At 34.4% G+C, this 72,089-nt stretch overlaps 1 protein-coding gene across 1 annotated transcript; it reads right to left on the bottom strand.

Annotated features, from left to right (window-relative positions):
- Positions 1-29,645: 29,645 nt before the first annotated feature.
- Positions 29,646-35,511, bottom strand: LOC149556548 (peroxidase 50-like). The gene is made up of 4 exons (XM_089785885.1): positions 35,205-35,511; positions 34,645-34,836; positions 32,159-32,324; positions 29,646-30,303 (listed from the first exon to the last, which is right to left on the bottom strand). Exons 1-4 carry the CDS (start codon positions 35,424-35,426, stop codon positions 29,891-29,893), a joined length of 993 nt encoding a protein of 330 aa, XP_089642011.1. The 5' UTR covers positions 35,427-35,511; the 3' UTR covers positions 29,646-29,890.
- Between the last annotated feature and the right edge of the window lie 36,578 nt (positions 35,512-72,089).

The raw sequence follows: 72,089 nt of genomic DNA on the forward strand, positions 1-72,089 counted from the left end.
GCTAGGAAACTAGAGAATGGAAAAGAGAAGAGGAAAAAAGATTTAGAATAATATGGAAGAAATAAGAAGAGTGTTAGAATTGCTTTAGAATAACTGAGAAAGGGGGGGGGTGTGGGGTGAATCAGTTATTCAAGGTCTAAATGTCCTATTCAAACTTTTCACTAAGTAAAGTAAAATCATTCAACCATTCATCCATCCAAGCTTTAACTTATCTAATCAGCAAGTTACTATAAATCAACATGCAAGTAAAACACACAAGAAATCAACACATGACAGTGATTTACGTGGAAACCCAATTTGGGAAAACCCACTAGTAACATGCTACTCAATTTTCACCCTTTTGAAGGGATGCCCTGTGAAAGGCCTACCCTGTTAAAGGCTTACAACACACTGTTAAATGTGACCTTGTTAGAGGATTTAACCACCCTGTTAGAAGTGGGCCTAGTTAGACGACTTTAGAACATTAACTTGGAATGCCACCATGTTAAAGAATTTACAAATGGTTGTTAGGCCAACCTAAGTTCATAGGATTTTTAGAACTAATACAATTGCTAGAGAGTATTGGAAAATCTTGACCTGACTACAACATACAACTTATCTTGCAGATCTCAAATCACTTCTCAACTCATACCCTTGCCTGGCCTTCAATCTCTACAACTCTTAACAACTTGCCTTTTCTTTCAAGCTTTGTCCCCTTGAGTCTCCACACTTAATGTACTAGTGCAATCATCTCTTCATAACCACTCGTAGAAGTAGAGCCTCTGTGCTCTTCCTTCTCCTAGATGTCTCCTTCTTGACACCCTTTCAACCACTTCACAGATTTGGCACTTTAGCAACAACAATATCAACAACTCTTTGCTTCTTGTTTTATGACTTCTTAAATAGAAGTCTTGGAGTTCCTTTTCTCGCTCGATTCTTCCATTTTTCAATTTCAATTCACATGGATTAGGTAGGATTCATTGTATCTAACCCATATTTTGTTTCCTCTAGAAACTTCTTGAATAATCCTTTAGAATTTGCCCAAAAAAAATTTACATAAGATTTTATGCTAAAAATTAATCATCCTTATCTTCCAACTCATTCACAAAATTCAATACAACCTCTATCTCAGCTTAGATTTGGTGAATCTTCATCATTTGAAATAATGCAGCAACTTGGCACTATTGAAATACTGGTGCTCGACACATACTGTATTACTCAGCATCAACTATGTTTTTCCTGATGCTTGGCACCTAAAGATCACTCGACATCAACTATGTTTTTCTTGATGCTTGGCACCTAAAGATCACTCGGCACACACTAGAAATGGTTGTTACTCGGCTTCTACTAAGAATTTTCTCAGCTTTAACTAACTTGCTCCGCACCTACTGATGATCTTAGTTAAAGCTTTGCAGTCAACCTTGTTACAACTTCTTCTTCCAATGTATCTAAGTGTGTCATCAATACATTACTTAAACATTGTCTTAACTAATCCTTGCACTTCATTACAACATCATAACTCAACCTTTCCTTTAGGTGCTCTTGTTACCTCTTGTTGATCAAATCCTCTTCATCAATCAACTAAGTGATAGTGCTCAGATCTTATAAGAAAATAGCATCCCTACAATAATGGAAAATATTCTTTTACAAAAATCTCCCTCTTTGATCTTCAACAACAATGAGCTTTTCAATCAAATTTCCAACAAAGAGTACCTGGGAAAGGTAGAATCCCTAGAAAAAGAAAAGTCAACCACATTAGAAGATAAAGGTGCATTTTACCATATTGACACACCTAAAGTTGCTAAGGTGAAAGAACTTGGAGAAAGAGTCAAAGATATGTGAAAGTGAGTTCAAGAGATGAACTCAAAATAACAAAAAAAATATGCTTGACAAAGAGAAATAGAAAAGGATGAAGCAAAATTGCAACAAGTATAAGAAATCCATTACACTAGTAGATACTTGTGATATCTTGAAAGGACATGCAAAATGGACATCCTACAATGAGAATGATTATCCAATTAGCCAAATCAAAGATATCGTTGGATATCTCCATGAAAATGTGGGCAAGTTTCCAATACTAGTTGAATAAAAGGTTCTAGTGAGACCTCTTGAAGAGGAGAAGAAACTCATTATAGAGAAGAAAATGGAATTAAGGACACTCAAGGATGAGTTGTGTAAAGCATTAGAAGAAATGACCCTATTATTTAAAAAATTAGGAATGTTGACACACCTTAATAGGTAATTTAGATTAAAAAAAGAACAAAGGCTCAGTAGGAGCATGATGAAGCCACTTAGGCTTATGATCCATTCTCTAGATCAACTGTAGAATACATTACAAAAGTATAGGACACAATGTATCTAGTGCATCAACTATAAGTGGAAGAAGATAAGAAAGCTATTCGGCTAATGAAGCTTTAATGTTTCTCAACTCCAATGATAGGCATCATCGATGTGCATCTAAAGGAAGAAGATATGTAGGTTTCCATACTGCCATCAAAGATAGATGGCACATTCTATAGGAAATTGGTAGATCTTAGATGTGCAATGCTAGGAATCTAACACTTAAAAGATTCATGAAAGAATCTTTTGAACTTGCCATGAGAAAAATACAAGGATATGTGTCGAACTAGTAAAAATTTTCACAATCATATCCATTTGTCTCAAATTTTGAATTCTTCTCAACAAATTAAGTTTATAACTAGTAGGAAGGAATTTTTTTTTCAACTTACCAACCACTCTTTACCCAATTCTTGATCTTTTCTTTTCCTCTTCTATGTCTATTAGTTTGCAAATGTTCTCAATAAAGAGATGCATGTCCTTTCAAATTTGTAGCTTCTATCCTCACCTTCTTATCCTTAGGAATAGTTTCATAATCAAAAATTTTCTCAATCTCGGAGATCTAATCCAATAGAAAATTAATATCAAGTCTTACACTTTAAGTAGAAAGTTCAAAAATGGGTCTTGAAATCGCTCTATAAAATTCTCTTAGAAGTATTTCTTCATCTTGCTCCACTTTAGGTTCAGGAATAGGTGATGTTTCTTATTCTTAATCACTAACATTTTCAAGATGTACTCCTCTTCTTTTTTCTATTTCAATAGCTTCAAGTCTAGATGAAATCTCTCTCAACATATCCATATAGAATTCTCTATGTTTCCTCTTTCTCAAACCATTTTGATTATAGTTCCAACAAGAATCATAACATTTTGCAAGTTATAGGTTACAAACTAGTTATTCCACCCTACAACCAATCTTAAACAAGGTTCTACACGATCTCAAACTTTGCAAGAAAGAAACCTTCACTTTAATACAGCTTGATGCAAGGCATAAGGGGATAGATGTCATCTCTCAGCTACTCTCACTAAGAGTTACACATGGAAACCACCAAATAGGAGAATCCACAAGAAATTATAAAGAGATCAATGCAAACTTGATGATAGAATCTTATTTGAACATGCCAACTATAAGGCTTTCCTAGTTATAGCCATTTGCATTCCAATTACAATTAGCAAGCTTAGAATCTTAGGATTACAGAGCTTAAATCTTAATATTTTCCTTCTATCTAACTCCATTGTACTTTTCCTAAGTCTAGATCTCTACTTTTATAGTGAGAAAGACCACAAGTAATCTTGTTAGGTAAATTATTACAAAACTATAGGTCCTAACCCAAAGGAGAGTTCAAGGACCTTACAAAAAAGAAAATTAATTTATATGGGGATAAAGATAGGTTCACACATCATCCAAGAAGAGTTTCCCAAGTGCATGGAACTCCATGATGTCAAACAAAACTTCCTCAAAGCAGAATATGTGTGTTGCTCAAGCTACAAAGAAATTAGCACACCTCAAACAAAGAAAATTATAACTCCCACAAATGATGGAACTAAATTATGTGAACTTAGGAAAAGGATCCACAATCGATCCACATTAAAGAGCTCACTGTGAAAAATGATAAAATGCAAACAACAACAAACATTCTCCAAACATGAAATAGAAACAATGAAGGGAGAAAAAAATTGGTCGATGCAAGATTGCCAAAGTGCACAAGATTCTTCAACATCATATAAAATTCATATTGTTATGATTAGTTATAATACATTATAATTTCAAAATTTTACAATTTGGTATTTTAACATTTGAGAAGATGCTACTTTAAAAAAGAAAATGAAAAATAGTAAATCATATCAAAAGAAATCTTAAATTTATATTAATCAATAGAGGAGAGAGGCATCTTCATGAATATGTAATTTTTTTGAAAAAGGTGTAGATTTGATAGAGAAATTTTGATGGGAGAAAAAAAACTATTGATTTCTGATAAGTTCAACTTTGACTACTTCTAATAGAGAAAATATATATTCAAAAAATAATATCCCTTTTTTATGCACTCAATATACATGTTACTATAACATATTTTAAAATTTGATCTGAAAAAGATTATTTGCATATACTTATTTGACAAGAAGTACACCCCATATTTTTTTAGCAATTGAAAAATGCACTTCAAAAATTCACATAATGAATAATTTTTTTCTAACTTTTTTTTAAAAAAATCATAGGCATAAATTTTATCTAATTTTACACATTTCATTTCTTTATATCATCTTCAAATTCTAAACACAAATATCACTTTTGTGTTGTTAAAGTTGAATAGTTTGTGTGTTGTCTACATTTTCCTATATAAAAGTGTGACACATGTTTGTACTTTTACCCCCAGAATGAAGTTCATTGAGATAGAAAAGGTTATTGATCATCCATGTGTTGTAAATACTCTTATCTCATTGATTAATTTATTTTTTCTTTTATGATTGTTGAGAGAATTTGGGATTTATTTAATTCAAACAACTAGTTAATTAACAATGTATGGGATTTGATGGGTTGGACTTATTTAATATGATTGAGCTATACAATTAATTGATTAAATCAATCATATAATTATTTTATATTTATAATTTTATTATTTTGATTTGCTTGATTTTAATTAACTGGTGGCTTTGATCTTGATTTAATGATTCTAGATCTTGATTTGACTATCCAACTTTTGTTGACTAATTTCAAGTGTACATGTAGATATCTGATAATTGAGAAGAGGAGGACTGAAGAATGGAACTGGATTTTCTTGCTCAAATGAGTTGCAATAACAACACTAATTATCGATTTATTAATGTTTAGAAATGATGTGTTATTTGAATGGATAATATTACTACACATTTCCTATCAATGTCTAGTGTTTTTATATATTTGGTCACTAGAACTTAATGGTTTATTTAACGCTTTCATGCTTGACTATGTTTTTGTCCCCAAGAGATGTGGCATGTGTTGTCTTTATACTCTATTAGAAGTGAAGTGATAATTTTCCTTGATATCATATTGATCCATAGTAGGATCCACATGATATTTTTCCTTGTGTAGGATCATGTGTGGCCTTATTTGGTTATACATATTACATGTTTGACATGGTTGACATGAAGTTATTCTTTAATATGTGTATATATTTTATAGATTGAACAAGGATGATTGTTGGGATGAAATAACCTCATAGATTGATATTTTCACATTGTGTTTAGAAATATTTGTGAGCTATTAGACCTAGCTTACTATACATTTGATTTGGGACCTATGCTAGAGGCCAACTTATGGAAGCATTAACTTTTTTTATGTGTGTTATTATAGGTTAATCTTTTATTTATTTATAGTTTAATATAAAACAGAGACAATGAGATTTGTTATAAGTATGTGTGGCATATATTTATGTTATGTTGAAAGAACCAAAAGTATTTTTCAGGATATAATCTCATATCATGCAAATTTGGGAATATTATTTTCTTTGTAATGCATCTTGATGCAAATGTGTCATCAACAAAATATCATAAGAAGTGAAAGGAAATCTCCCAAGTTTGGGTAGTACATCTGAGGATCTATATTATTATTATTGTTGTTGTTGAGATTAAAGTCCCAATTACAATTTTTTCTTAGGTCTAAGTATAAGGAGTTAATGTAATTAGGAGGATGGTTCTCAAAACTATGAGGAACTTTAATGTCTCAAGTAGGTTGGTATTTAATATTTATTTCATTGTAAACACTTAATTATTTATGATAAATTAATATTAAATTAGTGGGTCAATTTTTAAAATTACAACAAGGGACTAATGTCTCAACTAGGTTGGTATTTGATATTTATTTTGAATTGTAAATGCTTCATTATTTATGAGTTTGGATTTCAACAATAGGTTTATGATTTATGATAATTCCTACACATTTCCTTGTTGGAAAAATAGTCAGCATTCCCTTTGGTATTTGTGACAAGAGCTTAACTATCTCTTGTGTATTGTAAGTTGAGTGGTTGTATTGGGCATTGATAGATTGGTCTTTTGGTGCATGGAAACCCCACTCTAACAAGTGGTATTATATCTTGGTCACAAGTTTGAATCCTCAGACCCTCGAGTAACACTAAGGAGGAGATTATCGAAAAAATAGTCAACACTCCCCTCAGGATTTGTAACAAGGGTTTAACCGCCTCCTATGTACTGTAAGTTGAGTGGTTGTATCAAGTATTGATATATCAACATTTTGGTGCAATGGAAACACCACTCTAAAATTCCTATCATTGTCCTATGTTTTTAGATCTTTGGTTTAAAACTTAATAGTTTATTTATTGATTCCATGTTTGATTGTGGTTGTGTCCCCAAGAGATGTGACATGTTTTGTCTTTATACTCTATCAGAAATCAAGTGACAATTTTCCTTGACATCATATTGATCCATAGTAAGATCCACATGAGAGTTTTCCTTGTGTGGGACATGTGTGACCTTCTTTGGTTATACCTATTACATGTTTGATATGGTTGACATGTAGTTGTTCTTTAACATGTGTATATATTCTATAGATTGAATAGGGATTATAGTTGGGACCATATAAGGATACATTGATATTTTCACATTGTGTTATATGTTCTAGAAAAGTTTGTGAGCTATTAGACCTAGCTTACTACACATTTGATCTAGGACCTATGCTAGAAGCTAGCTTATAGAAGTGGCAATTTTTGTTATAGGTTAATTTATGATTTATTTGTAATTGTTATATATAAAAGGGCAATAAAATTTGTTCCAAGTATGCGTGGCATATGTTTATGTTACATGTCAAAGAAGTAAAATTACTTTTGAGGATATAATCTCATATCACACAAATTAGTGAATGTCATTTGTTTTGTAAAGCATCTTGATGTAAATCTACCATCATCAAAATATCATAAGAGGTGAAAAGAAATGTCCCAAGTTTGGTTAGTACATCTAAGAATGTATACTATATTATTATTGTTGAGATTAAAGTCCTAATTACTAGTTTTTTCTCATTTCTAAGTAGGTGGAGTTAATGTAATTAGCGGGTTGGTTCTCAAAATGACAAAAATGGAGTAATGTCTTAAGTGGGTTGGCATTTGAAATTTATTTCACTCTAAACATTTCATTATTTGTGAGAAGTTAATGTCAAATTAGTGGGTCAATTTTTAAAATTACAACAAGGGATTAATGTCTCAGACAAGTTGGTATTTGATATTTATTTCATGTTGTGAATGATTCATTGTTTATAAGTTTGGATTTCTACAATAGATTTATGAGTTTGGATAACACATTTTCTATCAATGTCTAGTATTTTTAGATATTTGGTTTAGTGGAACTTAATAGTTTCTTTACTAATTTCATGTTTGGTTGTGTTTGTGTCCCCAAGAGATGTGATGTGTGTTATATTTATTCTCTATTAAAAATCAAGTGACAAGTTTCTTTGATATCATATTGATCCATAGTAGGATCCACATGAGATGTTTCCTTGTGTGGGACCATGCATGACCTTCTTTAGTTATACCCATTACATGTTTGATATGGTTGACATAAAGTTTTTCTTTAATGTGTTTATATCTTCTATGAATTGAACAAGGATTATTGTTGGGACCAAATAAGGGTACAGTGAAATTTTTACATTTTTTTCTATGTTCAAGAAAATTTTGTGAGCTATTAAACTATCTTACACATTTGATGTAGGACCTATGCTAGATGCCAACTTATAGAAGTAGAAATTTTTGTTATAGAGTAAAATTTTTGTGTTCTATTTGTAATTGTAATACATAAAGAGGATCTGATAAAATATGTTATGAGTATGTGTAGCATATAATTATGCTATGTTAAAATAGCTAAGAGTACTTTTGAGGATATAATCTCATATCATGCAAATTAGGGAATCTTGTTTGTTTTGTAATTCATTTTGATGTAAATATGTCATCATCAAAGTATCATAAAGAGGTGAAAAGAAATGTCCAAAGTTTTTTATTACATCTATTACTCTATACTATATTATTATTATTGTTGAGATTAAAGTCATAATTACTAGTTGTTGCTCATGTCTAAGTACAAGGAATTAATGTAATTAGCAGGTTGGTTCTCAAAATTACAACAAGGGACTAATGTTTCTAGTAGGTTGGTATTTGGAATTTATTTCATTGTTAACACTTCATTATTAGTGAGAAGTTAATGTTAAAGTAGTGAGTCTGTTTTTTAAATTACAACAATGGATTAATGTCTCAAGTAGGTTGGAATTTGATATTTATTTCATTCTAAATACTTCATTATTTATAAATTTGGATTTCTACAATAAATTTTAGATAATATTCCTACACATTTCTCATCATTGGCTAGTGTTTTTAGATCTTTGGTTTAGTAGAACTTAATAGTTTTCTTACATATTTCATGCTTGACTTTTTTTGTGTCCCTGAGAGATGTTGTGTGTGTTGTCTTTATAGTCTATTAGAAATCAAGTGACAATTTTCTTTGATATCATATTGATGCATAGTAGGATCCACATGAGATGTTTCCTTGTGTGGGACCATGCATGACCTTCTTTGGTTATACCCATTACATATTTGATATGGTTGACATGAAGTTGTTCTTTAATGTGTCCATATCTTCTATAAATTGAAAAAGGATTATTGTTGGGACCAAATAAGGATACATTGAGATTTTTACATTGTGTTCTGTGTTCTAGAAAATTTTGTGAGCTATTAAACCTAGCTTACACATTTGATTTAGGACCAATGCTAGAGGCCAACTTATAGAAGTGACAATTTAAATTGGGTATGTGCAAGATCATGGTCAACCAAACTATTCTCTTAAGTGACAATTAAAAAATTGGCAAATTAGGGTTATGTCAACTTGACGTGCAATTTTCAACTTTTTATAAGCTTTATATCAAAGAGTTGAGAGAAAAGGATCTCTAGGAAATTGAATTTAGTTTCTAAACTAATAGGCCTTATCTAAAAAATAAAATAAAAATTAATTGGTCAAAAAAATGAATTTAATTGCAATAGTACAAAAAATTTAGGACAAAAATAAGTAGACATATGTCGACCACCTTAATAAAAACCAATTGATAATATTTTTTAATAATATTCTAGATATAAGAAGTAGACTCATGTGTGGATGTGACACATATTTTTGGGTATTTTTATTCTAAATAAATAAATAATTATGAATTTTATACTATAGTATTTTTAGAATAAAAAGACTCATGTCTGACCATCTTAACTAATTCAAAACTCTAAAAAAAAAATTCACTTATAGTAGAAGAAGCATAGAATGTAATGCATCATTTGGATTTCAAAATTGTTGTACCATTTGAAAGTTATAGTTATTTTTCAATCAGTGTTTCAATTAGCACTTTATACATAACTCCATTAGAAAATAAATAATAATTATTTATTGAACTCATAACTAGACAAGCCTTATATTTATGGAAAGCTAAGAACATTCTTAAGAAAACCTTTTCATTTCATCAAATTTGGGTGAAAAAAAAGTCGTCAGCTACATATTTAAAGTAGATAACACACAAGAACATGCCAAAAACACATTTTCGAGACTTTTTAAAGTTGACAGTGTAGGGTTGGTATCCAAAGTTGTACTAGGCCTTATAAAGGTATTAATTTTTTGGTTTGGTATCAAAATGGGTGGGAAAAAAGTTGGAATAGCTTTTGAAATGCTTTGAGGCATTTCAAAACTACATATTTTCCAACTCGACACTTTTTGGCACACCATGATCCTACACATACTCTTTTGTTATAGGTTAATCTGTTATTTATTTGTAATTGTAATACATAAAGGCATGATAAAATATGTTATAATTATGTGTGGCATTTATTAATGCTATGTTGAAAAAAATAAGACTACTTTTGAGGATATAGTCGCATACCATGCAAATTGGGGAATGTTGTTGTTTTGTAAATGTGTCATCATCAAAATATCATGAAACATAAAAGGAAAACTCCCAAGTTTGGCTAGTACATCTAAGGAGCTATACTATATTATTATTGTTGAGATTAAAGTCTTAATTACTAGTTTTTTTCTCAGTTTTAAGTATGAGGAGATAATGTAATTAGTGGGTTAGGTTTAAAAATTATAACAAGGGACTAATCTCTCAAGTAGGTTGGTATTTGGAATTTAGTTCATCGTAAACACTTCATTATTTCTGAGAAATTAATGCAAACTTAGCGGGTCAATTTTCAAAATTACAAGGGACTAATGTGTCAAATATGTTGCTATTTGGTATTTATTTCATTGTAAACAATCCATTGTTTATTCATTTGGATGTCTGCAATAGATTTATTTTCACCATAGTTTTCCATCTTGGATTTTCACAAATATGTAGTGTTCTTCTATACTTGTGTATTTTTTCATTTTTGTTTATTGTTCAACAATTTGCAAGAGCTACTCTTCCAAAATTTGGGTTTTGGTATAACAACCTATAGTTTGGTACTTCTATCATGCTCTTACTCGATGGTGAATTTGAAAATGTTGGAATGCACTCATGCACAAGCCTCTGATCGAATGATTGTTGGTGTGGTCATTGATAGGGATGCCTCTAGTGGTCCTTTGGGCACGTCCAAAGGCTCCAAAGATATGGAGTTAGGTGGTGCCAATCGCTTGGTCTCTTCTGCAGAGGGGAATTCAAATTTTGTCTTCTCCATCTATGGTTGGGTCTAAGTTTCCTCATTCCAAGGGGGCTTTGTGTAGGTCTACAATTTCTCAGTTTGTTGTAGATAATGTTATTTTATGAGAGGCTTTGGCTTGGAAGAAGATTTTGGTGGGGGGTTTGGGGATTTTGAATGGTCTCTCTTATTCCCAATCTATTAAATGTAGGGGTTTGAGGGTTGGTTCCAAGCTTCTCCCTTTTCCCTTTTCTACCTATAAATCCATTACAACTAATTTGGAAAAAGATACAATTCTAGAGATAACACAAAGGTGCGACCCTCAAGGTGGATGTCATTATTTATCATTTTAGGTGCTTCTAGCCCTCTCTCAAGGAGCTTCATGCGTGGACTTCTAAGCACTACCTAAGTCATATATAACTAGCATTGTTCATATCTTTCCTATGGTAAAAGGTGTCTCTATTGAAAGATTCGACAATGTGGATGATAGGAGAACCATCCTATATGATCATTTTTTCACATGGGAGAATTGCTTCCCATTGATAATCAAACCTTGGCACAAGGACTTCAACCTTGCTACTAAATCTTTCTGTAAAAGGCCTATATGGGTATGACTTCCTAACCTCCCTCTTCATTTCTAGCATGATTTTGTTCTTAAGGAAGTTGATGAGGCTTTAGCCAATTTTTTAATGGTGGACTTGAAATCCTCTAAAAGTTTGCATTCTACCTATGCTCGGATTCTTGTGGATGTTAATGCATTCAAAGGCCTTCTAACAAAGATCAAACTATGTAGTTTCATTGGCTCTTTGATTAAGCCTTTGGATTATGAAGGTCTTTCATTTAGATGTAGGATCTGGTTCAACATTGGGCATGTTGCTAAAAAGTGTGAGGCTAACAAGGTCAAATTGAAAAACCCTCTTTACGATGGAAGGGTGCTTTGTTGCAACATTATACAATATCCACCCCTCATTAGTGGTGGAAGTTCCTTCCAAGTACATTGTTGATCATGAAGGTGATATTGTCCCTTCTTATGATCATTTGGTTGTTGGTCTAGGTCAGGTGGATGTTGACGTTGCGGACCCTCCTACATCTGGCTATAATCGTGATGGCTCTGGAATTACTTTTGCTACAGCTAATCAAAATAATGCTTTTGGCTATGCCCAACATGAATTTGAAGAACCTATTGTTGCTAGAAATGACTGGGGTATTGGCATTGTGGATTCTAAGGGAAAGACTAATGTGGTTGACCCTATCTAAGAATTGTGGATCTGGTGTTGTTGATTGTGATATAGATGACCTTGTCATGAAAGATGTTGGGGTTATTAGTTCAAACAACTCTTCTAATTCATTGACCTTGCACTCTATGGCTGCCAAGATTGAGGAGGGATGGAATATAGTTAAAGGTCAACATTCAAAGAGGTTTCAATCCATTTCTTTTCCTAAAGCCCACAAGTTGGGGGCTAAGGGGGAATCTTAATTCTATTGTCTATTTTATTTTTGTTTGGTGGTCAATTCATTAATGACTTATTCTTTTTTGACCACCAGTTTGTGAGGGTTGAGTTTTTGTGTTGTTGGATTCCCCTTCCTTTGTTTATGTCATGTTATGTCTATGCCTATTGTAGACACCTAAATCCTTTAGAAAATAAAGTATTTTTATTTCTGAAAAAATTCCTGATGACATCATCATTTATTAATAAATTATTTATTTATTTTTATGCCATTAAATCCCTTTATCTTAATTTAAAATATTTAATTAAGGAATCCCTCCCAAAAATGTTTAAATCTTATTTAAACATTATTTCCTTATTTATTAATTATTTAATTAATAAATTGACCAAAAAACCCAAAATAAATAAAAAATTTATTTTTTGCCCAAAACTTGTCCAATTTCCTTAAGACCACTAACCTCTTCCAAAATCTTCTAATCCTTCTTTAATTTTGATTAAAGGCTAATCCCATCATTTCCTACCCCTAATCCCAACTCAAAATATTTAATTAAGATTAAATATTAATCCTCATGTTTATTAAAAAAGTTTTAATAAATATCTCCTCAACCCAAACCCTTGAAATAAATAAAACTTTATTTATTTCCTAAAAATCTAATTTATCCTCATCCTAAGAAGTTCTAGACTCTTCTAGAAAGTCTTCATCCTCATCCTAGGAAGTTCTAGACTATTCTAGAAAGTCTTTATCCTCATCCAAAGTCTAGACTCTTCTAGAAGATGTTTTTAAACCTAATCCTAATCCCCTCCTAACCTTGTCACATTTTCTAAACATGGGTTAAGACTTACTAAACCAAGCCAAAGTTAACAAATATCTCCTCCTTCACCCACCCTCATTAAATTCCATCCACTTGCCTATCCCTAAGCTAATCCTAAACCATCCTCTAATCATTTGCACAATCCTAAGCAAGCTTAAAACCTTCCTAATCAAGCCCAACTCGAAATTCCTCTCATCTCCCTCAAAATATCTCAACCATAAAACTTTATGAAGCCCACTAGGCCATAAATGACTCTTCCAAGCCCTTTCATTGCTCTTACAAGCCATTATGAGGGTCTTTATGAAGATTTTATCCCTTGAGCCTCCTTTGTTGGCTCATCCTTCCCCTTTTCTCCATCCTCTCACCCTATGACATGCGTCACTCCCTGATTGGTTGTAAGGAAGCACAATCCATGTGCTCTCCTCTCATGCAATCTGAGCCCTCCATGAGCTTTTCCCCATCCTTGCATCTTAGCCCTCAATCCCTCAAGCCTCTTGCCTATAAATTAGATCCTTCCCCTTTGCAAAATAACACAATCCATGAAGTAAAGTCATAATGCCATTTTAAGAAAGCCATTTTACATCAAAACCATACACTCACACCCAAATTCCAACTCCATTTGAAGCCCTTTTTGAAGCATAAGCTTGAGCATACATCCTATCTATTTAGACAAAGCCACTCAACAAGAGAGCTTCTTATTTAGATAGCCCATTAATAGCTCATATTCTCAATTGAGAGCTCATCTTAGTCTATCTTAAAGTTTATGAATTTTGTTTAGTTTGTAGAAGCTTTATTTAAATTTGGTTTCTATTAGCATACTAACATTGCTCATATACATTTTGGCACACTCGGTGGGACCCCACATGGGTCATCTTCATTAACTTTTTTAGTCAAGTTTTGTATGTCATTTGCTAATTTTGGCTAATTTTGCTTGTTTTTGTGATTGGTAGGATTGTATAAATTGGTTTTGTAGGTCCACATGAGCATGAAGAAGACAAAGGAACTCATAGTCTATTTCATAGTGTTTTCATATTTTTCAAGCTTATAGGTGGACAAAGCACTTGGAATTCTTCTTCCTCTTCTTGTCTATATTCTTCTTATTCCATCTACTTCTTCTTCTTCTTCTTGTGGGAGATCTTGGCCATTTTTTTTAAGGAAGCAAAATCATACACACTTCTTTTTAGTGCTTAAAATGAACCCCCAAATCATACTTAAATCCATTAAAAACTAAAAATTTGCAAAAAAAAAAAAATCTTTTAACAAGTGAAACTAAACCAATCCAATCATTTGCATCCTTGCAACATCAAGGTTTTAGATGCATTCATGCAAAGTTAGGAACACTTCATTTTTGAGAATTTAAAAAGAACTTCAAGTTTCCATTTCAAAATGTTCAAAATCAACACTAAGTGCACACTAAAATCTAAATCAAACTCAAAGCATCAATCAAGGATAAAATGAACCTCATTTGCAAATATTTTAAAATTCTTTTAAAAATCTTATGAAAACTAAGATTCCTAAATGGTTGCCAAAATTGTCCTAAAAGCTTTGTTATTTGTTCCAAACAAATGTCTTGTTGCAAAATCTTGAATGTTTCTTAGATTTTTCATGCATCAAAACAATCTAGGAATATCATTTTTGGGTTTAAAACATGCAAACTAGAACACAAAATCTTGAATGAAAACCAAAGTCCAAAGAGTCATTTTCACTTTTGAGTCCAAAACAATCTTGAACGGTCTAAGGTTAAAACAAAGCACTTCAAAGTTCTTAAAACAACACACAAAATCTCAATCTTGAATGCTCAAAGAAAAAAACTTGAATGTTTAAACACTTGTCTTTGAACGCATGTTGCTAAAATGAACTTGAATGTTTAAACATTTTTCCTTTGAATGAATGTTGCTCAAACATAATCTTGAATGCCATGAATTAAAATCAATCTTTCTTGGAATGCATGCTTAAAACAAACAAACTCAATCTTGAATGCAAAAGATCAATTAACCATTGCAATATCTCACACTTCAATTTTTGGAGCATAAAAAGAATCTACATTCTAGGAACTTCCTAAATTATAAAAATCAAATAAAGATTCTTTAAGTGAGTTTGTAATTGGACTCACCCTCTTTAATCACCCATCAATTTAACCATTGGTTGCAATCTCAACGCCATCTATGGGGATGGGTCCACCTAAGAGGGTCTTAAGTGCTCCACAAAGATCAAACTTCACTTACTTGTGTTTTTATTAGTTTTTCTAACTTAGGAAATTCTTTGAATGCACATTAGGCTCGCTAACACTTCATTTGGACATTAAAATTGAACAACTCTTGACATGGAGGGCCTCTAGGACACGCTTGAAACCAAGTTTTACACATCTTTCTTTTTGGGCTTAAAATAAACTCACACTCAATCTTGAATGCCTTAAAGGAAATTAATCGATACTTGACGTGGAGGGCCTCCGGGCGCGCGAGTTTACTTTCTTGTTGACCCTAACTCTTTTTCTTGTTTTCATTCTTCGATCGATTTTACTTTTGTTAACGCTTCAAGTTGGAATTGAACATTTGCATCCTAAACATGTCTGTTTGCAAGGTCTAGATCAAAAAAATTAAGCGTCAGTTGGAAAAGAACTTTGTCTTTTAGCCCAAGGTCATCCAAATCTTCTCTCCTTGTCGTCTTTCGAGGCTATCTTGGGTGCATAAGACTAGGATCCAAAACCTTGTTTCTCTTTTTAGGAGGCCTGCTTGGGGATTTCATCACCCTTTAGACAACCTAAACTCTAGCATTTCGGTGGAGTATAAAGATCGGGAGGTGAATCCAAAGACACCTCTCTTGGAATCAAGATTTTGTCACTTGGGCTAAGCCTCAAGGAACTTTATACCCTTGAGAAGTGAAAGAGGAGAAGTAGGTTACCGCTCCTCTTGGCTGTGTGACATCTTTTTGTTTTCATCTATGAATTTGGGCCTCACATACCTTGAGTATATTGAGGACTCTCTAGCTAAACCAACTGTCAGCCTTGTAGAAAACCATCTAGGGTGTTAATGTGTTTGAAGTGACTGATCGAAACATTTGTAAAACATACACACTCCTTGGCGCAAGTATCACATTCTGAGAATCAAAAAAATTCTATTTGGTTGTTCCTATCTATTGCTTGATTTGTTATTTGTTGAATGAATGTTTGCCAAACTTGGTCAATCCTAGCTTAGGACATACTTAGCGTAGTCACTGCCTGTTCCAGAAGTTGAACAAGTCAAAGCAAAACAACCGAGATCTCTTAAAGCCAAGCAGATTCAAGAATTCATGTCAAAACAACCCAAACCCAAACAGAAGTTTCACAAAGCCAAACTCAAGCCATCTCAAGCATACCAAGAACTTTCAGCCAAGAGAAAGGAACTAACACCAAGCCCTCGAATTTCCAAACTCCACAAAGTAGAGGACAAAGCTGCCGACGAAGCCCTTCAAGACGCCTGGTTAGATCGCACCATCCAACTTAACCAACATCCAAGAGTTAACCCTGCTTATGCCTTACCAACTAGGCATGATTTCTATGATTAGACCCCCTTGTTTCTCCACATCTTCTTGCATAAGCTTCACTTTAGAATCATCCTTGTAGGTAAGCCAACCATCCTTAGTCATCCCGTTAAGCATTTTAGCTCATCCATCTCATTTAGAACCAAACCATCTAGCCAGCAATCCAAAAAATTCACATCCAAGCCTTCAAAATTGTTGTCACCTTGCCAAAAGTTTGCCATTCCTAACACCTTCCAAATCCACCAATCTCACCCAGGTTATCCCTTTGATAGAGCTTTGTCTAGGGTAATCTATCTTTGTCACTTGTTATCCCTCATCACCTTGAGCTAAAGGTTGGGATCCACAAGTGGTCAATCTCATGTTCTTCCTAAAGGATCATTAGTCTATCCTTAAGTTGACACAATCACCACCAAGCTTGCACATAGGAAAGAAGACCTTTCATAATTTGGCAACATATCTTTGAAGTTAGAATCCCCAACCCAGTCCTCCTTAAGTTTTGTCATATAGCTTTGCCTCAACCTAGGAAATCAATTGCATAGAAAAGCCTTCCTCTTTTGCATCCATCAGCATTGTTGCATCTCATCCCTAGGAAACATTCTGCATTTTCATTCCACCCACCACTCGCTTAAGCAAGAAGAAGAAGGAAACAATGGAGCCCTATCATTTGGATCAAACAGCTTCACTCCCCTTGAGCAGTCAACCATCCTTCAGCCCAGAGAACACTATACCATCACCTACTAACATCGAAGCTTTCATGAACCAACCAGGAAATGCGATATTGGTGAACGCCATTATAGACAAAAACAAAGAAACAATCATGGCTAACTTTCAAAGGGACAACATAGGAGTCTTTGACTTTGGAAGACCTCCTCCCTTATCAGAACCATCTCACCTATTGTTTGGGCAACTACCACTCCCAATAGGCTCTTATGATTCAAATTATCCTCAATATGAGCCAAAAGAAGAGCCTCAAACTAGTCCTTATGATCCAATTTACCCAAACATACCAGCCTCCACTCAAGTTGAAATCTCCCTTCCGCAAGCCAATCCAACCACCACCACTCCACCATTGGTCCATACCACTCCATCCCAAACCCCCTTTGCCCAAAACACCTCACCATTAACTCCCTTCACTATTGTTGTTGCTGCTACCCAACCCAGCCTTCCAAATCCACCCATCTCCCAAATCAGTGCTAGTATCTTTGGCCAACCTTAGCAATATACAACAGGGATGCCACCCATGGGGCCAAGTAATCAACCCTTCATCACTCCTAGCTTGTTTACCTCAGCTTAGAACACAATTCCATCATTTCCACTAGGTCCTTGGAGTTCAGTAACATCAGCCACAAATCCACAAGCTACTACCCTCACTCCATAAAACTATCAAACCCTACAAGCTACTACCAATGTTCTTCCAAGCTCTCAAGTGACCCAAGCTCCTTCCACCACTCTACCAAGCTTTCAAATCCAGCCACCAAGCTATCAAACCCCATCAGTTCCATTCCCAAGCTTTCAATTCCCACCACCAACTAATCCATTACCTCCTATCACCAACTATTTTTCTATGCCACTTCTAGGAGAAAATTCACCACCACCAACCACCAATTACTTGGCCTCCTTTGCCATGCAGATACCTTCCCAAATGGGGGCACAACCCACATATATTGGTCAAACTCCTCAAATCCAAAGTCAAGTTCCACAAGCTCCCCGATCCTTCCCCCAAGCTTCACAACCATCTTATACCTTACCTCCACAAAGCAATCCGTTTATCCCACATCCAGCTTATGTTTCTCAATCCCAACCTCAAATCCAATATCAGCAGCAAGCCTCGCAACACATGCAGCAATATGTGCCACCTCCACCTCAGCAACCCACCATCCACCATTCAGTTGCCCAAGCCATGTACAATCCCTACTAGCCCATACCTCAAAGCCATCCATATTCCATTGCCCCATCTCGCACATACCTACCTTAGGGCACTCCTACATTGGGGGCACCTCATCCATCACCCATTAATTCAGAATGGGAAGCCATGAAGACAGCTTTGAAGAACATCCAGGAGGGAAATTATCCAAAAACTTTCAAGTTTGAGAATGTGTGTCCTTACCCATTTCACAGAGCCATTACTATGACTCCATTCCCCAAGCATTTTGAGACACCCAAGTTTGACAAATTTAGAGGAAAAGGAGACCCTGTCACACATATCAAAGAATTTTACATGCACTGCCAAGAAGTGGCATACAATGATGTCTTCCTCTTGCGCCTCTTTCCCAAAAGCTTGGTTGGACCAGCTCTTGAATGGTTTTATAGAATACCATATGGCACAATTAAAAACTTTGTTAAATTGTCTGAGGCATTTGTAGCCCAATATGCCCATCTTGTTGAAACAGAGCTATCAGTAGTTGATCTTGTCCACACTAAGCAAAAAGGTGGAGAAAGCCTTCTCGAATATCTGCAAAGATGGCAAACCCTTACCACCCACATATCTTGCACCTTTCTAGAGTGCCATTTGGTGAAAATGTTTATTGATAATGCCCATCCCAGCTTGGCTCACCACATGACCATGAACTGTATGCAGACCTACAAAGATATCAAAGAGAAAGGAATAATCCTTGAGCAAGGACTCATTAAAGATGGTGTGGTCAAGATTTACAAGGAAGCCAACCAAAATCAAACACATTCCAATGACAAGTTTAGGTATTGGAACAAAAATAAGCACGTTGCAATAGATGGCATCACTGACACCAGGCATGTGAATATTGTTGGTCCTTCCCAAAGTTAGCCCAACCCACCATATCAACCAAACAATCAACAAGCTATCAACTACCAATAGAAGAATCACCAAAGCTATCAAAACCACAATCCAAGACCCAACTTGCAATGGTCTAACAATCAAGCTAATGCCATCAATGTAGCTGCAAGGCAAAAGCTCAGATTCCAACCTGCACCTAGAAATTATACACCCCTTGGTGAGCCATTGCATGTCATTTTTGAGAAACTGACTAAGGAAAATCTCATCAAATTTCCTCCTACCCAGCAAATTGACCCAGGCCAATCCAAAGCTACATGGTACAAAGATAATGAGTACTGCAAATTTCATAGGGTAAAAGGTCACACTACCCTCAGATGCATGAAACTGAAAGATTATGTGCAGGACCTCATTAATCGGAAAGAAATCATCGTTGGTGCCCAAACCTCTCCCAATGCAGGCTTATAGATCTATCAAAATGCTTTTCCTCCTCACAACAACCAAAATCCTAGAAAAGAACCTATCCAAACCAACAACAACAACACCAACAACTGCCAACCAAACCAATAGCATGGGAAGAACTATGACCACACTTCATCCTATATAGACTATGGTAGCCTCATAGGTTGTATATCTGAGAAAGAGCCCTCTGTAAATGTTATCAATATCCAAGGACCAAACAATGAGTGTGTAGTCACCACTCGAAGAGCACGATTTAACATCACAGGTCCACCTGTTTTACCAGCACCATCAGCTCCATCAAAAAGCCAGTACAATATCTTGGAACACCTTGGGAACATGCCAGCCCAAATCTCCATTTTAGACCTTCTTCACACTAGTCCTGTGTACAAAAACATCCTTGAAAGTGCTCTCATAGAATCTTGTGTCCCTTCAGATATCAATGCTACTAATTTTCGTAATCTCGTTGGACACCTATCCTCCTCATGTGCCCTATCTTTCAAATCCACTGACATACCCATGGTCGAGCCAGATCACACCCTTCCGATTCGTATAGCCATTATGGTATCCAATTTTGTTGTAAAAAGAGTAATGATAGATAATGGATCAACCTTGAATATTTGCACCCTAAAATTCATAAAACAAGCTGGGTATACTGAGGCAGATATCATCAGTGAGGTTATCACCATCAAAGCTTATGACAACTTGGAAAGAACCATAGAAGGAACTATTTTGCTACCAATCAAGGTTGGGCCAGTCATCTAAGAAACACTCTACCATGTTATTGATCTAAACCTACCATTCAACATCCTCCTCGGTCACCCATGGATTCATGTCATGAAAACCATTCCATCCACTTACCATCAGTGTGTCAAATTTCCACATCAGGGCACTAAGGTAACCATCCATGCCAATCCAGAACCCTTTGCTTACTGTAATGCGGCTAAAGCCTCATATACAAACCATTTCCCTAGAATTGATATCAGCATAGCCATCGCCAACTCATCCCACACTTGTAATGACCCAGAAACCATCCTTGCCTCCACCCTATCTACCGTGAAGATCAATAACAAAGGTTGTGGAGAGTATAGTCTGTCAAATGCATTTGTTGTTGGGGCACTCCCACTTGATCCACACGCTCATGGATGACTGACATATCACAAAGCTATGGAGATTCCACCTCCTCGATACAAACAGTTTAGCTGAACAACCTTTGTATCCTCGAAAATCCCTCTTCATGAGGAGCTCACTCCAGATATCAACAATTGGTTACATAAGGATGCACCTCCAAGAAATCAAGCACGCCTTTATCACTTCAACCAGAAGTATCCCCAAGAACATAAGCTCATCACTGACAAATGGAACTATCAAGGTGGTGGTCTAGGACTAGAAGAAAGAGGCATGCAATGCCCCATTGACGCACATAAGTGGGAATCGAAGTCAGGTCTTGGCTTTGGCATACCCCCAACTGGAGGCACCAATATGGATGGTCACTCTTTTTCGAACATTCACCATGACCTTGTCAAAATCAAAGACATTTTTGAAGAAGTTGAAAAGAGAGCCTACGATGATATCTCAGACCAAATCTTCCTCGGAGACTCTGTTCTCCAAGAACTATCCATCCATTTCATTGACCTACCACTCGCCCATCCACAACTCATAGATTAGGACCAACCAAGCGTCATACACATTGATGAGTTCACATCAAAGGAAGCACTTCTGAGATTCATGAGAGCTGAAACTCCTCACAAGCAAACAAAGCAAGATTCTGCCTATATCTATAAGCTAGATCCCAAGGGGTATTTTGGAGAAAATCCCCAACCTAGTTCTGATATAGCCAAAGCTGGAACTAAGGTGAAACTGAGACTAGTTAAGGCAGCAAAGAGAACCCCTTAGCAAGAAAATCTAGAGTCACAAGCAGAACATGAGGATTTAGCATTACCTCCTCAAGATAATCGACCAGAGATATCTTCTATTCTAATTGAGGATACTAGAGAAGTCAACATCGGTTCTTTAGAGATCCCCAAACTTGTTCACATTGTTGCATCCCTATCACAAGACCAAGCTGATCTCCTCTTTGAGGTCTTAAGAGAGAACATTGGCCAATTTGCATGGTCATATCAAGACATGCCAGGACTTCATCCAAAGCTTATAGTTCATCATCTTGCAGTCGATCCAAAGATCAGGCCCTTCAGACAAAAGCTTAGAAATATGCACCCCAAGGTGGCATTACTAGTCAAAGCTAAATTAGAAAGAATGTTAGCTGCTAAGGTTGTCCGACCTATCGACTACTTAGAGTGGATCTCCAACATGGTCCCCGTCACTAAGACTTCTAGTGACATCAGAATCTACACTGATTTTAGAGATCTTAACAAAGCTTGTCCAAAAGATGATTTTCCCTTACCCAACATAGATATGATTGTAGACCTTACAGCTGGACATGAAATTATGTCCCTCGTGGATGGGTTTTCTAGGTATAATCAAATCAAGATTGCAGAAGAGGATCAGCATAAGACAACATTCACTACCCCTTGGGGAACCTTTTTCTACAACATGATGCCTTTTGGCCTAAAGAATACTGGGGCTACCTATCAAAGAGCTATGACAGCCATTTTTCATGATCTCATCCATAGCATTTTGGAGGATTATGTGGATGATATCTTGGTGAAATATCATACCTTCATGGATCATCTTGCTGACCTGGAGAAAGTCTTTAATAGGTTAGCCAAATATCATCTCATGCTGAATCCCAGAAGTGTGTCTTTAGGGTCACATCTGGCAAGCTTCTAGGCTTTATAGTTTCTAAATGAGGTATAGAGATCGACCCCAAGAAGGTCAAGGCTATCTTAGACATGCCTCCTCCCCAGATACTATGACAACTTCGCTCTCTTCAAGGAAAGCTTTAATCCGTCCGACGCTTCATCTCCCAGCTTGCAGATAAGTGTACACCATTTGCACATTTACTGAAGAAGGATGAGAACTTCAAGTGGGATCCTTTATGTCAGTGCAGCTTCAATCAGCTCAAGCAGTATCTCACCAATCCCCATATCTTTGTTCCACTAGTTCTTAGTTGTCCCCTGATTTTGTACATATCAGCAATGCCTACTGCTCTAGGGGCACTTCTAGCACAGCTCGATGACTACGATAGAGAAAGAGCCATCTACTACATTAGTAGAACCCTAGTTGGTTATGAACTCAATTATACTCCTATGGAAAAAGCTTGTTTGGCAGTTTTTTTCTCAACTCAAAAGCTTCGCCACTACATGCTAAGTCATACTATCCAACTAGTCTCTAAGATTGACCCTCTCAAGTATATGCTCTCTAGAATAGCACTTACAGGCCATTTGGGCAAATGGGTTATGCTCCTTAGCGAATTTGACATCCAGTATGTGGACAGAAAGGCAATCAAAGGGCAAGCTATAGCATATCACCTAGCTGATGTGCCTCTAGTAGATACATATCCTTTGATCACAGAATTTTCAGATGAACATGTCTGTCTAATTGAAGAACAACCCCCATGGAAACTTTATTTTGATGGCTCATACACATAATGTGGATCAGGGGCAGGAATATTGTTGGTCACACCTCAAGGAGATTACATCCAAAAAGCCTTCAATCTACAATTCCCTAGCACCAACAATATAGCTGAATATGAGGCTCTCATAGCAGGATTAAAGATAGCTACAAAATGGAACATTACTGAGTTACAAATCTTTGGTGATTCTCAGCTCATCATCAAGCAAGCCCTAAATGAATATCAAACCAAAGATGAAAAGCTATTACCCTACAAAGAGCTAGTTGATCAGCTAAACCAACATTTTACAAGGCTTCAGTTTACACAAGTGCCTCGAATACAGAACAAAATAGCAGATGCTATAGCTATTATAGGCTCGCTCTTGGAAATTCCCCAAGCAGCTACACAATATGAGTTTCTAGTCGAGAAGCTCCTCACACCCGCCTATGCGAATGAGGATTCAAACCGTGTTTGTATCTTGGTTGGTCCCCAATCCCCTTGGTACCATGAAATCCACGCTTACCTTAACGATGGTATCATATCCCCTCACCTCACACGTACCCAACGCCAGAAACTCATCTAAAAATCATCCCGCTATGTTATCATAGCCAATACCTTATATCATCGGGGTTATCACAATACTCTCTCTCGATGTTTAGATAAAAATGAGGCCGTGATGGCATTAAAAGAAGTACATTCCAGACTTTACGGTGCCCACACGAGGGGTATTGTCCTAGCTCGACAAATCCTTAGAGTAGGCTACTATTGGCCTACCATTGAAGAAGAATCCTGTGACTTTTTCAGAAAGTGTCTCCCATGTCAGCAGCATGCAAATCTTATGCACACTCCGACACAGGATCTACAGCCTATTGCACCACCTTGGCCTTTCGCTTGTCGGGGCCTTGATCTAGTTGGAACTATCACACCTCTCTCATTTGATGGACATAAATGGATAATAACAGCTACAGATTATTTCACTAAGTGGGTGGAAGTAGTCCCCCTAGTATTAGCTATAGGAGTTCAGGTCTCCAAGTTCATCTTGTACCACATTGTTTGCCGCTTCGGCATCCCATCCACCATCTTCACTGGCTACGGAGGTAACTTTGAAAATTTCAACATGGAAGAATTATGCACTTCCCTTCGCATCCATCGCCACTTTTCTAGCCCATATTTCCCACAAGGTAATGGCCAGGCAGAGGCAACTAACAAAACCCTCCTCAAAATCTTAAAGAAAGTTGTCAATGATTTCGGCCGCGATTGGCACCTACAAATAAATCCAGCCCTATGGGCCTATCGAACTTCCTTCTGTACATCCACAAGCACAACTCCATACTCCCTAGTCTATGGTGCCGAAGCGGTACTACCCATAGAGGTTGAACTTTCCTCCTTGCGCATATCTTTGCATGGGCAAATATCAGATGAAGAATACATAGTAGCTTGGCTCACCCAGCTAGATCTCTTAGACGAGAAGCGACAACAAGCCTATGATCATCTCACAGTCTATCAAACTCGTCTCAAAAAGAATTTCAACAAAAAGATGCTTCCACGACACTTTCAGCCAAGTGACATGGTCCTCAAAGAAAATATGAAAGTCCAAGCTGATCAAGAAAAGAAAGGCAAGTTTGAACCTACATGGCTTGGTCCTTATGTTGTCACTGCATCCTTTGGCTTCGGAGCCTATCAACTATCTACACCAGAAGGAGAACTCTTGAATGATCCTACTAACATCATTCATCTCAATACCCAGCTTTTGAAAAATACAAAAAAATAGTAAAGAGAAATAAGCATCCAATGGTGAAAACTTGGCAATTCAAGTGCCTTGGATAGGTACTTTGGTGAAAACCTGATAATTCAGGGGCCTTGTGTACTAAGACTAGTCCATTATCTATCAATATCCTATCCCTCATCCATTCAACCACCATCCCATAAAACACCTACTTGTTCCCTTGGTGTTCCAACCAAATATCCAAAATCTAATGAAGCTTGTAAATACCTCCTGTACAGCTTGTAAATCTTGTACTTCAGCTTGTAAATCTTGTACCCCAACTTGTAAATCTTGTATCATCCCTTGTATCATAGCTTGTATATCCAAATCTTTTCCAAAGCTTGTACCATATTCTAGCTTGTATTATATGCCAAATCTTGTATCCTAGCTTGTATCCTATCACATGCACACAAAGAATCCCATTTTCCTTAAGCTTTTTGCAAACCATCTACCTATCCGCCTATCAACTATTGCAGACATCCCACCCTTCACGAACATTTCCATCTCACAAAAAACTAAAATATGAACAACCTTGTACATCCTCTTTAGCTTAGTACCATTGTATCTATCTAGCTTTCGTGTTAGTTCCTCCTTGATCAGCACCTTACACAGATCACACAACCCTTGGTTAGCTATTCCAATGCATCCTTTAGTTAGATCTCTTGTCACCAAAGTGTTATCCTTCTTAGTTCAGCTTGCCAGATGCATCACTCATCCAAAATCCATCAGCTTAGGTACTCTCCAATAGATCCTTCCAGGATATAGCTTTCCACATGTCTGATCTTGGTCCGTTAGTACCTCATCATACCCATCTTGTTGGCAAATGGTTCTCTTTTGGATTTTCTCTTTCTTTTGATTTGGAATCTTCCCTTTTGGGTCTTGAAGTATCTTTTTAAAGCAATCTCCTTGTTCCCTCCTCAAGGTTGCCACGATCTTCCATATCATGGTATACTACGAATGGGGCAATTTCGGCATAAGGTCTTGATCAGGTCTTTTTTTTTTTTTTTTTTTTCTGCTTGTGGGTTACCCAGGGTCGGTACCACTCTGATTCTTCCGAGATTCATTTGTGATATTGGGGAAATCCTTGCATGTTTGTTTTGAGTTAGTTCGTCAGTCCTCTGGATAGTTGGTAAAAAGGCCTTGATGTTCTTGGTAACCTTGGCAATTCACCAATAGTGCTATAGCAAATCTAGTGCTCAACTACATGGTGGTACTTCTCTTTGAAGTATCCCCCTGCTCAAAAACAAAAGCTTCAATGGTTTCCCTTCATCTCCATTATCCCCCATCCATATCCAACATCTGTCTCTCCTACCCCAGCTTATGCATCAGTATCTCTTTGAATCAATCTGCACTTTTAGCTTTAGGGATCCACAATCCTAGTCTTAGGGATCCACCAATCCAATCAATCCACCAAGCCTCATCTTTCGAGCTCCACAATCCTAGTCCTAGGGATCTCCGAAACTCATCTTCTGCCAATCTGACTCTTTGAAATCCTGTTGCATCAGCTTTATCATCCCATCATCCATCTCCCTATCTTGGATTCTTTTTTATAACGCTCTGCTCCTTCATCCTCTGCAATCCCTAAGATCTTAAGCTTGCTTCCTCTTGTGCCTCTAATTCTCCCTTTATCATTCTCCCGTAGTGAGAGTTTGAGCTAACTAAATCTCTTCTCTTAAGCCAATCTAAGTCTCCTTACTCATCTAGGATTCTTGTACTTTTCAAGAAGCTGTCGAGCCTCGCTTTCTCTCCCTACCGCCTTCTTGAGGGGGAATCTTGCAGTCCATTCTCTCCTGTTCTGCTCTAGCCTTGGACATCTTATTTTCTTATCTTTAATGCCATGCCACTTGCGACATCACATCAAAGAGGGGCAAAATGTAGACACCTAAATCCTTTAGAAAATAAAGTATTTTTATTTTCTGAAAAAATTTCTGATGACATCATCATTTATTAATTATTTATTTATTTAATTAATTAATATATTTTTATGCCATTAAATCCCTTTATCTTAATTAAAAATATTTAATTAAGGAATCCCTCCAAAAAATGTTTATATCTTATTTAAACATTATTTTCTTATTTATTAATTATTTAATTAATAAATTGACCAAAAAACCCAAAATAAATAAAAAATTTATTTTTTGCCCAAAACTTGGCCAATTTCCTTAAGACCACTAACCTCTTCCAAAATCTTCTAATCCTTCTTTAATTTTGATTAAAGGCTAATCCCATCATTTCCTACCCCTAATCCCAACTCAAAATATTTAATTAAGATTAAATATTAATCCTCATGTTTATTAAAAAAGTTTTAATAAATATCTCATCAACCCAAACCCTTGAAATAAATAAAACTTTATTTATTTCCTAAAAATCTAATTTATCCTCATCCTAAGAAGTTCTAGACTCTTCTAGAAAGTCTTCATCCTCATCCTAGGAAGTTCTAGACTATTCTAGAAAGTCTTTATCCTCATCCAAAGTCTAGACTCTTCTAGAAGATGTCTTCAAACCTAATCCTAATCCCCTCCTAACCTTGTCACATTCCCTAAACATGGGTTAAACTTTACTAACCCAAGCCAAAGTTAACAAATATCTCCTCCTTCACCCACCGTCATTAAATGCCATCCACTTGTCTATCCCTGAGCTAATCCTAAACCATCCTCTAATCATTTGCACAATCCTAAGCAAGCTTAAAATCTTCCTAATCAAGCGCAACTCGAAATTCCTCTCATCTCCCTCAAAATATCCCAACCATAAAACTTTATGAAGCCCACTAGGCCATAAATGACTCTTCCAAGCCCTTTCATTGCTCTTACAAGCCATTATGAGGGTCTTTATGAAGATTTTATCCCTTGAGCTTCTTTTGTTGACTCATCCTTCCCCTCTCCTCCATCCTCTCACCCTGTGACATGTGTCACTCCCTGATTGGCTATAAGGAAGCACAATCTATGTGCTCTCCTCTTATGCAATCTGAGCCCTCCATGAGCTTTTCCCCATCCTTGCATCTTAGCCCTCAATCCCTCAAGCCTCTTGCCTATAAATTGGATCCTTCCTCTTTGCAAAACAACACAATCCATGAAGTAAAGTCATAATGCCATTTTAAGAAGCCATTTTACATCAAAACCATACACTCACACCCCAATTCCAACTCCATTTGAAGCCCTTTTTGAAGCATAAGCTTGAGCATACATCTTATCTATTTAGGCAAAGCCACTCAACAAAAAAGCTTCTTATTGAGAGAGCCCATTAATGGCTCATATTCTCAATTGAGAGCTCATCTTAGTCTATCTTGAAGTTTATGAATTTTGTTTAGTTTGTAGAAGCTTTATTTAAATTTGGTTTCTATTAGCATACTAACATTGCTCATATACACCTATTATCTTTCTAAAGAGATTATTGTATATCTTTCAGTTTAGTTTGCTAGTTGTCTTCTTTGCACCTGCTTTGTATCTGGGTTTCAAGGTCCCTTCGAAACCTATTTTCTTTATCAAAAAGAGTTTGCAAGAGCTGTATGAAAGTCTTATTTCATGAAATCAATAAATTGTGTACCCTGAATAAGAGAGAATTCCTAGACCATATTGTGAAATCATGCATAGTTAAATCAAATATTCAACTTATTAATTAAACAAAAAATCTGCAAAAAAAATCTTATTGCATGAAATCGATATATAAGAGAATTTCTAGAGCACGTTGTGAAATCATGCATAGTTAAATCAAATATTCAACTTATTAATTAAAAAAATATGTAAAAATTATACATGGTTAAAGTTGTCACCATAAAAATCATGCATAATTAATGTCACCATAAACAATATAAAAAATTTAACCACCATAAAAATCATGCATAATCAATATAGAAATTTAGCCACTATAAAAGTCATGCATAATTAATGTCACCATAAACAATATAAAAATAAAAGATATAGAAGTCATACATAGTACTAGGTTTTCGTTGGATAAAATAGCAAAATCATTCTAAGAATGGAAGTTAGACTCCTAAATATATCTTTAGGTTTGAGTTTAATGGTCTTAAAATATTTTGATGTAAAATTTTGTTAGAATGATAAACATATTTCTGAGATTGAATTTGATGGCCTTGAAATATTTTGATGTAATGTATAATCAAATCAAAATCTTGATAGAATGGTACATGTTTTGAGTTTGATGGTCCTCAAAATATTTCCATATAAAATATAATTAAATTTAGAAGAGAAACAAAAATTGGTGTTATTTGATGGCAAAGAATAATATGGCCCTCAAAATATTTCAATATAAAATATAATTAAATTTAAAAGAGGAAAAAATTTGTGTTATTTGATGGCAAAGAATAATAGCTACATAAAGTATACCTTGATAGACAAATCCGAATAAACAACCACAATCATTGAAACACTGTTTGACCAACAGGATCACCCGCCAAATTTAGGCTCCTATCACCAGTCATGTACCATTCGAAAATAGTTGAGGTACTCATATTCTTGACTAATAATGCATCATGAACAGAAATATACAGTGAAATGGTACAGGTGAAAGTAAAACGTAAAAGTATAAACGATTGTATAAATACACCAGATAATAAGAATATATGTACATTGATGCCCAAGAATTAGATTCATGGCGAGAGGAACACTTAGTCGCAACCACTATGCCTAATCCCTGAAAGTGCCTGCAAATCTTTTGAAAACAGTAATCAAGAATTGAAAGCAGTACAATCAGAACGAATATTTCCCACGCTGAAATCAGTCTTGACTCCCACATTGCCAAGTTTGACCATGGAGGCCACAAACTGCGAGAAGAAAAAATCCTGTGATGACGCCAGCTTTCTCACAATCTCCGCACTTAAGTTGTTGTTTTCAAGATCTTGATCAGAGAATAACAAGCCCTTCCCGCTCTCTAAATTGTTGAAGTACTGGTTGTCGAATACAAATGGAGTGGTGACGTCGAAGGGTTGAAATCTGTTCGGGTCTCCCCCTTTTGGACACGTCTGCTCAAGTTGTAAAGCGAAGGTGGAGTTTAAGCTTGGATCTGATTTCACTTTAGGCGAGAAATTGTACAGCCGATTTGTAAATTGATCGCAGTGCGAGAACCCCACCGTGTGAGCACCTTCAACACATAGAAATGAAAATCTATCAGCGTCTCTGAATTGTTTTTCATATTGGGTAACCTTTGAGTTTAGTAGAAGATTAGAAAAATATTAGTTAGTATGAGTTTCCTACAATATAGTAATATTAAAATCAATTGTATATGATTATGTATTGACGTCACATTTCAGATCACATTCAATCACTGATCTATTATTATGAATAAAATTATTCTTCAATGTGATTGAAAATATTGATAAAATTGTGTATATACATTGTTTTTCAAACAAATCAAAAATTTCAAAATATTGAATGTATACAATATCTTCTCAAATTTATAAATTTTGAGGGATATTTATAAATATTATAAATTTTGAGGGATATTTATAAATATTTAAAAACGTTGAATGCATATAACATCTTCTCAAACTTATAAATTCTGAGGGATATTTATAAATATTTAAAAATGTTGAATGCATACAATATCTTCTCAAACTTATAAATTTTGAGGGATATTTATAAATATTTAAATTATAAGAATAATTTGAGGAGAGTTTCAAACCACTCAATACTTTTGAAGATAATCAATTATGTATATTTAGATTAAAAAACTTTTTAATTTTCAAAAAATAAAAATAAAAAAGAAAAAAAATTAGTTTTGAGAAATAATTAAGTCAAGGGTGTATTTAGAATTTAATATTATCTATAATTTTATTTTGTATAATATGTAATTTTTGTGGTGGTTTGAAAATTATGATTATAGTTAATAGTAATTGTTATCATGATATAATATATCTAAACAATAAATGAATAATTAATTTGAGTACATTATCTATTCTTTGTTTTATATAACATGCAATTTTTCCTATTTATTTTTCAAAATAGTAAAGAGCAATTGTTGGATATAATTAAAAAATTAACTAGCTTAATTATATAATTAAGCTTACATCTCCAAAAAAATATTGTCATTAAAAATACAATATAGAGGTGGCTATTAAAAATACAATATTGAGAAGTTCACTAAAAAGGGCTCCTATAACACCAAAACTAATTCACTTTTTAGTATGAGGTGAATGCAATAGTACTAGCCTATTAAATACTTTTTCTATGTTAATGTTTCTTTAACATATTGTTAAGATTTTACCATGTAGATCAACATCTCTTATATTATCCTCTATTTCATTGTATTCTCTATATTGAATGTATTCTCCAGGGCCCGTTTGGTTGCTGGAAGATGAGGGTCAAAACCGGGTTATCAGGGGCAAAACTAGGTTTTGCAAAAAAACTTTGTTGTTTGGTTGGTTAAAATTATAACCCAGTTTTTCAATTTCATCTTCCAATTTTGGTCAAAAATTGGAAGAAGTTTCTTCCAGTAAAAAGGTGGAATTCGAAATTAAAATCAGGTTTTGAATTTTATGACAGTTTTTTTAATAATATTGTGGGGTCCACAATATATTAATCTTCCGTGTCAACCAAACGGACCATTGGCTTTCCAAACCACAAAATCAGGTTTTCGAAAACCTGTTATAAGATAACCTGGTTATGTCAAAAATTCATCTTCCCCAACCAAACGGGGCCTAGATTACAAGTTACAAATTTGTAGAAAAATATTTAATCTTCTAAGATTTATGCATGCACTTTCATAATATAAAATACTACAATTCAAATATGAATATAGAAACATAAATTGATAAATTGCTTTACGTAAACATCAAAACTTGGAAACAATTGAAGACGTACAAAAATATGACATATACAAACAAATCCTCACAATTTATATATATTTAAACTTTAGAAAACATGCTGTATAGTATACATTCATCCACTCATTAGATAGATTTCGAAGTTGTAAAAAATACTTAAAAGGCATTGCTTACCTGATAATACCACCATGTCCAGGACGGATAAGTTTCGAGCGGCAAATGCTTGGATGAGTTGTGTTGCATTGTCGTTGGCTCCAGGCACTTTTCCCATTGCTCTGGCAGCTGAAGACACGAACCCATCTAATCTCCCTTTCAACACGTCCCAACTTGGTCCTCCCAGCTGCATGCAAATAATGAACACATCTTAAAAATTACCCATCTAGTACCGACTGCCGAGCATCTGAATCTTTCGTTGTTAATGACTTTTGGTCATTTAAGGCAAGCACATGGGGTGTAGGCGCATTTATCATTTTCACATTTTTTCCAGCACAGTAAACTTCAATGCGGGAGAGCAAGCCAGCAGTTGCCTTCGACGTTGACTTAAACAAAGGCACCGCAGATTTTCAATGGAGTTCGAGATGTATATGGGATTTGAGTAGTTGTATGAAGTAATTGTAGTACGGTCAGAATCTCTCATAGCTATTATTATAGTTCATTATTTTTTCGTTTATTAAGAAACTGGTGACCCCATCTTTCCTATATGAAGGAAAGTTTATTCTCCCTAATTATGCCAAAGTTTTGTACTACAAGGATCACCATTTCTTGTCTGCTCCTTTAAAATCATTTAACTTTCCATGGGAGAACCTATTTGACATTCTGAAAAGAACTTTGAACTAGCACCATTTTAAGTTAAACTTTTCAAAAAAACGATTTTTAAAAAAAATTGTACTACTGTTCTTGAGTGCAATATCAATTTTATAAATATTGTTTAAAATGAATAATAATATAATACAATCTTTTATATTGATAAGTAGGAGATGAGTTTAATCATGGAGGAAACTACATAGGCATGGGCTAGATTTGCGTTGAATCACTACTCATAAAACATGGCTCAATAAATTTGAATCAAAAACTACTCAAAAACTACACAGTTAAAAATCCTAGTGCAATAATGTAATTCGAAAAATTGATGGTAAAAATTTCAACACAATCTAATCCAAAAGCAATTACCAACAATTTCAATGGATTGTGAAAATTTGATAGCAATGTCATATCTTTTATATAATAATATTTTTAATAATATTAAATTATAAAATTTTATATAATGATTTACTAAATTGAGAAGGGTTGAGCTAGCTATAATGCATCAAGTTAGAACCTACATAGGCTAGACCAGCTTTGCCACAAGAAACCCTTTTCAATCAAAGCAAGACCTCATAACCCTAAAATTTCAAATAATAATTCTTAAGAAACTCTAGCCAATCAAAACAAAACCTCATAACCCTAAAATTTCAAATAATAATTCTTAATTTTTTCTTCAAATTAGAAAACTTTAATTCATCTATTTTCTAATAAAACAAAACTTTTTGGTGTTTGGAACAACTTACTCAGAATTAAAACTCCTCTTAAACTATAAAATTAAAAAATAACTATAAACTATTTTAGAACTCTACATTCTAACTCCGCCATCTAACTAAATTAACCTTTTCTGGGATGATACTATTCTTTGATATCGTACGATGCTCTATATAATGTATTATTCTTTCCTTTGTAAATATGAATTAGAAAGTTTTTTTATATCGTACTAGATTAAAAAAATAATAATTTTTTAAAAAAATCACTTCATAAATTTAACAATTGAAGTCTAATCACTTGCTTTTTTTTGGAATATTGTTGTATCTGAGATAAAAATAGTTTATAAGTTATACTAAATATTTTATAGTATAATAATGATCATCCTATCCTAAGGAAATAAGAAAAAAGAAGAATATTGGTATCTAACATATTAATTTTTTTATGCCAATTGTGATTGACATGTTTATTGATAGATGTTACTAAATAAATAAATAAATAAATAAGGATAACTAGAGTCAGTGAGGTCTCATTAAATCTTATAAAGTACATTGAAACAAACATCCAAGATGATGTTTCATGAAAATCAAGTCAAGTGTCAAAAGGCCTTTGGTCTATTGGGGAAGTTGAATGGCTCACAAAGAGCCCACCAGAGATCGAGTTTTGCTGAGTGCAAGGTCCAAAGACATAAAAAAAGGATGAGGCCGGGATAGTGCTCCGGACACCTAAAACGTTTCAAGCACACATGGCCCTATATCAGATACCTAAAACGTCTTTGTGGATGACCTCCATCAACCAAAAAAGATCAAGTCGCCTATTTCTACATTCAGAATTTAATGTTTCCTTCTGAATACTGACGGGTGATATACAGATTGTCTATTCATATAGACTTCTTTCTCAGACATCATTAATTTTACAATTATAACTGTCATTAATAATTTGTATTTATTTTTAAATTAAAATTATACAAACTATTTTTAAATTGGAAAAGATTTATAAGTCACGTCTTTAATGACTTTATATCCGTGCGTCACATTTGCCTCTGTGTTTGGGTTTGAAGGGGGGAACTTTCAGATATTTAACATTCAAAAGGGCTGTAATAAAATATAAGCAGAATTGAAATTCCAAATTTATGGGGAAATTCTTACTAGTTTAACAGCATCCCTTGCTGCCATTGCGATGATATCAGCACAAGACACAGCGCCAGGGCACACACGCTCCACGGCGTTCTTCACCTCAACAATGGCTTCAAACGCGTTCTGAGCTATATTGTTCTCAGGAAGGTCCCGTTCTGCTTTCATACTTCCCGTAGAGCTAATCATTATGGAAGAATCGCATCCCTGTTAAAAACCCACCAAAAAATCAAACGAAATTTCAAAGAAAAAAACAAACCAATGGTTTCCGAATTAGAAACATTATATTTCCATTCTAAGTTTAACTGTATAACAAAGCAAATATTCACAGCTATTATTTAATTTTTCAATGTTGTGTACATTTTGGATTCACAATCCTGATCCATCAATATTATACTTTGTTAAAAAGATGAAAAACTGAAGATGTTGAATTGTAAGACAAACGAATTTCTTTGACTATTCTTCTGTTGATTGAGTGCGATCCCCATTAATAAAACAAAATTTCAAAAAGCTAAATAATAAACTAATAGATAGCCAAAATTTGATAAATCGAAGCATTTGAACGAGTGTAATACCTCAATGAAACAGTCGTGAAAGAACATTCTGAGCGTAGAAGGAGGTACGACATTCGACTGGTTGGCCAATTTGGTCATAGTGTCGAATACAGTACTATCAATCGAAGGGCAAGACGCCTTATAAAAATCCACAGAGAGCTCGTGCTGGTTCCCCGGAGCACAGGTTCGAATCCCATAAGTCACAAATACAACACCACAAAAAAATAATAACTTCACCGACATTTGGCCAGAAAAACCGAGTACCACGATTCTTTTCTATTCTATTATCTCCCCAGCTAAAATCTTTGACAAATTTAAGCTTCAGAACAAAGCTTATTAATCTTAGTGGGTTCTCCTAGTGATGTCGTGAAGAATCGAGAGACTGTCTTGTGCGTGCCAACGTAAAAAATGACAACTGTAAACATCAAGTCCTAACGTGCCATCAGCCGGGATAAAACTGTAAACTTTTGTACCGTCTGCTGAAAATGATGTAAAGTCGTTATATTAAATTGTGGGCCGGTTACATTAAATTGTTAGTTTTGTACGAAGTGTAGAGTTAGTGGAGATAACGCGGTGTGGTTGAATGCTTGCGTACCTTACATGACTGTCCCCACCAGACCACTTTTTCATGTTCGAATTGAATACACTAATTTAAACCGCTTAATGCCGTGCATGACTTTTGTCTCGAAGTTGTGACTATTTTTGGATGTGCGAAAACTTTATTATGCTTTGCGTAAATTCGTCGTTGAAATTTGATAAGCACCGCCAAAATCGAGGAAAGGAAGGAGGAAGGACTGAGCACAAATTTATTGCGTCATTGTGTTTTGACACCTCATTAAATGGGAGTTAGGAATAAGGTTATATTTCGGGGCAACTTAAATTCATCTATATGGAGTAAATTTGGTGCGACTTCTCGTGGCATAGTATATGACGCAGTGGACATTGTTGACGTATGAAGTTTATCCAACTCAAACCAGTATGACAGCTCTCATCACATTACAACTCACGACAACTCTAATATATCTTGTTAAAGGTGGATGGACAAAATAAACTAAAATGAAAAATATTCAATGTGCTACAGCACTAATTCATTAAACATTTTGTCGATATCAATTACATTTTGTCCATATCAATAACATTACAAGATGTTTCTATTTATAGAGGTCTTTGAAACATCTAAACTAGTGGACATAAGACAAATAATTTTTTTTAGAACTATCTATACATAAATAACTTCTACAACTTTACAAAACTAAATATTAATTTGACCTAACCCTATTCGATAATTCAGTTGGAGTTTCTAGATTCTTCTAGTATGTTTTACACAATTTCATTTGAGGAGAAATTACACATTTCAACACTCCCTCCTAATTTCAACCTCAAATGCTGTCGCATACAAATCTAAATCCTTTCTTTTGCCTCATGCCGAAAATGTTATTTTCCAATAATCTTCGTATCCATTAATGTATGAATACTGTCTTCCAAAGTTGCGGTCTTTAATTTCTACAAACATTTTGTCAACAATTGGCTCAATCTTTTACCAACAATTTCCTCTTTTCATACGATCCATTGGTAATCTTGTCTCATCTGGCACAAATGTCAGTGACAGGATTCACTAATAACCTTGATAAGATTCATGTCTTCTTTAAGCTACCCTTTGATAGCTTCATCTGTCACAAATGATGACAAACAAATTCCTTCCTTCTTCAGTTATCTTTTGATTAGTTGCTTTTGTCAAAATAGGTGGTGACAAGATTTTCTTAACCTAGCTCTGATACCAAACTGATGGAGGTGGATGGATTGGATCCATAATGATAATTAAACATAGAATACACACTATAGACACTTATAGAAATTATAAAATCATTTCATTGCCTCTATATAGACACTAATTTTATTTAAAAATTTATACTTCTCTTCTCCCATTTCATTTCTTACTTTTGTCAATTTTTTTTTGCAAAAAACCTTTTTTCGCACAATAATCCAATATTTTCTTTCTTTGCCGTATCTAATTCTTTTTCAAACTTATTTGTCTTCTCTTTTTGAACTCTACCAACTTTTTCCATTGAAATCAACAACTAACAGACCTTACTCTTTCTTTTAGAAAATTCTAAATGCCTTTGTTTTACTATGATCTTCTTTTCTTTTAACGTCAATAGGAGAATTTCTCAAATGTCATTAAATTATTATAAGAATTCACACCATACCTTTTGTTATTTCCTCTGTTCTTTCTTCCATTCTTTACAAACACTCTAATGCTTTCATAATCTTCAGGAAAAATCTTCTTTCCACTGATTCTATTGTTCTCAATAATGTGTTTTCTTTCCAACTTTCCCTCTTGCGTTCTTCTCACAGCTACTCAACACTTCCTGTGTGGTACTCTTCAAAACATCTGTATTTTTCATAACACAAATCAGTCCTCCAATAATTGGCAACACCAAAACATTTGTTTCTCTTTTATCACAATCAACAATTCTATCCTTCTGGCTCTAATACCACTTGTAGAAACTCAAGACAGCTCTAATACACCTTGTTAGAGGTGGATGGACAAAATAAACTAAAATGAAAAATACTCAATGTGCTATGACACTAATATATTTCATTAAACATTTTGACCATATCAATTATATTTTGTCCATATCAATAACATTACAAGATACCTTTATTTATAGAGGTCTTTGATTGTTTCTAGAAACATATAAACTAGTCGACATAGAATAAATAAAATTTTCTAGAACTATCTACACATAAATGAATTATAGAACTTCACAAAACTAAATATTAATTTGACCTAAGCTTATTCGGTAATCCAGCTGGAGTTTCTAGATTCCTCTAGTATGCTTTTTACAATTTCGTTTGAGGGGAAATTACACATTTGTAATGTCCCTAGTTAGAATACCACAAGATTTGACCTAACTACTATAATTTGTAAGAGATATCTTTCTCTCTACTCCTTTATGCATTCAATATGATATGCAAACAACAAAGTTGTAATGTTAGCTTTCTCTATATCATTCAATCTACTCTCACCCGTGCCTTGTATCCTTACCCATTTCATGTCTTCATGTTTATTAGAATTGATTGTAGTTATAGTATTCTTTGATCCCTATTCATCTCATAGCTACTTGCTAATAATTTATATTATTTTCTTTTCTTTCTTGTATATATAACATTATGACTCTTCATATATGAGTAGATGTGTCTTCTGATGACTTTCCATAACTAGTAGTTATCCTATCCATTTATATATAATCTTCATATGTTTTAATTTCATCTTCCTAAGTATCACCTCTATTTTTTATCTCCATCATATCTTAATATTTCCTTACTTATATACATATTGTATCACTCGTTTATGATTTTTCTTAATAGGATCGTGACCTTCCACCATGGCTGCTTCTTGATTGATTGCTCCCACACCATATTGTCCCTCAATGCTTAATAATCAATTTGATCACTGTATATGATTGTTATAGGGCTTTGATTTGTTTTGATGTGATCATATGGGCTCCTCATGACACCATCAATATTGGCATCATTCCTTTACATTATTTCATAATATTTCTTTCTCCTTGTAGTTGCTATGTGAATATTTTGATTTTTCCAAATGGGATGTCTACCTATATACATCGACTATGATTCTTTATGATATTCATTTCTGCCAATAGTTTATTTTTCCAATCATATTTCCCTTTCAATTTTAGACACTACTATTATTCATTTTTTTGAACTATGTAATTATCTCATACTCTCTTTATTATCTTGTCACTAGTATAAACTTATATCAAATATATAGTGCCAATGTTCTAAGATGCCAATATAATTAGATGCCATTGTTCCCTATTTAGATAATATAATTTTGAATGCTAGTAATTTAACGAATGCTAGGTATTTGTATATCATCACTTCTGAATAACTTTGAACGTATCCACCTTCTTCTTAATAGCCATTGCCATTACACCTAGTTTAGTGTCTAATGAATTTGGTGACTATACTATTGGTTGTGAAGGCCCTGCTAGCATTGAAGGGTAAGTGCACCAAGTTGTGGTGCCAAAAGGGGGGTATAAGTGGACACCTTTTTTCTGAAATCAACAATTTATGAACTTCAACAAGAATTTGAAGATAGTTATGCTCAAAATTTTAAAATATGATAAAAACAAAAGTAGTAGTCCTTTGAACCTAGTTTCTATACTACTATTTGATTTCTTCAAAATGGTTGAGTTTTAGGTCCTCAAAAAGGGGGCCACATAAAGTGGTACTATTTATTTAGGAAAAACATAACATAGTACAAAGTGTGCCCCCCCCTAAAATTTTAACTTTTTTTTTTTGAAAATTTTTAATCACTTTGGTCAAAAGTTACCTAACACTGTGTAGTTTATCACAGATTTTTTGGGTAATTTTATAATGTGTATTTTTTTAATGAATTTTTTAATTGGACACATCCCAAAAATGTAAAATATTTATGTGCTCCCCTTAGAAATGATTGAAAAATCTTCTAAAATCAAAACTACTTTTTTTTCAAAGTGTGTAGAATGGAGCCTAAAAAAAGTAAGTTGTGAAATTTGATGAATGAGCTAAAATCTACAGCCCAATTAGTACATGTTGGTTTTTGACAAAAAATGGACATACATTCAAAAGAAATTATAGTTGAAAAGCTTGAAATAATTCAAATAAAAAATAAATTATATGGTTATATAGCTAACACAGAGACCTACAATGTCATGTAACCTAATTTTATCAATGCTCAACCATGAGAAAACTTGAAGGAGAGAACACAAGAAAAATCAATAATTTTTTGTATGTTTACAACAAGACACATCTCAAACCAGTTTAGAGACTCCAAACCTTTGGGTTGGATCCCCAAGGCAAAACCAAGCCTTAGGCTTGGTAGAATGCAAACCTTTGAATAGTGCATGCACACTATAGTGCACACACACTATTTAAAGCTTTTTTAAATTTGGGTCTTAATAGTGCATATGTATTTTAGTGTGCACACACTATTAAGACCTAAATTTCAATAAAGAGGGAAGGAGAGAGGTAGAGAGGGTAGAGAATGAGAAAGATTAGAAGATGGAAAGAGAGTAGTATGTGGGATAGGGAGAGAGGGAGGGAGGGAGAAATAGAGAGAGAGAGAGAGAGAGAGAGAGAGAGAGAGAGAGAGTAGGGGATTGGAGAAGGTTGGATAGGGAGAGAGGGACGGAGAGAGAAAGAGAGAGTAGGGGATGGGAGAGAAAGAGAGAAAGAGAGAGAGTGTGGGGGATGAGAGAGAGAGTAGTGAGAGAGAGAGAGAGGGATGGGAGTGTGTGTGTGTGTGTGTGTGTGTGTGTGTGTGTGAGGGAGAGTAGGGGATGGGAGAGAGAGAGTAGGGGGTGGTACAGAGAGAGTAGGGGATGGGAGCGAGAGAGAGAGAGAAGGGGATGGGGGAGAGAGTAGAGAGGGAGAGAGAGAGAGAGAGAGAGAGTAGGGGGTGAAGAGAGAGAGTAGGGGATGGGATAGAGAGTGAGAGAGAGAGTAGGTAGTGGGAGAGGGAGTGGGAGAGCGAGAGAGAGAGGGGGGATGGGAGAGAGAGAGAGATAGAGAGAGAGTAGGGGATGGGGGAGAGAGAGAGAGAGAGAGAGAGAGAGAGAGAGGCAGTGGGAGAGGGAGTGGGAGAGGGAGAGCAAGAGAGAAGGGATGAGAGAGAGAATGAGAGTGAGAGAGACTGGGGGTGGGTGAGAGAGAGTAGGGGGTGGGAGAATGAGAGAGTAGGAGATGGGAGAGAGAGAGTGAGAGAGAGAGTAGGTGGTGGGAGAGTGAGAGCGAGAGAGGAGAGGAGGGATGGGAGTGTGTGTGTGAATGAGAGAGAGAGAGAGAGAGAGAGAGAGAGAGAGAGTAGGGGATGGGAGAGGGAAGAGAGAGAGAAAGAGAGAGAGAGTAGGGGATGGGAGAGAGAGGAAGTGTGAGAGTAGGGGGTGGCGGAGAGAGAGTAGGGGATGGGAGAGAGAGAGAGAGAGTGAGAGAAAGGATGGGAGAGAGAGTAGAGAGGGAGAGGGAGGGAGGGAGGGAGAGAGAGAGATATTAGGTAGTGGGAGAGGGAGTGGGAGAGGGAGAGAGAGAGAGAAAGGTGGGGGATGAGAGAGAGAGAGAGAGAGAGAGAGAGTGTGTGTGTGTGTGTGTGAGAGAGAGAGAGAGAGAGTAGGAGATGGGAGAGGAGAGGGAGGGAAAGAGAGGGGGGCATGGGAGTGTGTGTGTGTGTGTGTGTGTGTGTGTGTGTGTGAAAGAGAGAGAGAGTAGGGGATGGGAGAGAGAGAGAGAGGGAGTAGGCAGTGGGAGAGGGAGTGGGAGAGGGAGAGAAAGAGAGGAGGGAATGGAAGTGTGTGTGTGTGTGTGTGTGTGTGTGTGTGTGTGTGAGAGAGAGAGAGAGTAGGGGATGGGAGAGAGTGTGAGAGTGTGTGAGAGAGAGTAGGGGGTGGTAGAGAGAGAGAGTACAGGATGGGAGAGATATTGAGAGTAGGGGGTGGTAGAGAGAGAGAGTACAGGATGGGAGAGATATTGAGAGTAGGGGATGGGAGAAAGAGAGAGAGTAGAGAGGGAGAGAGTGAGAGTGAGAGAGTGAGAGAGAGAGAGAGTAGGCAATGGGAGAGGGAGTGAGAGAGGGAGAGGGAGTGAGAGAGAGAGAGAGTAGGAAGTGGGAGAGGGAGAGCGAGAGAGAGAGAGAGTAGGGGATGAGAGTGAGAGTGAGAGTGAGATTAGGTGGTGGGAGGGGGGAGAGAGAGAGAGAGAGAGAGAAAAGGGGATGGGAGAGGGAGAGAGAGAGAGAGAGAGAGTAGGCAATGGGAGAAGGAGTGGGAGACGGAGATAGATAGAGTAGCTTGAGAGAGATATAGAGTAGGGGATGGGAGAGGAGAGAGAGTGAGAGACGATAGGGGATGGGATAGGAGAGAGAGTGAGAGGGAGAGTAGGGGATGGGAGAGGAGCGAGAGAGCGAGAGAGAGAGAGTAGGTAGTGGGAGAGAGAGAGTGAGAGAGAGTAGGGGATGGGAGAGGAGAGAGAGAGAGAGATAGGGGATAGAGTGTGAGAGAGAGTAGGTGGTGGGAGAGGGAGTGGGAGAGAGAGTTTGAGAGGGAGAGAGGGAGAGAGAGAGAGACAAGGGGGATGGGAGTGTGTAAGAGATAGAGTAGGAGATGGGAGAGAGAGAGTGTGAGAGAGAGTAGGGGATGAGAGAGAGAGAGAGAGAGAGAGAGAGAGAGAGAGAGAGAGAGAGAGAGTAGGCTATGGGAGAGGGAGTGGGAGTGAGAGAGAGAGAGAGAGAGAGAGAGAGAGAGAGAGAGAAGGGGATGGGAGAAAGAGTGTGAGAGAGAGAGAGAGAGAGTAGGGGGTGGCAGAGAGAGTATGGGATGGGAGAGAGAGTGAGAGTAGGGGATGAGAGAGAGAGAGTAGTGAGGGAGAGAGTGGGAGTGAGAGAGTAGGGGATGGGAGAGAGAGAGAGTTAGAGAGAGTAGGTAGTGGGAGAGGGAGTGGGAGAGGAAGAGCGAGAGAGAGGGGAGTGGGAGTGTGTGTTTCTATGAGAGAGAGAGAGAGTAGGGGATGGGAGAGGAGAGAGAGAGTGTGTGAGAGAGAGAGTATCCTGAGAGAAAGTAGGGAATGGGAGAGGAGAGAGAATCCTAAGAGAGAGTTTAGGGGATGGGAGAGGTCCTAACAATGAGAGAGAAGGTGATGGGAGAGGGAGTGGGAGAGGAAGAGCGAGAGAGAGGGGGGATGGGAGTGTGTGTTTATGAGAGAGAGAGTAGGGGATGGGAGAGGAGAGAGAGTAGTCTGAGAGAGAGAGAGAGTAGGGGGTGGGATAATGAGAGAGATAGTAGGGGATGGGAGAGGGAGTAAGAGAAAGAGAGTAGGCAATAGGAGAGGGAGAGCAAGAGAGAGAGTAGGGGATGGGAGAGAGAGAGAGAGAGAGAGTAGGTGATGGGAGAGGGAGTGGGAGAGGGAGATAGATAGAGATAGAGTAGGGGATGGGAGAGAGAGAGAGAGATTGAGAGAGAGAGTAGGGGGTGGGAGAATGAGAGAGAGATAGTAGGGGATGGGAGAGAGAGAGTGAGAGAGAGAGTAAGTAGTGGGAGAGGGAGAGCGAGAGAGAGAGAGTGAGAGTGAGAGAGAGTAGGTAGTGGGAGAGGGAGCAGGAGAGGGAGATAGAGAGAGAGATAGAGAGAGTAGCCCAAGAGAAAGAGAGAGTAAGGGATGGGAGAGGAGAGAGAGAGCAAGAGAGAGTAGGTGATGGGGGATGGTGGGATAGGGAGATTATTTTTCACATAGTGCGTATGTATTTTAGCTCATATGCACTTTATAGTGCATACACGCTATAATGTGTACACACTATATGAAAACACCAAAGAATGGTCATAATGAACCGAATCGTCCCTAAGAGTCACTAAGTGCCATAGAGAAGTGATCTTTGACAGGGCATATCTTGGAGCTCGTGCGAGGTATGGATGCAATTCTAGATACTATAGGACTATGTTTCAAAGACCTACAATAATCTCTCTTGCTTTTTGGAGATCTTATTCTATTTTGATTTTGCGACCCCATCTCGAGTGATGTTGAAACTTGTAGTGTTGGCCAATATAAAGTTTCCAACTACTGAATCTCCCTCACTGTTCATTATGGGATCAAACTATCTATTTTGTTAGCTCCAAGTGGCTGGGTAAACCTTAGACCCAAGCTCATCTTGTCCTATTGAGCACTCAAATGTTCTTGGGCACATCGAAATGAATTTTCCCTAAGAGTCACTAAGTACCATAGGGAAACGATCTTGACGGAGACTATCTCAGAGCTTGTGTGAGATATGGATGTGATTCTAGATGCTATAGGACCATATTGTGAAGACCTACAATAACCTCTCTCACTTTTTTGGAGATCATATTCCATTTTTATTTTGCAACCCCATCTCGGGTGATGCTAAAACTTGTAATGTTGGCCATTACAAAGTTGCCAACTGCCAAATCTCCCTCATCGTTCATCATGGGATCAAATTGTCTATTTTATTAGCTATGGGTGGTTGAGTAAACCCTAGCCCAAAGCTTGACCCATCCAGTTGAGCACTCAAACATTCTCAGGCATGTTGAACCAAAACATTCATAAGAATCACTAAATGCCATAGGACAAAAATATTTGATGGGGCATATCTCAGAGCTCACGTGAGATATGTATGTGATTCTAGGTCCTATAGGACTATGTTGTGGAGACCTACAATAACCTCTCTCACTTTTTGGAGATCTTATTCCATTTTGGTTTTGCAACCCCATCTTAGGTGATGCTGAAACTTGTAGTGTTGGTCAGTACAAAGTTGCCAACTATTGAATCTCCCTCACCATTTTTCATGGAATAAAACTATCTATTTGGTTAGCTCCAAGTGGCTAGGTAAATCCTAGCCCAAAGCTTGTCCTGTCCCGTTGAGCCCTCGAATATTCTCAGGCACGCCGAACAAAAACATCCCTAAGAGTCACTAAATGTCATAGGGTAGCGATCTTTGATGGGGTATATCTCAGAGCTCATGTGAGGTATGGATGCAATTCTAGGTGCTATGGAATCATGTTGTAGAGACCTAAAATAACCTCTCTTACTTTTTGCAGATCTTATTCCGTTTTGATTTTGTGACCCCATCTTAAGTGATGTTGAAACTTGTAGTGTTGGCCAGTACAAAGTTGCCAACTATTGAATCTCACTCACTGTTCATCATGGGATCAAACCATTTATTCCATTAGCTCCAAGTGGCCAAGTAAATCCTAGCACAAAGTTTTTCCCATCCCATTGAGCGCTTAAACATTCTCGGGCACGCCGAATTGAAACATCTCTAAGAGTCACTAAATTCCATAGGGCAACGATCTTTGACAGGACATATCTTGGAGCTTGTGTGAGGTATGGATGCAATTCTAGATGCTATAGGACCATATTGTGGAGACCTACAATAACCTCTCTCTCTCTCTCTTTTTGGAGATCTTATTCTGTTTTGATTTTGTGACCCCATCTCGAGTGATGCTAAAACTTGTAGTGTTGGCTAGTATAAAGTTGCCAACTACCGAATCTCCCTCACTGTTCATCATGGGACCAAACTGTATATTTTTTTAGCTTTAAGTGGCCAAGTAAACCCTAGCCCAAAGCTCATCCTATCCCATTGAGTGCTCGAACATTATTAGGCACACCGAACCAAAATGTCCCTAAGAGTCACTAAATGCCATAAGGCAACAATCTTTGATGGGGCATATCTTAGAGCTCATGTGAGGTATGGATGCAATTCTAGATGCTATAGGACCATGTTGTAGAGACCTAAAATAACCTCTCTCTCTTTTTAGATATTTTATTCCATTTTGATTTTGCAACCCCATCTCGGGTGATGCTGAAACTTATAGTGTTGGCTAGTACAAAGTTGCCAAGTACCAAATCTCTCTCACCTTTCATCATGGGATCGAACTGTCTATTCTATTAGCTCTAGATGACTGGGTAAACACTAGCCCCAAGCTCCTCCTATCCTGTTGAGCACTGAAACATTCTTCGGCACGCCGAACCAAATTGTCCTTAAGAGTCACCAAATGCCATAGGGTAGTGATCTTTGACGGGGCATATCTCAGAGCTTGTGTGAGGTATGGATGCGATTATGGGTGTTATAGGACCATGTTGTAGAGACCTATAATAACCTCTCACACTTTTTAGTGATCTTATTCCATTTTGATTTTGCAACCCCATCTTGGGAGATGCTGAAACTTGTAGCATTGACTAGTACAAAGTTTCCAACTTTTGAATCTCCCTCACCGTTCATCATGTGATCTAACTATCTATTTTGTTAGCTCTAGGTGGTTGAGTAAACCCTAGCCCCAAGCTCCTCCCATCTCATTGAGCACTCAAACAATCTTAGGCACACCAAACTAAATTGTCCCTAAGAGTCACTAAATGCCATAGGGCAATGATCTTTGACTATGGCAACTAGATATGTCATCTCATCCAATGATGGAGACTCATGATAGAAGGTAAAGGGGTGATCATGCACCTCATTTTTAACATGTTATTTTTTTATGGTAATAAGGTAATCCTTGTTTGTAAGGTCAAGGAACTTGAGGTCACATATAAACCCAAGTTGCCTTAGTCCTAACAATTTATCTTTTTTTTTCTTGTTTTTGTTAATAAGTTGAATCAATAAGTGTTTTGAGAGTCATTACACCTTATATAGGTCCTATGTGTTACCAAAAACCACTTGGTTAAGTTCTAGGAAGAGTTAGTGCAAAAATTGCATTTTGCAATAAAAGTTGCTGACAACTTTTTGGCAATTTTAGAAATTTTTTGGAAAACCTTGAAATTAACCTTGTAACCAATCAAACCAACTAGTAATTAGTTGGAATGGATGTCAAATGATGAAAATACCCTCTATTAATTTAGAGGAGGAATAAGGTGTTGGTGATTATTAAGTTTTTTTTATATGGTAAGGAATCACTGCTGATGTTGAAATTGTATATAGGATCATTGAGTTATTGTCAAATATCATTACTTTCTATTTAGAATAACAAACTCATACTTTGTCAGAATGAAACAACACTTTAGCTACATGTTATCACTGAATGGAGTTAGTGGAAGATGTTAAGGATCTTCTTGGTTATCTTAATAGCCATTTCATGGGTTTGAAAAATATTCACTTCCCTTTGTGAAGAGTTGTCCGAAAATCAGCAAATTACATGTTGTTGCAAAGAAAATATAGTCATAGGATGTTGGAAGATTGTTTTCACTCATAGGATATTGAAGAATCTCTTGGAAGGATGAAAGATATGATAGACTGAAGTTTGTGAGATAGATATTAGGTGTTCCTTGAAGTGTCTAAGATGTTAGTTTGAAGTAAGAAGTTGATTATGATCCATTTCTCAAATTTGCTCATTTTTCCCTTATTGCTTCCCAAGTCTTGAATAGGGAAAGTGATCAAATAGTTTTTTAAAGTTGGGTACAAGTTTGTTCAATGTTGTAACCAAGTTGGAAAGAGTCTTTGAAGACACTTAGGAAGGTGGGAAAGGTAGTTTTCCTTAAAAGTGTTCTTGTTGGGAATCCACTAACTTTTGGTGTGAGCACTCTGCATCATTTTAGATGCAATTTACATTAAAATGAAATACATGAAATGTACTTAAAACATAAAAAATAAAAACAAGATATATATTATGGTAACCAATAATGTCATACATGAATAAACATATAATATATTATGATAACCAATAATGCCATACATGAACAGACATATAATATATTATGATAACCAATAATGTCATACATGAACAAACATATAATATTTTATGATAACCAATAATGTCATACATTAACAAACATATAATATATTATGATAACCAATAATGTCATACACAAACAAATATATCATATATTAACCAATAATGTCATAAGTCTAATAATGTCATGCATCAAATATATGTCATACATCAAATATAAAATGTCATATATACATCGAATGTATATCGAATATGTTTATTGACATAAAATCCAACATATATGTCTACTAATGCCTATACATGTGTGTCTATCAAATATATCTTCTCCTTCTCACAAGGGGAAGGAAACAAATCCCTAGAGGTCTTTGGTCGCTGTGTGGAGGGAGATAATGGGGATGATGTGGTCTTCCTCACACGCTTGCTCGTCCTCTTGTTTAGGCTCTTTTCTAACTCAAACTGATACAAACAAAGTAGATATGAATCAATAATTATTATACATTGAAATCAAATATATGTACACACACATTTAATTATTTTTTTAACGCCATCAAATAGTCACTCTGTATGTCCACCTCAAAGGCTCGCGGATGAGTGGGTGTAATAAGGCCCTACAACAATTCAATCAATATAATCACTTATAAATAGCATTAGAAATTTTGATACTAACTATTGTAAGAAACAACTAAAACCAAGAAAATTCTTTCATACCTCGGCCAATGGCTCTGAACTAGCCATTGCTACAACAACTCTATGATTGATGGATTGGCAAAGATGAGGAGTCTCAGACATCAATAGTTGTATGTCATATAATAAAATTTACATATAACATGAAACATAAAACAAATATAATCAAATGAATTACATTAACATGAAACAAATGTACTCCAGCATGACTACCAAATGTGCATAAGTATCCACATGATGTGCACATGTGACCGCGATGTATAGAAGGCTCCCTCTCAACTAATAGACCGGTGCAATGAATGAGGGTTTGCGTCCAAGGATTGATAGTCCCTAGAGTGTTGATATCTACATGTTCCTTCACAACTGAAGGAATAATCACATGCTCACCTTGTGGCTTGACAACAGGTGCCCTCACTACATTAGGGTCATGAAATGCCCCTGACCTCTCAAGTGATGACCCTTCACCTCTATCCTGAGATTCTAATATATCAAAATAATTGAGGATCTCTCCAAGGATAGATTCACAATACAATTTCTCTAATAAATACATTGGAACCCCATGATTATTACAGGGAGAGGCATCAAAGACCATCAACCATCTATCTCAAAAGTTATTTCTAATACCATCATATATGCACCAATGGATGGAGAACCTTTTAGTTGTATGTTTAATAGTGTCTTATTCTCTAGGCTTTCTAAACAATGCATAAATGCTACCTTTTGCTATTTCTTTTTATTTTACATCTTCATATGATAATTTTTTTGCATAATATCTTGTTTGTTCATCCCTCTTAACATGCCAAATATCCAACTGACCACTAATAGAAGTTACATGGGTCATAATATACTCAAGGGAGGATGCCAATTGTGCTCTCATTGGATTGGTTTGTCCACAAGTTTTCAACCTACCAATGATTGCTTCTAATTCATTTTTTCCTCTTTCTATTTCATTCATTGAATTGTCTTGGGTTCTAGGAGGAGGTCTTCCAATTGGTGGAGGTTGCAGAATTTCTTGCTCTTCTTGTGGAAGGTTTTGATTTTCATCTTGTGGAGGGTTTTGATTTGGATATTGTGGAGGGTTTTCATTTTGATTTTGTTGATTCAGCTAGGGATTTGGTGGTTCATTATTCACATTTCCTGATAAGAAACTAATTGCAATCTAAATAAATAAACAAATTTAAAGAAAAATTGAAAAAACCTATAAAACTATGTACAAACTTACAATACAATGCAAAAACAAGAGTAGAAAACATACTAGGTGATCCTAATCTGGATTTTTGATAACAAGGAGGCATTTTGAGGAGGTGGGTGACAAAATTCTTCAATGTTTCCAATCCGCTTGCATGTTGTTGAGGAGAAACAATGTAAAAATAAAAAAACAATAAAATGGGCCACAGGTTTGGCTACCCATATATAAAATTTTTGAGTTTTCCAAAGTGTATGTGTGCTATAACATGTAGGTGCTTTGGAAAATTCAAAAAAAACTTTTATGTGTCATGTTTTTGGCACCACAACTTGGTGCACTTACCCTGAAACTATTCGGCCATGTAATTGATTGTGTTTGAAATCTCCTGTCATCTTATCCTATTCAATTTGAGCTCTCTATATAGAACATAAAGAAATCATTTTGAGATATAAAATGCTAAATATCCTAATTTGATTACTGATGTACATTGTTCCTATCGCAACTCTCTCTACTAATCTTCTTATTATTCTCTAAGTCATCTTCCTGCAATGGTGTTGGTCTGGCATGATCTCCCCTATTGTGTTGAGTCTAGGTCTATTATATTGTGCATGAGTAGTTGTGGTTATTACACATGCTTCTTTCCTAAGTCTCTATAAATTCTCTTATATCCTTCTCATTCATGGTAATTATCCCTACTCCGTGTCTTTCTTTTCTTTCTCCCCCTCCCTCCCTCCAATCTCTATGCCTTATTATACACATATTTCCTTGAGCATATATGACTATTCTTAGAGTCACATTAGGTGTCATTTGATTCTTAACATATGATTATATTATAAGTATATTTGATAACTTTATTATAATATATTATATTATTATAATATAACATCTATATTATAATAATAATGACATAAGTAGTAATATCACTATGCTCATTATTTAGTACTATTTTATATCTTATCACTTTCTTATTATTCTTAATTATATAATTGATGTCATTAATATTATTTCATCAACTCATTTATTAACTTCTATTGTAAGAAAATAGGGGACATAACAGTACACCCTTCCTCAAATTGCTTTTCCTCAAGCAATGTAATCCTTTAGTGTGAGTGGCTGATATGAATCCAATGATCCTGAAATGTCAATACCAACTTGAGGTGAGAAGTGTAATATATTTGCAAATATAAATTTATAAAATCAAAAGTCTATAATACTCAATTAAAATTACTAAGAGTAAATCAAGGATGAAACTTATCTAGATTGTAATGCAGCACTTGTGATTCCCTCTATTAAGTGTAGCTTTGTTCTTGGATGAGGAAGTCTTCAAAGATGTAAAACTCTTCATCAATTTTTTTCCTTTCTATGAATTATGACATTTATTTAGAATGTCCTCTTAACTTCAACATTCACTGAGAATGTCATTGATCCAAATCTTGATAGAATGTCCTTTGCTAAGAATGTTCATGATGCTCAATACTCCTTAAGAATGTCTTTAATTCTTGGCCCTCACTAATATTTATTAGGATATATAAAAACATAAACACAAAGTATATACATTGATGCATAATTAGTGTATGAAGGCACAATGTAGACACAAAGTATATACATTGATGCATGAAGACACAATGTAGAAATGAAGCATACACATATTAGACCTACATCACATGTTAATACTTCAAAAACTATGATAAGAATATATTCAATCTTGTAAGTCATTAATTTATAAGATCCTAATTCCCAATTTAAGCCCTTCTTAGGGAGAGGTCATGATCAGATGCTTAGCTCCTGGGGGAGTGTTTCCTAGGGCTCTAATTAATAGAATAACTCTCCACTAATCACCATCTTCTCATGATGCTTCTCTTTAAGACCTTATGAAAAATCAATCTTGATATATCCATCCTTCCTAGGAGGGAGTTCTTCCTCATCCTAGGCCTTATGGACACCCCCTCTAGGTGTATCCATCCTTACATATGCATATGATTTTTCTTAACAATATGTAATGTCCTTTAGAGAATACTCGATTCCCTGCCTTACTTCCTTAAGTATATTCAATTATAGAATATTTTGTCAAGTCATTCAGAGAGGTTCACTCTCTACCTTAATTCTATATAAGGAATTATAACATTCAATTTAGAATGTCATTACTTTAATCTTTTTTTCTGATTATATGAACTCATTGCTAGTCTAAATGATGATCATCTGTAGCCATGTCGTGAATGCTCTCCATACATATTTACGTCATCTAAAATAAATGGTTATCCTTATTATTTCTTACCCTCTAGTCTATCTCTTTAAAACTATTATATATTTCTCTTCTTGTTCATTAACTATACATATCTTTTTTTCCATTCTTCTTCCACATGTCTTTGATGACAATTGTTATTCATATATGCTGATCATTTTTTTTAAGATTCACTCTAAAGGATGGCAAGATCATGCTTTGATACCACTATAATGTTCTTAGTTAGAATACCTCAATATTTGACCTAACTACTATAATTTGTAAGAGATGTCTTTCTCTCTACTCCTTTATGCATTTAGTATGATATGCAAACAACAAATTTGTAATGCTAGCTATCTCTATATCATTCAATCTTACTCTCACTCGTGCCTTGTATCCTTACCCATTTCATGTCTTCATGTTTATTACAATTGAGTGCAAATATAGTATTCTTTGATCCCTATTAATCTCATAGTTGCTTGCTAATAATTTATATTGTTTTATTTTCTTTCTTGTATATATAACGTTATGACTCTTCATATATGAGTAGATGTGTCTTCTGATGACTTTCTATAACTAGTAGTTATTCTATCCATTTATATATAATCTTCATATGTTTTAATTTCATCTTCCTAAGTATCACCTCTATTTATTTTTTAATCTCCATCATATCTTAATATTTCCTTACTTATATACATATTGTATCACTTGTTTATGATTTTTCTTAATAGGATTGCTATCTTCCACCATGGCCACTTCTTAACTGATCACTCCCACACCATATTGTCCCTCAATGCTTAATAATAAATTCGATCACTGTATATGATTGTTATAGGGCTTTGATTTGTTTTGATGTGATCATATGGGCTCCATACAACAACATCAATACTGGCATCATTCCTTGCCATCATTTCATAATCTTTCTTTTTCCTTGTAGCTGCTATGTGAATATTTTGATTTTGTCAAATGGGATGTCTGCCTCTATACATCGTCTATGATTCATTATGATCATATGTTAGGTTCTAAATGTATTCATTTTCGACAACAATTTTATTTTCCAATCATAATTCCCTTTTAATTTAAGACACTGTTATTATTCATTTTTTTGAATTGTGTAATTATCTCATACTCTCTTCATTATATTGTCACTAGTATAAACTTATATCAGATATATAGTGCCAACATTCTGAGATGCCAATATAACTAGATGCCACTATTCCCTATTTAGATAATATAATTTTGAATGCTAGGTATTTATTGAATGCTAGGTATTTTTATATCATCACTTCTAAATAACTCTAAACATCTCCACCTTCTTCTTAATAGCCACTGTAATTACACCTAGTTTGGTGTATAATGAATTTGGTGACTATACTATTGGTTGTGAAGGCCCTACTAGCACTAGAACTTTTCAGTCATGTAATTGATTGTGTGTGTAATCTCCTGTTATCTTATCCTATTCGACCTAAGATCTCTATATAGAACACAAAGAAATCATTCTAAGATATAAAACATTGAATATCTTGATTTGATTGCTGATGTACATTGTTCCTATCACAACTCTCTTTACTAATATTCTTATTATTCTCTAAGTCATCTTCTTGTATTGGTCTTGGTCTACCATAATCCTCCCTATCATGTTGATTCTAGTTCTATTATTTTATACATGAGTGGTTGTGGTTATTAAACATGCTTCTTTCCTAACTCTGTAAATTCCCTCATATCCTTCCCATTCATGGTAATTATCCCTATCCCTTGTCTTTCTTTTCTTTCTCCCCTCCCTTCCTCCAATCTCTATGCCTTATTATATACATATTTTCTTGAGTAGACATAACTATTCTTAGAGTCACATTAGGTGTCATTTGATTCTTAACATATGATTATATTATAAGTATATTTGATAACATTATTATAATATATTATATTATAATAATATAATATATATATTATAATAATAATGACATAAGTAGTAATATCAGTATGCTTATTATTTAATACTATTTTATATCTTATGACTCTCTTATTATTCTTAATTATATAATTATGTCATTAATATTATTTCATCAACTCATTTATTAACTTCTATTGTAGGAAAATAGGGGACATGCCAACATTCCAACATATAGCACATCCCATTTGGCCTAAGGACACGCTTCAATGGACAAGGGTTACACCATTGTCAACTATTGTCAACCATTGTCAATTTTGGAGAGACATGTTCAATTTTGAATAATAACTAGGGTATATGTTTTTGTTTTCTTGTTTCATTTGTAAGGTAGGATTGTAAAATGATTTGATGTCATATTTGAATTTTGGGGCTTTTGTGTCAGAAAATAAAAAACATCATGTATTTTTTTGAAAATTTTAGTGTTAGATCTTCATGATCTGCATAATTTCTACTCAAAAACAATTAAAAAATTGGAAAAAAATCACTACGTCTTCTTGAATCTGTAAAAAAGAAAGTTTGACTTTGTTTTGTCTTTAGTGCATTTTGGATGGAGATTAGCCTATCCTAGTTAAAATGGGTTCATCAATGATCATGTTTTTATAAGGTTTAATGTCATAGAATGATAAGATTGAGCTTATATTCTTAATGAAGCAATAGAATGAAACTTCTTTTCATTATCTTTAGAATATGTTCTATCATAAAGATGGGTGTTTTTATATTTCATATTATGGAGTTATGAATTGTATAATTATATTAAGATTCATAGCCAAACAAATTTGGTGGAATGGACATTTCTTTTGTCACTAGAAGAGGTCTTCAATGCAAAGGCTTTTGCTCTTATATATTATTAGATAGCTAAAATCTCTTTGCAGATGGCATGCAATTTTCTATTTAAATAAAATTGGGAAAATAAAATAAAAAATAAAGTTAATCTCATGTCATCTATTCTTATTTATTGGACAAAGTTTTTTCCAAACAAAATAATAATAGCTCAACAAGTTCAAATGGAGGCTCATATCATATTCTTCACTTAGATATAAGAGATTTGTCGATAACAACTTCAAATGGAGGATGAATTCATCATAGGGAGTGCCACCCCATGATAGGTTGATTAAGAGGAGAAATATTGAAAATATCTAGTCATAATTATCCAACATGACATTAATGAAGATTACTTGACTTTAAAATGGTGATATACTAGGACACTTGGGATTAATATGTCACTTTCATTAGGTGGAGTTCTTTTTTGATAGACTTACCCAAAGTTTGAGAATGACACTAGGGGCTTTTAGAACCTTGAGATCAAGTTATATAGGTAAGTGTTGGAAATATAGAAGAAATAATTGAGGTGGGGGGGGGGGTGTTGGGTGTGGTGGTTAATTAGTTACCACTAAAATATTTCAAATCCCTTGGATGTTAACAATAAAATTGATTGTTGCTAATATTCGTTAAACACACAAAAAATGTTGTAACTTGGTAAATTCAGAGTGTGATTTACTTTTAACCGATCTTAAAACATTAACAATGATTAATTTGAAAACATAAGAGAAATAACATGAACACATGAGACATTAGGATTCAACGTGGAAACCTAATATGAGAAAAACCACCAATGTAACTAGTTACTATTTTCACTCTTTTGAAGTGAGCCCTGTTAGGAGCCAACCCGGTTAAAGGTTACAAAACACATTGTTAGGTGTGACTATGTTAGAGGATTTAATCATCCTATAAGGACTGGCCTTGCAAAAGGTCTTAAAAAAATTCAATGGAACTGTTACCTTGTTAGAGGATTTACAACTGGTTGTTAAACCAACTCTATTAAGAGATTTTGGATCACTACTACAATGGTAAGAAAGTAACAATGAAATGACCTAATTGTGATGCAACTAAATTGCTGATTATAGATCTTTGTTCTACTTCATACTAGATCCTTCTTGATTGAATAAAGCTTTTCTGCTCCTCAAGGATACCTACTTATCCTTCCAGATTGCTCTCACTCTTCACTTTCTTAATTCAATCAGTATACTTGCATACACACTAGAATCTCAACTTGACCTTTCATTTATACCACCTAGATTATCAAGTTGGCTCAATTAAAAATTACAATAACCAATAATCATCACCATAGTTGTCTACAAAAAATACTTAAAGTAATTAAGCTTCTTATCTCAAAAAAACAAAATCCTACATTGGCTAACCTTGCTCAGTAAATACTGGTTTTGAGACAATTTCCTATGTTAACCAACAAAAGCTTGTTTAACACTATGAACTTGCAAAATCCTTTGGCAACTGAGTGAACTCAGTTAACACTGTTTCCTGCCAAAATTCTTTCAATGCCCAAGTGAGCTCGGTAGACACTGTCTTCATAGAGTAATCTCCAAGAATGCTCGGTAGACAAGGAAAACTATCTTACTGACCAAGTGAGGTCAGTAAGCACTGACTGACAACTAATATGACATTCATGTAACATAAAAAAAATACACAATTAGACAATTGTATCCAACAATCTCCCTCTTTGGCATTGATGGCAACACAACATGTCATAGCACAATGAAATTTGAGAACAAGACTTTCTCTGATAGAAAGTTTCTCCCTCTTAGATTTTTACCAAAAACTTCATCTTCTTTCATGTAGTAATATCCCTCTATGAAGGAATTACATAACTTCTATGACATTATACTTCTCTCTCAAAACAAATTTTAAAAAGATATGACAATAAACTTCTCCCTCTTTGACAACACATGCCAAAGACGACACATACCAAATTAGTATCAATGTACCTTGAGTACTGATTCATATGCAATATTCCCTTTTGACTATGCTACATCAACTAATTGATTTTCAACTTGGTTCCTGTTAATGCGTCACTAAAACTTTATTTAGTGAGCTTCAGATAGGGGAATGACCCCTAACTTACCTCTTAGATAAAAGAATGCATCCTTAGGTAATGGATTGGTGAATATGTCTGCAATCTATTCTTTTGTGTGAACACATTCCAATCTGATTTTTTTATCCTACACCAATTCTCTTACAAAATGATATTTTATAGCAATGTGCTTAGTTTTGGAATGCATCACTAGGTTCTTTGATATTTTAATTGCACTGGTGTTATCACAATACATGACAACTAGTTCTTTGATCTCAAACTTCATGCCTTCCAACAACTATTTAAAACAAACAATATTAGAACAATTCACTACTGCTGCAACATATTTTGCTTCTGCTGTGGATTGGGATGTACAGTTTTTCTTTTTGCTTTTCCAAGATACCAACCTTTTACCAAGAAAGAATGCTCCACCACTTGTACTCTTTTTGTCATTAAGATTTCCTACCCAATTAGTATTAGTTAATATCTTTAGGTCTAAGTTTCCTCCAAGTTTGTACCATAAGCCATAGTCTTCAGTACCTTTCAAATATCTCAAAATTCTTTTGATTGCCATCATATGATTTTCTCTGGGTTTAGCTGAGAATCTTGCCACTATCCCAACTACTAAAGTAATATCAGGTCTTGTATGAACTGCATACTATAATTTTCCAATCATTGATCTGTATAAGGTATGATCTACCTCTTTTGAATCATCATCTTTGGTAAGCTTTAGTTTAGTGCACATGGGGGTTCCAACTAATTTAGAATCTTCCATTCCAAATTTCTTGAGTATCTTTTTGATATACTTAGATTGAGTAATGTAGATACCACTCTTGCTTTGTTGTATCATAAGTCCAACAAAGAATTTTATATCACCAAACATGGACATTTCAAACTCTTTGTTCATTTGTTCTAAAAATTCTTTACATAGATCATCATCCCTATAAATAGAGTGTCATCCACAAATATCTCTACCAATACAATCTTGTTATTTGGTCCTTCCTTGATGTACAAACTACCATTATCATTAGTTCTCTCAAAACCAATCTATATAAGGTAGTTGTACAACCTCTCATACCATGCTCTAGGAGCTTGTTTCAGACCATACAATGTTTTGTGTAATTTGCAAACCATATCCCTTTTGTCTAGATCAACAAAACCTTCTAGATGCTCAATGTCGACTTCTTCATTAAGAATACCATTGAAAAATGTAGATTTAACATCCATCTGATATAATTTGAATTCTCTATGAGTAGCATATGCCACTAGGGACCTGACACCTTCTAATCTTGCAATAGAAGCAAAATTCTCACCATAATCAATTCCTTCTTCTTGAGAATATCCTTTATACACTAGTCTTGCTTTATTTCTTGAAACTTGTCCATCTTCATTTAGCTTATTTCTGAATACCCATTTTGCTTCAATCACATTTTTATCTTTAGGCCTAGGAACAAGAGTCCAAGTTTTGTTCTTCTCTATTTTCTCTATTTCTTCATTCATAGCCTCAATCCAACTTTCATTTTCCAATGCATCTTTAACATTTCTAGGTTCAAAATCAGCAAGTAAACATGTACCTTTTAGCTTACTTCTTGTCATAGTACCTTCTAATTTATCTCCAATAATTTGATCTAGTGCATGATGCCTTCTAACATACTTAGCCAATACAGGTTCTTTGCCTTTTGAATGAATTGTACTATCTTCATTTTGAATTTTAACTTCTGGCTTTGGTTGCTTAGACTTGGTAGGCATTGGCTTGTTAGCTTTAGAATGTGACTTAGGTCTTTGTAACTCAGTTTGAACTTCTTGCAACTCGGTAATTGAGGAACACTTGGGAGAAGTCTCCTTATTGATAGATATTTCTGGTAATATATTACGTTCAATGTAAACAATTTTTCTCTAATCTTCTAGTTCCTTCTTGCTTTCTTCTTCAGTCCTTTCTACAAACTCATCAATTCTCACATGTGCACTTTCTATGATTTTATGAGTAGACAAATTCAAACATCTATATGCCTTACTTTTGCAAGAATATCCTAAGAATATACCTTCATCACCTTTCACATCAAACTTTCCTTTTCTAGATTCTTTCAAGATATAACATTTACTTCCAAATACTTTCAGGTAGCTTATATTGGGTTTATAGCCATACCATAATTCATAGGGAGTTTTATACGAGTCCTTCAATTGTACTCAATTTGAAGTATGAACTATAGTGCTGATAGCTTCCTTCTAGTATTTGATAGCAACATTCCTTACAATCATTAGAGTCCTTGCACAATCCATGATAGATCTATTTCTTCTTTCAACTATTCTATTTTGCTCGAGAGTACTAGGGGTTGATACCTATCTTTTAATTCCTCTTTCAATGCAAAATTTATTGAATTCATTGGAGATGAATTCACCACCTCTATCTAATCTTAAGCATTTCAATCTTTTTCCTATTTCCTTCTCTATTCTTGCTAGATACCATTTGAATTTCTCAAATGCTTTTGACTTTTCTCTAAGATACATAACAGTCATCATTCTTGAATAGTCGTCAACAAAAAGAATAAAGAATTTTTTTCCACTATAACTTTCTATGCCAATGGGTCCACATAGGTCAATATGCACAAATTCCAAGACATCTCCAGACAAACAGTTTTTTCTTTTAAAACCAGTCTTTCCCATTTTGCCAATCTAACAATTTTTGCATAAACCAACGTTTGGTTTCTTCAAACTAGGAATACCTCTCACTTTTCTAAATTTTCTTATCTTGACCATATTATCAAAGTTTACATGACATAATCTTCTATGCCATAACCAACTTTCTTCTATTTGAGCAATAAAACATGAACAATCACCAAGATCAAGATAAAATAGGTTACCTCTTGTTTGTTTGCCTGATCCAATCAGATTTCCTTTGTCATCCAATAGTCTTGCCTTGCCATGCATAAATTCCACCTTGAATCCAACATTTATTAGCTATGCCACACTCAACATATTATGTTTTAGTCCTTCAACCCAATAGGCATTGTCACATATGAGTTCTTTGGTTAATGAGATTCGGCCTTTCCCTTTTATACAACAAGGTTCATTATTTCCAAGCCTTACACTACCACCATCATAGTCTTCAAAGTGTTCAAACTTTGTTTTTTCTCTATTCATATGATGTGAACATCCACTATCTATGATCCATGTGTCATTCTTACTGACATGAGAGATAAGTGTCATCTTATCTTCTTCTTCATTAGATTCATCTCTCACAACAATGTATACTATCTCATCTTCACTATTATCAAAATATTTAGCCATAAAACAAGTCTTCTTACCTTTTCCCTTGAATGATTTGTGATTTTTGAAATCCTTCCTACCATTGCACTTGTGACTTTTCTTCTCATCCTTGCTTTCTTTGTTTGGGGACCTAGCAACAATATGACCAATTTCTTCACATGAAAAATAGATTAGGAGAACTTTGCATTTGTATTTTCCTTTGCCTCTAGAATATTTCCTTGCAAGTAAAGCTTCAACAACTTCAAGATCACTATCAAAAATTTCCTCTGATTATTCTTCACTTTGTAACTAAATGTCCTTTATTTTCTTGCCTTTCTCCTTAAGTTAAAGCTTGGCCTAAAATGCAGATTCAGTATTCTTGGAAGCTGGAACACAATTTTCATAGTTGTATAGCTCAAAAGCTATCAATCTTCCTACTAAGGTATCCAAAGTTATCTTATGATTTGTCTCAAACCTCCTTTCTTGAATAGTAGATACTCTAATTGTATAGATAGGAATCAATGTTCTAAGAACTTTACTTATAATAGTTTCTTCCTTTATTTCTCCTCCATAAGCTTTTATTGCACTAACAATTGCTTTGATTTGTCAACATACTTGGCAACATTTTCATCCTCTCTCATTCTCATTTGATCAAACTATCCTTGAAGGCTTTCTGCTTTGGTTCTCCTCACATTTTCATCACCACCATAGATGTCCTTTAGCTTGTTCCACATGTCAAAAGAGGTTTTGCAGTCCTTGATCTCATTAAATTCATCATAGCTAAGAGCAGATGCAATATCTATCACCATGGTGTTATGGTTCTTTTTCTCAACAATATCTCCAACAGATAATGTACTAGTAGGCATTGTGTATTCTTCATCAAGGTATTTCAATCTTGAATCACTAATGGAAGCCAGATGAAGTCTCATGAGTCCCTGCCATGCTGAAAAGTTGTCTCTGTTAAGCTTTGGAAATTCTCTCTTGTAAAACATTTTGATCTTTAGCTTAGGTCCTTGAATCCTTTCTTGCAAGAACCAAAAGCTTTGATACCAATTGTTGGAAATATAAAAGAGTTAGCTAAGATGGGCAGCGGTGAATCAATTACCACTAAAATATTTTAAATCCCTTGGATTTTAACAATAAAATTGATTACTGTTGATATTTGGTAAACACACAAAAAATGTTGTGACTTAGTAAATTCAGAGTGTGATTTACTTTTAACTGATCTTAAAACATTAATAGTGATTAATTTGAAAACATAAGAGAAATAACATGAACACATGAGACACTAGGATTTAATGTGGAAACCTAATATGAGAAAAACCACCAATGTAACTAGTTACTGTTTTCACTCTTCTGAAGTGAGCCCTGTTAGGAACCGACCCGGTTAATGGTTACAAAACAAACTATTGGGTGTGACCTTGTTAGAGGATTTAATCACCCTGTAAGGAGTGGCCTTGCAAGAGTTCTTAAAACAATTCAATGGAACTATCACCTTGTTAGAGGATTTACAACTGGATGTTAAACCAACTTTGTTAAGAGATTTTGGATCACTGCTACAATGGTAAGAAAGTAACAATGAAATGACCTGATTGTGATGCAACTGAATTGCTGATTACAAATCTCTATTTTGCTTCATACTAGATCCTTCTTGATCGAATAAAGCTTTTTTGCTCCACAAGGATACTTGCTTATCCTTCTAGATCACTCTTACTCTTCACTTTCTTAATTCAATCAACATACTTGCACACACACACACTAGAATTTCAACTTGACCTTCATTTATACCGTCCAGATTATCAAGTCAGCTCAATTAAAAATTACAATGATCAATAATCATCACCATAGTTGGCTATAAAAAATACTTAAAATAATTAAGCTTCTTATGTCAAAACAAAAAAATCCTTCATTGGCCGACCCTGCTCGATAAATATTAGTTTTGAGATAATTTCCTGTGTTAACCAACATAAGCTTGGTTAACATTGCGAACTTGCAAAATCCTTTGGCAACTGAGTGAACTTGGTTAACACTATTTCCTACCAAAATTCTTTCAATGCTCGAGTGAGCTCGGTAGACACTGTCTTCACAAAGTAATCTCCAAGAATGCTTGGTAGACAAGGAGAACTATCTTGTTGACCAACTGAGCTCGGTAAGCACTGACTGACAACTGATATGAAATTTGTGTAACATCAAAGAAAAAACACAATTAGATTAATCACTAGTAGAATTTGGGAAAATAAATGACTATGTGACTAAAAGTTTTAGTCCCGTGACTAAAAGTTCTAGTCACGTGACTAAAATTTTTAGTCATGTGACTAAAACTATTCAAATTCTACTATTCTTTTAAAATTAATAAGTATAAATGACTAAATAGATGACTAATCTAGTCATCAAGTAAAATCACAAGATCAAATAAATTAAAATGATTGAATAAATGATTACATATTTAGTCACCTAGACAAAGATGACTAAATGAATGATTATTGTGTACTAACATTTGAGAATTTTAGGATAAATATGATACACGATGCATGATATATAATTTTAAGACTCTTCCTCTATTTTCCACATCTTTTATATTATATGTTTGGCCTTCAAAAATATTTTTCTTTTCTTAATACTAATATTTTATCTATTGTAAAAAAAGTGAAAGTTGACTAAAAAAATAGGGAGAAATATACTGAAAGATTGATGTACAAAATAATTATCTAAAAAATGTTATATATGTATTTCTCTCTTTTGCTAATTTATTTTCAAAATGATGATAATTAAAGTTGTTTAAAAGTTAAAATTTAGATCTTAAACAAATATATTGAAGTTTTTAATAAGTTAGAATATTATTTTTATTGATTGTTCTATATATATATAAAATTTAAATATATTAAATTAAATACTAAATTAGATAATCGTATCATTAATTATATTAGGAGTGTATAATATTAGTATTATCATTAATGATCCATTTTAATTGAGATTTTCATTAAAATTAAATAATATTTAGTTTTCAATTAAATTTATTATATTTTTACTTTAGAAAATATTTAGTTTATGATATTGCCAATTTGTTATAGTTATATTTTATAAAAATATAAGTACATAGTACATTAATAGTTAAATATATATTTAAAGTTTTTAAAGATAATTTATTTGTTTAATTTTTAAAATTTATTCTTAATTCTAATAATAACTATATTGTAACCTATATAGCATATAATAAAATTACTTAAGAATATATTATATAATTTTATAAATATATATTCTTTTTTAATTTAATAATAATAATTAATATATAATATATATTAAATGATACTAAGGTTTTTATTATTATTGAAATAATAAGTTTATTCATTTTTTAATCCACTTCTCTAAATATTTGTCATTTGCATCATATACTAATCTACTCTCTTTTCTTAAAATTATGTTTTGTGGATTTGACATTTCAAAATTAAATTTGATTTATTTTGATAGATAGTTTATTTCTCATACAAACTTATAAAACCTTTTAAAAATATAAATATTTCACATCATAATATCATCCACCCTACATAAATAAAAATTCTAAGTTTTATAGAACACACAACTTATCTTATCTATGTTTTAATATAATTATGCAAAAAAAAATTAAACACACATCTTATTTCTATTTTTAATATAATTGTACGAAATATTAAAAATTAATTTTTTCAAGAAGAAAAATTAACATTAATAAGAAGTTTTAAAAAATTATTCTTAGTAATAGCGATCAAACTCCCTCATCACTTCACGATAACAACGATGGTTGCTAAAAATGGAGCAGCAAAAGATTTGAAAGGAAAAAGCTTTAAAGCTCAATTTACATTACTACATGCACAATGGGGACCAAAAACATGTAGCCATCGAGATTACAATAATTGTTGCTGTTGTGTGCAACATACAGGACAACAATATGCATGGCATCATAGTCGGAATAGAGCATTCTATTTGAATGGGCACCATAGCTGGTGTCGATAACTGTCACTGTCAGCAAGGTAATCTATAATCCCTTCAATTAACTTATTTTTGTTTTGTTGAGGCCCTAATAGACATAGATTTGTAAGATCCTTTGATTTTTCCTACAAAATCATTCTCAGTAAAAAAGTAATTTATTTTCTAGAGTCTCACACAAAATCTCCTCATCCAAAACCGCATTGAAAGGGGATGAAGCAAAAAAAATTAAAACCTTGTTGCCCTTGTATGTGGAGGCAACATAATATGAATCTGTAGAAGATCTGTGATCTAGAAAAAAAGGATGGCCAATAGAAGAGTGTCTAGTATCCCTACTAATCTGTTGTATCTTCTACCTGGAAACCCCATGACAATGGTAATGTGTATTGGCTTGTTTTAGAGTCACCTTATATTCCTCAACACGATTACCATTTCCTCTAATGAGCCCCTGTAAAACCCTTCTCTTCCAATGGAGTCACACTGTACAGGTTCTTTTTGCCATCATAAACAAGTCTTTTCTCTAGGAAAATATTATTTTTTATCACTTGTACATCTACCCAAGACAAAGTGGGTGCAATGTCTTGATCAAGCTCTCCACTAGAAGTAGAAGCACCACAAACTCTTTTCTACTTCTTATCTCTATTATTTTTGGCAGACTGGGGTGTAATTTTCACATCATAATGGAAGATCTATTTAGTGGTATCATTAAATTTGACCATGAAATGATTTGCAAAGAGCTTCTGTACTGTAGACCCACATTGGACTCCTCCTTTAATAGGCCTCTTTATGGGCTTCAAATCTTTAGCGCTACTACCCGTACTGGTGCTAGCGCCAGTGCTACCAGAAGTCTCTGGAATATTAACTGCTTGGACTGAGGGCTGTTGAATATTTGTTCTCGATCCATCATATTTAAGTGGAATTAAAGAATATCAATTAAACAACATTCAAAATTTTCAATTCATGTTCCAGCTGATCTCCCTTGATTGATTGGTGTAGCTTGGCTTTGGCTTGGACCTCCAACAGGCACAGGCAGAGACCTGATCCCATATAATCTTCTTATTTGAAAAATAGAACAATAGTAAAAAAGAAGAGAATAAAGAATTTTCAGCTTGTTTTGATTGAATAATAGATGTCAATTTATACAATAGCTTGACTCAACAACATTCCTAAATGACTGCTAATTAGATTGACAACAAACTACTTCATGATCAACAACACAAACATAAACATGACACTACTGGAACTTATGGACACCTAACTCAACACATCTACAATAAAAACTTGATTAAAACTAAAACTCTTTAAATCAATCATAAACTAAACTTGTGTTGCCAACAACTCAACAAGGCTTGCCACATGTGCAACAATTATTATTGACTATGGTTGAAACATTAACTCCAACACTTCCATCATAATTTGTCTTCAGAAACCCACAAATCTACTAGAAGGTCTAGCAGTATTAATATTTACTCTCCCAATAGAGGGTGCTCCCCTACTTCTCCCTTGGCCCCTCCATTCCCTCTATACTCCATTGTAGATACTAGGGTAATATGGCCGATCCACCATGATGTTGTTTATGGTCCTTATGGACAGAAGATGCCTTGGGGGGTTACCACTGCAGTGGCTAGTTTTTCACCTTCCTTGACCACTAACATAGAAGGTGCAACTTGTAGGGCCCCATAATATTCATTTGTACCACCCGACTCATTCACTTGCCATGAATGACCCTTCCTCAAATCTTTTCTCCCCCTAAATGGAGTCCCTGCTTCCCACACAATGTAAGGGCACTATCTCTATGTTAAAGCTCACACATTCCAGTCTTGCACAACAAATCATTGTTTAAGTGAGTTGTCAAATTGTGACTATTTTTGAAATTAAGGTTTCCGATTCATCTATTACCATGATTTTTATAGAGAGTAAGAAAAATAATTTATTAAGAACATCAAAATTTTTCCAACAAATTACATAATATGATCTAAATTTGAAAAAGCAATTACATCCTGATCATAGTTTATATACTGTGTATCTAAAACTTCTGCACATAGTGTGATCAATTTCCATGAGAAACAGTGGTCTCTTTCATTTTTTGTGTGCACTTATTATGATGTTTGACTTCTGATATTTAAGTAGTAGCATGAGTGTTGTTTTTTAACCTAAAGGCTAGTTTTTTTAATAGATGTTCGATGTTTTATATGCAGTAGTTGAATATCTGTGTTGGAAATGGGGAATAGATATTGTTATTATGGTGCATTATTCTGTTGATAAAAGAGGCACTAAGAATCACATAGTAGAGAAAGTTCATGATGTATTTTCATTAGCCTCATATGATGCTATTGTCGTATGTTCTCAAACAACCAAATGCAATATAAAGGACTGTATATTTGAATATTGTTGATTGTTTAGTTGTCAATAATGTTGACTTTAAAACTAATCTATGACAATATGCCCTATTTAAACACTTTTAATGCATTTTAAGGCACAATAAAAGTTATGTAATGAGGCAAAACTCATATATTTGTTGCTAAGACAAGTGTTGGGACAACCGAGTCTTTAACTAGCTTATCAGTTTAGTGTAAATGAACTCTTAAAGGATGACTAATTAATATAACTACACAATATCCAAATTTTATAAGCCTTTTTTCCATGCATGATGTCCATGAAGTTCTAGATGTTTTTTTTTTCTGAATTAAAATCTTGGTTTTCTCCATATGTGATTTAGTGTTGGTGGATATAAATTTAGTTTCACATCTATTTTCCTAATAGAATGTAGTCTGATTGTAGGGGAATTTTCTTCTTTGTCTTAAATCATGCCTGAGGAAGATGATCCACATGTGTGATCTAAGTATGACATGTGATTGAGTAGTATTAAGGTATGTTGCACTAGTTTGATATTTTTTATTAAAAAATGAGATAATCATATGAGTGATGTGACAGGATGGAATTGCAACAAAGATACAAAAGGAAATTGATATATAATTCCAAATTTAACTAGAGAATAAAATTGCAAATTAACATCTTGAAAGAGGAGAAAAGTAAATCCCAATGACTTAGTTAAGAGGTTGATGACCTTAGGCTCTATATCAATTTTAACTTAGATTATTAACATGAGGAAACTACATGGATTCATCACTATGCAGAAAGATAAAGATAAGACATTTGTGTATCATGCTACAACACAAGTGAATTATGTTAAATCACTAGGAGTTACTTGTAATTGACAATGAAGTTTTAGGTGACAAGAGAAGTATAGGGTATTTTGGATTTACTAATAAAGATTATATACAACACGGATTTTTCCACATAATATTGATTTTTTTAAATGAGTATATTGTGAATTCTAGATTCAAGACAAGCTAACTATATTCAATCATCAATGTGTTAAATTGCAAAGAGAATGATAAGGAATTTGTCTATTTCACTGCAACATAAGTGAATGTTAAATTAGTAAGAGTTACTATTAATTGATAGGGAAGATTTAGATGAAAAGATAAGTTTAACAGTGAAGAAAATTACATTCAATCATTACTATACCAAATTATTGAGATAGAGATGAAGCATTTGGATACTGTGTTGCAACATGAGTAAATGCTAAAAGTTAAGTTTCTATTATTAACAATGAAGATATAGATAGAAAGAGAAATATAATCTCAAATTTAACAAGATGACCTTTATTAAACATGGATTTATTTGCATAATATTGAATTTTTAATTTTTTTCAATGACAGCTAATTAACATGCATGATGGAAAATGAAGTAGAATGCTTGGGGTTGTTAATTATAGATGGAGCATCATTTCTCAAGACTAATAAAATTTATAATTTTTGTGCATCGAAAGCCTTTTTAGACTATATGAGTTGACTTTGTCATCAACCATGATTTTAATTCAATCTCTTATAGCTTTTGGGTTTTAATAGTCTCTCTAAAACTGGTCTTTCTTGTATTTTGAAAAGGCTTCCTGACTTCTTTTATGCAGGTTGCGGGACCAAGTTCTTTGGAAAAATTCAGTTAAATTTCAAGAGATGCAAATCTAACTCTAGTGTAGCCTTCTTCTAGTCATGGTGCTATAGGATGGAGAAGCAATTCTGACCTTGGTGCTATTGGTGATAATTTGGTTAGCTCAATTGCCAATTCTGGAGGAGCACATAATCACATTTACAATCTCCAGATTCTTGATACAACATACCACAAGCTTCCTCAATCCAAAGATTTAGAGCACTTGAGGAGTTATGTACCTGTACATAAGATTTCCTCTGTAGTCCAAAAATTTTCTTAAAAGGAAGCTTAAACGTATTATTCATATATATGATATTGAAGGCGGACATGATTATATTTTAGGTCTTTTATTTAATTATGTTATTTCATCATCTATGAAATGTACAGAGACTAGCTACTATAACACCTACAAGCTTTTCTCAAGTTCAATTGCCTATATTTGAAAATTTTGCCTTTTGGGAGCACTTGGACATGTATACTCTTTTTTTATACTTTTTACTAATAGCAGGTAGGGTACAATTCTATAAGATTAATACTCAATGCTTCTAAATCAACACAAGCTCTTTATATTGAATGCTATTTATCTAGTAAAGAACATCCTAGCTTGAAAACATGTCAGAATACATATCAGTAGTATTGCAAGAGAATTGAAGAAACAGTCATGGAGGTACCATAGGAAATATAATACATGGTTCCAAAGACATGAGGAATCAAAAGTCACAATAGACAAAGATGAATAGGGAACATATGTGTACTTTGATTTCAACATACTACATAACAACTACCAACATGGCTAGTATGATATTTTTCATGTTTTGTGCTTTGTCATAATTTCTCAATGAATTATTTTGGATAAATATGTAGGTTCTTGCTGCTACCATGAACAAAAAATTGAGTGAGCTTCTTTGTAAGATTTTATTTACTGGAAAAAGACCATTAGGCGTGATTCCATAAATACTAAGCTACATGGTTGCAAATCAATTAAATGAGCTTTGTGAGGCTATATTTTTTTTCAATTTTGAATTTGTTTATTATAATCAAGTCCACCAAAAATGCCAAACTCAGTAGGTCCTAGCTGGTGAAAATAGTCATTTGAATTTCTATGATAACCATTAAAAAAAACATTAAATTTTATGATGCTTGAGTTTGTAAGCTATTGTTTGACAAGCTTGGAACTTTGGAAGACTTTTGGAGGAAATTTAAATTTGATAAAATTATTAGAAATGGCATGTTGTTAAATTTATGTATAGTTAAACTGGATAAAATTATAAGAAATGGAGTTTACATAGCTGCAAGAGTGATGGATTACCTACTATGTCCTGCCATGAGGTTCTTGGAAATATATTTGGTCATATAATATGAAAGCTTCTCTATTGTTCTTTCTCTCTATATTATTCAGAAGGTGCTTCTTCTACAATCATGCTTTTATCTTCTCCACTTGCTTAGTTCAAAAGATTCTATATTCAAGAGTTGTTTCTATTACTCACTTTATTATCGTGAGTTGTCTAGGCAACATGTTGGTATTTATTGATTTACTCATAAGATTTATCAATCTATGCTTGAGATCATTGTATTAGTTTTGATCATTCAATGAAGGAATCATTTTTTAGGTGTGGCTGGGTTTTTCCCTCAAGTAGGAGGGTTTACCAAGGGCAAATCACTATGTCTATCTAATCTAGTTATAATCATATTTCATAATATATTATTATTTATTTGATTAATATGATTATTATTATGATTATGATTATATTTAATTTAATTTTTTGTTTAACTTTATATTTAGGCTCTATTATCATTCAAATCTAGCTCTAAAAAGGAGACATTACATTATGGTCAAGGATATGGAGTTTATGGTTATGATCAACCATCTCAGGATCCATCAATGTATGGTTCTGGGGCTTATCCTATAATTGGGGTTATTAACAAGTGAACCATAGTCATTGCCTACTAGACTTTACTAGTCCATTATTTCCTTTTGTTATAGGTTTTTTAAAGCAATTTATCATAAACATATTATTTAGTTCTTTGTTACATTTAGGAATTGGCACCACTTTCCCTATAACTAGGAATAACTTAATTATAGATCATTGATAAAAAAAAATTATTTTCATGTGCCTTCTTTTTATCAAATTTTTATTTTTATGTTGTTTGTAGACTAAGGTGCAATAAATATCAACATTAGGTGTAATGAACACTTTTTAACACCCACCTAAGCATAAGAAAGAGGAAATATTTGATCCTTTGGAACCTCCATATGTTAAAAAGTGAGTATTTCAATTGATTGTGTTTCGTAGTTTTTAATAGATGAGATTTTTTTAATGGGGTTTGATATTTTTATTTAATGCAAAGGTCTATTTTCTTGACATAAATTGCATAATCATTTTTATCTTTTTCTAAGAAGTTAGCACAAGAAACAATACTTGTGTGTGGCCAAAGTGCTCCAAATTATATTTTATAAGAGTCTATCACTACAATAATTTAAAGAAGTGTAATTGACATGAAATATGATTTTAAAATGCTTGAATAGAAGAATTTAAAATTTTTGAATTATTATTGATAAAGATTTAGATTACTATTTTTCATAATAACTAAAATTTGTGTTCTTTGAGAAGAGTATATCATGTTACAGTGACCATGATCATGGTAGATCTAATTTTGGAAAGACAACTTTGTCAATTTTTGCATTATTCTTTAAAGGGTACTAGCTCAATGGAAGAGCACCTACTTTATAAGTAGGAGGATGGTGGTTCAATTCCATTGTGCCCTAATATGACTTAATTATTGATTAAATAAACTACCAAATAAACTACCAAATATATTACCAAATATACTACCATATATACTACCCAAAAAACTACTAGATATACTACCAAATCAACTACCAATTATACTACCCAAAAAACTACCAAAATCACCAAATAAACTACCATATAAACTACCAAGTAACAAAAATAAATGACTAAATCAATGGCCTAATCAATGATTAAAATAGTTTACTCATTAATTTGGTTGGGAGATAAATGTCTGGCAATAAACTACCATTTGTCACGTGATCAAAATTAGTCACATATCTACAATTTTTAGTAGTTTATTTAGTAATATATTGTTGTTTTTGTACTAGTGAATGTATCCAACAATAAGTATATGAAATATTTATATTTATTTGTGCATGTATAGTATTTTATCATTTTAAATTAGAAGCACTTCAATTTAATGATGGTTTAGCAACTATTTATTAAGATTTGATGATGGATTTGCATTTAATTCACATTCTTTGCTTCCTTCTCATCTCTCTTTATTCCTTCTAGATGTAATTTGGGTAGGACTTAATAGATCCACCTTTGTATTCCTATTTCATGGCATAAAGTGTAAGGTATGACCTTTCTACTTGGGTCCTCCCTTCCCTTCCTTCAATCACTTGGAATCTATTTTATGTACTGAAACTAGTTTTACTTGAGATTTGCACCCAATTTTCTGATGTCAAGACTCTTTCAGGGACCTTGAGAGAATATTAGGGGTTTTTTGGACTTGGGAATCTAGTAGTTCTATTTTAAATTGATATTTTAAAATTTTGGGCTCCTTGTGAAATCTCCTTGTCAAATTATCATACCTAGAGTTTGAAAGTGTTCTAAAGCTTCAATAAAAAAAGTGTCCACAAACCCTTAGTAAACCACAAGACAAACCCTTATCATGTAATATTTTAATGTTACTTTCTGGTAACTTAACATAAGGGTCCATTTTTCATCATGGATGGGTTATTATTTTATGTTATTACCTAGCACTTCATCTTTTTTTCTCTTATGGTCATGTTTATTATTTTCCTAGGTCCAAAAGTTTATTTCAGTCTAAGAGTTTTATTTCCTTAAGTCTTCTTTTGTTTGTGTGGATCCAGCCTTCCCTATAGCACACGTCTTATTATCATATTTTCTCTATGCTTCAAAATGATGTCATATATATTTTTTTTTCTAAAAGTGTGAAATACTACCATCTAGTAGTGGTCGAGCCCACTGTGGGAGAGTATCACTTGAAGAAGGAAGGAAGATTTGACGACCATCATGTTTTTGTGCTGATGTCAAAAAAATTTCCAAAAATGTGAGATGCTTCCATGTGTCCCAAGCCTAAAAAGTGGTTTGAACGGGCTCAGTTTTTCTTACATTCATCTTATTGGTCTACACACCTGATAGGCTACATGGATTTGTGATGGTTAGATAAATTGATGGCATCAAGTGTTCTATTAGTGGGGCCACTTTATACACAAAGGTTGATGGACCTACAAATATTGACGAATATTGCATTTTTTCGATGAGGTCAATAGGATTTTTTGAAATTGTGAGATCTTGACACATGGACATGGGTTTTACAGGAAAGTGGTCAATGGGACCTATTGTTGCAAAGTTTCATGTTCATGGATTGAGCCATGTAGTGCTTATTGGATGCTATGTTAGAGGGACTCTCCATCTTTGTTTTTGGATGAGCTACTTCAAACAAAAATTTTCATGTGCACTTTTTCAATGATGATGTTTCAATCTACAATTGAAAAATTCTCAAAAGGTTAATAAATTATCATCG

Source organism: Cupressus sempervirens, chromosome 5 (genome assembly GCF_028749045.1).
Source record: "Cupressus sempervirens isolate cs-2001-9-10 chromosome 5, ASM2874904v1, whole genome shotgun sequence".
NCBI lineage: Eukaryota > Viridiplantae > Streptophyta > Pinopsida > Cupressales > Cupressaceae > Cupressus > Cupressus sempervirens.

Bases quoted from the DNA above. Each gene is read 5' to 3' on its own strand.
- LOC149556548 (XM_089785885.1), bottom strand. From the start codon at position 35,426: ATGTCGGTGAAGTTATTATTTTTTTGTGGTGTTGTATTTGTGACTTAT. The intron at 32,325-34,644 runs GTAAGAATTTCC...ATTTGCATGCAG, and splicing joins CAAGGGATGCTGTTAAACTA to CTGGGAGGACCAAGTTGGGA. The intron at 30,304-32,158 runs GTAAGCAATGCC...TATGTGTTGAAG, and splicing joins GGACATGGTGGTATTATCAG to GTGCTCACACGGTGGGGTTC.